Source organism: Rhipicephalus sanguineus, chromosome 2 (assembly GCF_013339695.2).
Source record: "Rhipicephalus sanguineus isolate Rsan-2018 chromosome 2, BIME_Rsan_1.4, whole genome shotgun sequence".
Classification (NCBI taxonomy): domain Eukaryota; kingdom Metazoa; phylum Arthropoda; class Arachnida; order Ixodida; family Ixodidae; genus Rhipicephalus; species Rhipicephalus sanguineus.
The window spans coordinates 175,118,506-175,190,594 of record NC_051177.1 but is presented as its reverse complement, the minus strand read 5'-3'; the positions used below and the strand labels follow the sequence as shown (position 1 = coordinate 175,190,594).

General features: G+C 46.0%; 2 protein-coding genes across 3 annotated transcripts; one reads left to right on the top strand and one right to left on the bottom strand.

The window, feature by feature from the left end:
• Positions 1-3,075: 3,075 nt before the first annotated feature.
• LOC119381396 (uncharacterized) lies at positions 3,076-10,002 on the top strand. Its single transcript, XM_037649236.2, has 4 exons — positions 3,076-3,261; positions 5,100-5,215; positions 5,547-5,759; positions 9,427-10,002. Exons 1-4 carry the CDS (start codon positions 3,201-3,203, stop codon positions 9,745-9,747), a joined length of 711 nt encoding a protein of 236 aa, XP_037505164.1. The 5' UTR covers positions 3,076-3,200; the 3' UTR covers positions 9,748-10,002.
• A 30,953-nt stretch (positions 10,003-40,955) lies between these two features.
• Positions 40,956-69,207, bottom strand: LOC119381395 (uncharacterized). 2 transcript variants are annotated; one of them, XM_037649235.2, is made up of 6 exons: positions 68,988-69,207; positions 65,070-65,241; positions 64,620-64,735; positions 60,457-60,601; positions 51,311-51,514; positions 40,956-41,390 (listed from the first exon to the last, which is right to left on the bottom strand). In XM_037649235.2, exons 1-6 carry the CDS (start codon positions 69,149-69,151, stop codon positions 41,196-41,198), a joined length of 996 nt encoding a protein of 331 aa, XP_037505163.1. In that variant the 5' UTR covers positions 69,152-69,207; the 3' UTR covers positions 40,956-41,195. The 2 variants fall into 2 exon arrangements, with proteins under 2 accessions (XP_037505163.1, XP_049269057.1); XM_049413100.1 differs by lacking the exon at positions 51,311-51,514.
• Positions 69,208-72,089: the final 2,882 nt, after the last annotated feature.

The following is a 72,089-nucleotide window of genomic DNA, read 5'->3' as shown; positions in this document are numbered from 1 at the left end:
TAGGCCGCAGCTAGGCTTTAGCTAGGTACTTCTACGTTGTTTCTACGTTGATTCTCAGCGCAGAGGGGTTCGAGTTTAACTACAGACAGTCACAGAGACGACATAGATGTCCAAATTCCAAAGAATGAACCTTGCACTGAAAGTGAGCGTTCCCACCTCCGATAGATCTACGGGCACGTCGTCATTTGCGTAGGGCTTCCATCGCTTCGGGGTCTTCTCGCAGCTGCCGCTGCATTTCCTGTTCGCTAGTAATCTCTCGTTGCACGTACTCAAGGCCTTCGGCTCGCCGCCGTCGCTTCGCAGCCATTTCTATGGCTAACGACGCCGTATCTGTTCGTTTTCGACGCGGACAATCTCGGTTGGCAACACGCCGCGATTCTCTGTAAACGGCTCGTTTTTCAGCAGCGCGAACCTCCTTCGGCCTCCCTATGGCTAATTCTCGCGCGACACCACCCGTGCACAGGCTCTTCTATAGAACGGAGGAAGAGGAGCGCATGCGCATGCGCCATTGGCGCCACCACATTCAAAGAAGAGCGGCTGCGTGCAGTGTCGAGGTCAGTGGGCGAAGTCGCGTGACTGTCTCGCGGAGCAAGTGCGGCGCAGCTATGACATTACCGGTTGCTAGGAAACGTGAGGCACTCCGAGAGGTATTTGTACGCACCCAAGTTTTATTATTATTATTATTATTATTATTATTATTATTATTATTATTATTATTATTATTATTATTATTATTATTATTATTATTATTATTAATATTATTATTATTATTATTATTATTATTATTATTATTATTATTAGTAGTAGTAGTAGTAGTGGTAGTAGTAGTAGTAGTATGAAAGCATTGTATTGTTTTCATTTTATCATTACTATTACTTCATTATTATTGTAGTTCATTATTACATTTTTTTAAAGCTTTTCTCAAATACTGTTACGTCTGTCTAGAAACCTTGATTGCTGTCTGCCGCCCGTCTGTTGCCTCCTTCATTTTTATTCGACCAGAGGTGAATAGGGGGACTGCCCAATTTTTGTGGCACACATACCTGTTCATGATGATGAGAGTTTTCGTACACACAAAACTTTATAGCCGGCTTAAAGAGCGTCGCTGTTAAAAGAACCCCTTTTAAAGTGTGGAAGCTTGGGCGTGTTAGTAATCAATTATGAAGCAAATACCGAACGCAGAAAAAAATAATGGCGTACACACAGCCCTGACTTCCAACAATTTTTTTTCGAAAGCTTTTGTAAAAATTTGGGTAATCCCTACGTCACAGGAATCAGCATAAGACGAAAGTGAAACATATCTTTACAAAAGGAGTTCAATATTTGTTGTGCACTGATAAATTAGTTTAGCACCGTTTGATGAGGGCGCGCCTACGTTAATGCTAGTGGCACATCTCCATCCTGACGACTAACGTCAATGATCACGATTAAACCTTCGCTGTAGCTGAAGTAGTTGACATAAACTCGGACACAGCATATGGTGAATCCTACGCAAAGATGGACTCAACAAAGTCATAATCACTACTACTCGATATGCGTTCATGGAAAGCGTCGTGATTTGAGGAGAGAAACGGCAAGGCGTGCGCATGGCGTGTCTCATGCAACAAAAACACTCTCAAACTGTACTGAAATGAAATGGCGTCGAAAGTGGGGAGCCGGCGGCCGTTGCGCTGAAGCTACCGAAGCGCGTCTTGTAGGCGCATGTTAGTGCCGTGATGGAGTACTTCACTTCACCTCTCTAAGACGGCCTCACCACGCCACGCTAACGAAGGTCACTGTGAAAGCAGAAAGTGTGAAAGGTATAAAGCGTATTTAACGGGCCATGCATGGTAGCGCAGTGGTTAAAGTACCCCGCTCATATCGTCGCCAGCCGAGAGGCCATGCGCTCGACTCCCAGGTCAGCCACATCAACGGATTGTTTTATTGCGATAGCAATTATATGGACAGTCTCGGCTGGTTTTTGCCGTCGCCGTCGCCGCCGTCATGCTGCGTATACGTATAAGTATGTATATGTACTGTCAGCCGCAAAAGTTTGCGGGATCTGCAGCGCGTGGCGGAGCGACGGAAAACTGCATTGCTGCGTCCACTACCGTGACGCGGCGGGTGTTGAGGCTATCGGCCGCGGCCTCTGCGATTAGACCCGGCAACTGCACGTTGTCTAAATGCGCCGTCGCTAATGGCCGAGGCCGATAGCCTGAACACCGGCTGCCTCACGGTAGGTGACGCAGCAATGCATTTTTCCGTCGCTCCGCCACGCGCTGCAGATCCCGCAAACTTTTGCGGCCGACAGTACATCAATATCCCAAACAAAAATAAATCAGAAAAATGCTTCCGAAGTGCGGAATCGAACCAGCGACCTCTCACTGCGCAGCGCGGTGCGCGAAGCACTACTCCACAAAGCGCAGATCCCTCAGGTAGCTAACGGCGAGCGTTATATACACACCAATTAGCGTTTGCAGTCCTCCGAGACGGCAGGCGCTTATAAGCGCTCCTTCATTAGCAGCGAGATGACGCTAGGAGCGCGACGGGCGCATTTAAAGGCGTCGGCCAGCTCTCTCGCTTCTTCTAATATTTGCGCAGGGAGAACCTTGCCCTTCCGCTGTCTACTCGCGCGGGCGCTCGAACAAGCTACCGCAGTGTTCATGATTCCCAGCAGATGAAGCTACGTGGTAGCTCTCACCGCGCGTCGCGTACCTGTCGCTAAAACGTTTCAGATGTCGTGCACGTAACGTACGTGTACTTCTCACGTTTGTGTACGTGAAGTCCCTACGTACGTGAAATTAAAACTGTCTGGTAGCTGCGCCGCTTTTCTTGCTATCGCATTCATTGCTTCGCCCTTGCTGCGAAACTGCGACTTTTTTTTCTTTGTAATCTGTTCGTGTGCATTTTACCGACGTCATATCCTTCTCGGAAATGATGTAAGTGAAGTCTTGGCGGACCCCGGCATCGAATGCTTTCGTCTTCAAAATGTTGTAAATCGTGTCAGACTTTCTTGTTTCCGCGTTTTGGCGCTGTTTTTATTTTGTACCCTGTATATATCGGGATTCATTCCGCAGCGCCAAGGGAAACGGCAGTTTCTTTCTCTTTCTTTTTCTTGCGGTGGTATGGTGGCGCACTATACATTCCACGAGGGACCATCAAGATAAGGAAGAAGAACACGACCGTTGTACAGCCCAGTACTCGGAGCCACTCACGCCAAGATGCTTCTCGTCATGCTGCTCACTGCTGTGTTGGCCTGCCTCACATCTCTCTTCATCGAAGGTGAGCAGCGGCAATGAGCCAGGATTTTTAATTTTCAACCACTCTGTAATCTTGAAGCAGCGTGTGCCACGGGCCTGTCTCGGTCATGTAACACGCGAGTGAACGGCAAATTATAAAGCGAAAGCCTTTGATGCCTCATCAAACGCGAAAATTGACCGCCTCCGGCGTGGGCGTCCTGCGTAGGCGGCGTCAACATGAGCGATGTAAAAAATCAACACGTGGTAATGTGAGCGGTCGCAAAAAATTGTGATGTCGCTACGACGTCATCATGGCATCGCGTGTCGTCAGTCACGTGATGCCTTGATGACGTCATCGCATGACATCGTTGCTGGGTGACAGTTGGGCCGATCACGCAGGCAGTACAAAGCCAGGTGAGGTGAAAAAAAGCCAGCAATGCCTTCGTTCCTGGAGGCACTGCAAAAACCATGTTTGTGCACAAAGCTTCCGGCACTAAACCACTCAGTCATAAGAGACCCTGTTTTTTTAAATAATCCATACAGCGTACAGCAAACCTCGGTAGCACTTGGATTATCGCCCTATGGGGATACCTCTCTACCAAAAAACTGAACAGCGTAAAAATGCCACTAATTCAGCTTATCAAGACCGTATGCGCGACCGTGGACCAATGAAGCATTGGCTGAATTCGAAGCGCAGGAAATGCGTTTCATGACAGCGATGAGACCACTTACTTTAGCGCTATTTGCCACTACGGTATTATTATTAATGAAAAAAAAAAGAATCAAGGTTGGCACGATGCATGAATTATGACTTTTCACGATCGCGCCCATGCTTGCATTGAATGTTATGGCGCCTCGAGTAAAAATATTCGTTAGGTCTATTGTTCTGCCTGTATACATGTGTTCGTTCAGATTAAAATGAATTTTAAAAAAACACTGCGTCTACTAAGCCAGCAGCAAGAAGCCAGTCATAAGAAGTCACTGGTGTCAATAGAAAAAAAAACGTTCTTCCAAGACAGTATACGAGAATTCGTTGCAATAAAAGCGAGCAGTGCCCCAGAGGTGTATATAAGGTGCTCTGTATACGCATAGCGGAGCCATGGGGGCATCCATATTTTTTTTTTCCATTTCAGAACCCCAAATAGCCCTCCAATAGGGCATTATATGGGGGCACGCACCAGATATGGTACCGTTAGTAAATGCGGAGCATCAACTCACAATCGCGACATGCACATCAACAAAAGGGGTTCGCAAATATTTCCCTGTGATGGAATATATTATAGCTGTTTCCCCTTCAAGAAATTCTACGCCACATATGCGTTTCACGCCGCCTTTCTGTTACAGTACCTTGGCTCCTGGCAACTTACCGATATGTGGTGCTCCTGAAGCCACCATTGTATATAATAACAAAGCCTTTCGTGAAGTTGTATTTCATTCGTCAGAGAATGACCTGCATTCCAAGATATAAACGCAGCCCTACCACGGCTCTTATTCGTACTTATTCCGCCAAGGTGGCACCCGTTATCGTTCACCTCCCAGCAACGGCCGAGTATACTAAGCAGACTGGGCTCCATGTTAGGCGTGCATTGAAACTCCACGTGCACACACCAGCAGCACCGACACTCCGACACGTTTGTTTCTATTCGCGTGCGGAACCTTCAGGTACTGATCGCTGATTGTTCCTGGCACTGAGCGTCAGTTTCTAACCTGCAAGACGTCCTCGCAAGACTGAACTGTTGAAAAGCGTTAAAAACAATGCTACGAAAGCATAAATCATACGCCGTGATTTGGCTCAGCAGTATATTACCCCCTGCACCTTAAATGTCCGAATAACCTTCTGACAAAGCTTGGCATTCTCACCCGATTCTTTTGTGCCGCCAGGAGGGTATGCGCAGAAGCGTCAGAGGGTCCCGCCGAGCTGGATCAAAAACTACGACGACGAGAAGGTCCACAGCTACACCTTTGGGATGTACTACATCGAGCCGAATTCTTTCAAGGTATTGCATCTTTAGCAGCAGCATCAGCAGCAGTAGTAGTAGTAGTAGTAGTAGTAATAGTAGTAGTAGTAGTAGTAGTAGTAGTAGTAGTAGTAGTAATAGTAGTAGTAGTAGTAATAGTAGTAGTAGTAGTAGTAGTAGTAATAGTAGTAGTAGTAGTAATAGTAGTAGTAGTAGTAGTAGTGGTAATAGTAGTAGTAGTAGGAGGAGGAGGAGGAGGAGTAGTAGTACGAGTAGCAGCTGCAGTAGATGTAGTTGTAGCAGTAGTTGTAGTAAATATGGAGAGTTGTCGTTCTTGCTTTTACGTGTGAACAAATCATGCTTACCCCAGATCGGTACCATGGCCAATGGCGAAGTGACGTACCTGTGCATGGTGCCGCTGGAGTTCGTGAACAACGAGACCCTGCTGGCGAACAAGAGATACCGCGAGGTGACCCACATGCCTGGCTACAGCTCTCTGGAAAGTGGGCTCTGCCGCGCCTTCTTCCTGGGTCCCAGCCTGGTCTTCCCGACGCGCACCATCGTCACAGCGTCCGTATTCCGCGTACGTCAGCGACAGTACAAAACGTGACATGACACGCAACACGGCTGGGCTATCTCCGCAATTACCGCCCCTGTGCGCCGCCGTAGCAGACAAGCCGCGTTGGGCTTAGCATATATACAATGTTTTCGTATATAGGTGAGTTCTGGAATTTCACTCGCACCACACGGGTATACAAAACGGCATCGTCTTCCTAATGTCTTATGTTTAAATCATATTTTTTAAAAATTCCACGCGGTCTAATTTCCCTCAATACCTGCGTAAAAAATTTGCCGGATGTTTTCGTCAGAGCTATTTTCATTACGTAATGCACATTCTCTACGCCACAACTTCTTCAGTGCAGTTGCATCGAAGCACTGTAAATGCCGTCTATCAAGTAAACAAAAAAAAACATTTTAGACATGGCCTGGACGATAATGCTCATGTCAGGACATTCAGTCGGCGAACTTCTTCATATTTTCGTGGCAACTGATTCGTCAAGACAGGTGCCACGTTGCTTCTGGGCTTCTCATTATACACCCGCTGAGTGAGCTTACTACAGTTGGTCACAGCGTTATTATAAACGAATTAATTAACTTAAGCTAAAAGCAGCAGGCTGTGCTTATCTCAAGATATTTGTATTGAAGGCAGATAAAACTTGTCCGTGTAAGTTTCTTTTTTCTTCATTGTATAATTGGTCCCTGCAGAGTGTCCCTGTTACCCACATCATGTTATCAATTGTCATTGAATTTGGACGTGTGGTAGGTCTGAAAAAACCGGATGTCTTTCATGATCTACAGGTTTTGAGTACTTAATGTCAATTTTTGTGCCCCTATGGGAGAGTAATTGTACTTCCCGCTGCATCTCGTTGAGTTACGCCGTATTTCAAGGACTATATAATCGTTATTAAGGCGAAAGCCTCGCATAGCTCTTCAGTAAAAAAGGAGAACACGCACTGTACTAAAAGTTACGTTTCGCCCGCATGTCGCGGTCAGAAAGCTAATTGAAGAGCAGTCAAATGTGAATTAGGGTAAATAATGTAAATATATCAACTGGTTAGGTGCACAAGGTCAGTCAAATGAGAAATATAGTGAGTGAAGGGTGTATATGATGTGAATTAACTCTGAATGTAGCGTGAGAGCATAGATTTCGGGTGTGCGCATAGTTTAGCCTCATCTAAAGGAACTGTCATTTTTTCCACCTGAAGTTCCTTATGCTGAACGCATTTCAAGCAACACGAGAGCATATTTTTTTCGCCTCCATCGATGGGCGGCCGCCGCTACCAGGGCTGCCGTTTGGTGGATTTCAAGAAGACCCACAACTCAAGCTACAAATAGCCAAATTAGCCATGCCATTTGTTTTTTCGCGAAATTTGTAACCAGATAGAACGAGAGGGGTGTTATGAGCAGAGTTTTTATTATTGATCAATTATTTGCCATGTAGTGGAGCAGATGCACGAACGAGTATGCGCCTGTGAAAGAGGACGAAAGACGACCCGCGCACTGATTGCACGAGAGCCTGTACCGCCTCCGTCAGCCTTGCTCTGCGTTGCCGTACTGTCCTTTTTCGTTGCGACCTCGTTGCAACTTCGTTACTCCAATAAACCTCATCACATTTGGTGGAGGTGCTGGGTATCGATCCCAGTACCTCTCGCTGGGTATCTCCCAGTACCTCTTTTGAATGAACAACACCTCAGCAATAAGACCCCAATTTTTTTTTTCTTTCTTGGTCTTCAAGCCACGAATAAGCTACGAAGACATTAATAAATTCTTATATATTTAGTGCGTCTTCATACAGTTTACGTAGAATAGCTTCAGTTCTTGCCAGAACAGAGCCAATAATAGCAAGAGACAGAGTTGGCTCGGGTCTTGCCAGAACAGAGCAAGCGAGTCAGTGGGAACTATATTGTTGAATCAGTTTTTCCTTGAAACGGCCAAATTTGGTTCGTGGAACCTTCATAATACCACTACAGCTTCAGATAGTTAAATGTGGTTGATGATGAACTACCCAGCTTGGTTTTGCTGACGATTTCAGTTTTTGTGAGTTCACAGGAGAACACGCGCAGCTCATCAGAATCAGAAACTGGCGCGTAGCATCAGCATAGGTGCGTGCAGCGGAAGCAGCGTGGTAGCCATGAGTTTGCCAACGTGCACGCAACTTTGTCACTCCGCATTTGCAGGCGTATCCGCTTCTCACCAGCCTGCTCGTGCGTGGACGCGCGCGCGCTTCAAGTGACACGACATGAAAGCTTAGAAACAATGCAACTTATCGGCAAATAATGAGAGAAATTGCTATTTAATGCGCCAAAACAGAAGTTTAAAAGTAGCCAGAAAGCAGTCAGGGAGCCAACCTGAAATTGTCATCGCCAGATGGGGTGGAAAAGGCGCTTATTTGGTGCAACGTGGCTACGAATGGGAACTCTGGCCGCTACTGACGTCGGCGCAGTTGCATTGGCGGATGACTGCCGACTCCTGAGTGCCAAGAATACAACACCACGGAACAATACAGGATTCATTTCTTACTTTTGTGGTCGTGTTTGAGGCTGTTAGTTTCGCTATTGATACTTGGATGCACCAAGTAACTGAAAAACAAGTACTATTTTGCGTGTTGCCTAACATTTTTGAATTACTGATCTATCGTGTAACAGACAAACTTGTGCAGTTATTGCATTTTATTAGAAATATATTGTGAGTTTTTGTTTTCGATCTACGTTTGCCGCATAGGCTCTTCATTAGTTTCATCTACCTGGTAAAATGAAGCGCAGTAGGCAGGACTTAAAAGTTAGACAGGCGGGCCGAGCGTTACTAACAACTGTGAACATTTATTGAAAAGCGTCGCCGCAGCTAGACAATAAGCGCATGAGCACAAGACCCTCGGCCACCAGCAAAAAGAACGGAGACAGGCATGAAAAAAGAAACCCTAGCAACAACTTTACACGCGTCAATTTTGTGCACGAAAAGGATCTGTGCTAGAATATATTCGACTGACACGCAGAATACCTGGGTTCGATTACAGCTCGAACTAAAATTTCATTATTTGCGTGTAACAGGGTACCTAGCTCATCGACAACGCTGCCGAATCCAGCACTAGATTTTCTGCAACACCGCCCCTTTAACGTTATCCTGTTAACATTATAACTTTCACTGTGAATCACTAGTGGCGCCTACCCACATTTTATAGGTCGTGGTATGCTTCTATGATCAAAATATAGGGATTTCGTTTCATGCATTTTCAAGCCCTGGCGTGGCTCAGTGGTAGCACACTTGCTTGCCGCGCAGGACGCGTGGGCTCGATTCCAGTTTCGCCCACGATTTTTATTGCTTGAATCGTGATTTTTCGCTCATGGTCAACGGCAATTTTTCACTCAGAACCAACGACAACAACACCGGAATTTCTGCAAAACGAGCTATTTAAAGCCCTCGCGTTTAAAAAGATCAGGAATAAGTACTATGACGCCTTCAAATTTATGTACACATTAGCTGGCCAGCGTGCCCTCTGACGAGACATGGCCACCAGGGTAAAGCAGTCCGATGATGCGTGCTTGGAAAAAGGCCCATTACGCTTGAAAAAAATTTCGCCATGGGTGCATTATCAGTGTATGCCTTTAGTCTTCATATTTTTGAAGACATAAAACTTCTAATGTTTTTAATATAATCAGTTCCTTAGGCTCTCTCTCTCGTTAATATTTCAGCACATGATCTCCACGGGCGTCTATTCGTACCATTGGGAGCCTCTGCCAGCCGACGTGACGAAGAACCAGCTCGTGAAGTTCGAAAATTTTGAACAATACTTCGTCCACAATAACCCGAAATTGCAGTGGGGCAAAGTCGATTACGCCGTGGTCGTGGCCCGAATCAAGTACAACAACAACCACCTGCCGGGCCTGCAGATCTACAACGACACTCTGCAAAGGAGCGACACCTTTTACGTTCTCCTGGACGGCAAAGTATTTGCCATAAAAGACAGCAACGCCTTCTACGCCGTCCGCAAGGCCCACTCGGGAGAAGGCTAGGTGATTTTTAGTTAGACGGCGCATCTCGAATGGCCGACAACGCATTGACTTTTATGCACGACCCAAACACAGCGTGGCGCCTTTGTGTTTTCACTAGCTCTAATAATAACCGTTCGGGATAACGCCTTCAAAACAGTGATGCGCTCCCACTCTTGTGCCCAGCACAGAACGGGGGATGCGGTGATTTGAATTGAAGCGATTTACAATCCCCTTATAAGGTCTTCATAATTATTCAGGTGTTTTTTGTTGACTTTCTTTGTTCTGAATAGACCTTTTGTTTACATGCAATTGAATAGCATGCTCAATTTTTGTAACGGTCTTCTGCTTTAATCGTTGTAGTTACTATATTGCTATGTACGTTGGGTCATTCGTACTCATGCACTTGCAGTGTTCAATTGGCGAAATTGTGGCAAATTTTCAAGAAAAGCTCAATTTCTGCATTAACTTTTGCCGACCCGAGCCTTACGCAATTTTCCATCGTGAGTAATGAGCCAGCGGTTCGGCGGAAGAAGACGAAAGGGAGAGAGAGAAAGCGATTTTAAATTGTGGAAGGACGCATTAGCCCTGCTTTGGGGGAATGGAATGGGGAAGCAAATAACTCACCGACAGTTGCTATGCAAAATTTCAGCGCACCTTAGCTTTTTTTTTATTTTGCGATATACTATAAGGCAATGAACTTGACAGACACTTGCATGTATGTCTGTAGCCAATTGCAACCTGAGAATAAATCTAAGCTCCGCCCACGTGACCGCACTGCACTTTTTTTTTGCGTGACTCCGCTCTGCACACCAAGTAGTTCGCAAAAAACGCCAGGCCTGCGCGGAAAGCGCAGCACAGTCACCGCGAAAGCTGCAAGAGCGGCATTTCTAGAGCCCGTTATAAACTCTCTTGTGGCTACTAATACAAGTACATTAGCAACGTACCCACTACGCCACAAATCATAATTTTTGGGAAGTTGGGAAGCACCCACCGCGACATTATTTGTTATTCTGCGGAGAAGCGAGGTACCATCTGTGAGGCATTATGTGCACGTTGTTATTGCGGTGGTTGATGGTATGGTATGATATGGAAAAACGTTTATTTAGGTTCGTCGGGGCGTGAACTAGCACGTAGCGGGCCGCTCCCACGTCGGGACAGATAGGCCTAACCTGTCCGCCACGTCGTGGGCCCGTTGGACTGCCCATAGCTGCGTCCTTAAATCCGTACTACGTAGCGCAGCATCCCACTTTGACGATGTAATGTTTTCAACCCGTAACGCAGGGCACCGCCAGAGCATATGATCTAAGCTGGCAATGTCTGAGCAAAGCGCGCATGTGTTTGACGTCTGAATTTCTGGGTAACTTTTGTGCAAGAGTGCGGGACTGGGATATGCCCGCGGTGGTTGATGACGATGAAGAATTATGGCTGAGTCCTTTGTAATGGGTTGGAAGCTTTAAACGACCCACTAGTTACGTAATTCATATTGTGTGACGCCCGGTCGTTATTTAACTATCCCAGCACGCTTTATAACGGAGAGCGAGAGAGAGAAGGAATTAACTTTATTGAGAGCCTGAGGAAATGGATTATGGGAGCCTTATGGGCTTCCTTGGCAACCAATAGAAGTGCACTTGCCGGGAACCCACTACGCGATAAATCACCATAATTTTTTGTGAAGTAGGGAAGCAGCCACTATGCAATTTTTCGTCATTCTGCGGAGAACCGTGGCACTCGCTAAACACCTGTAAGGCATTATGTGCACTTTGTTGATGCTGTGGCTTCTGACGATGAAGAATTATCGCAGACACCTTTGTAATGGGTTGCAGGCACTCAACAACACACTCGTTGCGCAATTTTCATTGTGTACACGCCCGGTTACAGAATTCGCGTTTGTGTGACGCCTGGTTGTTATTTTACTCTTCTACCACACTACATTACATATGTTAATGTGGTTCCTTCCCGACATGAAGCCTGTATTGGGTATTTTTGCAACGCAGTTTCAAGCACCGGCATGGCCCAGAGGTAGAACACCGGGCTCCCACGCAGAGGGCCCTGGTTCGAACCTCGTTCCATCCTGGAAATTTTTTCTTATTTCTTTTTTTTCTTATTTCGTGCGATAGTGGTTACGGACACCGGCGGCGGCGGCGGCGGCGACGGCGGCGGCGGACAACTACGGCACCAAAAAACGGCCGTTCAAATGATCTCATAACAGCTTTCGCTGTAAAACATCGGCGAGTGTGGGGATCCTCAGGCGATACCATTGGTGTATCCGAGAAATGGAAGAAACGCATGCCGCGTTGCAACTTGCCGCTGCTGAAAAGATGGTACGCGATAAACACCCTGAGCGCTTGCCGCTTCTCTGTACTTGATGTGTTATGTTTATTCGCGCAAGGGCAACTTGATGGCCAAAGAGCGCCAGGTCATCGTAAAGAATCGCGAAGTTTCTCGAACACTGCGCGCTTAGCGCCGAGCGTCCCGTCACTGCTGGTCAAACCCGAATACATCAAAACAAGAATCGGGCGTCGCAATATGAACAATGATTATGGTAAGAGGCTGTAAAAGGGCCTTAAAATTCCTCGCGCAAAAAGCGACTAAAACATATAGGTATTAAAATTATGAGCGTGACGTCAAGCTTATGCGCAGTGAGAATGAATAGCGAGAGAATAAATAGCGTAATGAAAAGAAGGGTATACGGCATGAGCACGAATGCCTCGTCTACGCCCTTGATACCAAGGGCTGCGAGACAGGTGTTTCTTTAAGTGTAACTACCGCAGCAGCAGCCTCTGTTAGGAGGCCGTGCTACGGAATGCCTGTGCAGATTACGGGAAAGTTACGAACTTCTAAATATGCGAATAGTGATTGGTGTTTAAAAACAGGTTCCCTACAGATCAACATTGATGGATGTAATGGTATTGTTGTCGGTAGGGTAATGGAAAGTGATTTTTTTCTGATAGTGTCTAGTTCCTTGCACTAGATCAGGACGTGAAGAACGGTGAGTGGTCGACCGAATCTCTCGCACCAAAGTGGATCGCCACCGCAGAGAAGGTGTGAGTGTGTACTGTGCGTGTGTCCTGTTCTTAACCTTGTAAGTGTAAGTTTTGTGTTGCGTGACTTCAATACTGGCGGCCAATTTCCCAGATGAGGCTTGATAACGTCAAAGAAATTGCGCCACGAAAACACGGACAGGAAAAGACAAGTACAAACACAGCACTGTGTTTTTAAGTAGAATTGAAAACTGGGCAAGTTGGCAACGATTCATAGCTGGTCGAGGTATGTCGAGGACCAGCTATGCGACATACCTCGACCTCGACCTCGACTTCGATTCATAGCTGGTCGAGGTAGCTGGTATTTAGTCCCTCCTTTACTCTGTCTTCGTCTTTTGCGCGGTTTACCTCGGCCAGCTGTGTTTTTACTTGTCTTCTCCTTTCCGTAATTTCTTCGCGTAATTTCTTTGATGTGATGGAACACCAACTAGCCCAAAATTCTGCCCTCATTGATAACGTGTAGCTTATTTTGTGTCTGCATATCCCATGTGCTCTGCCAAAAGGCCCTGAGCTTTCTTTTGAGGAAGCTATTTAGATCTACTGGGGGAATAGCTATGGATGTATTAAGACTATTTTTGTGGGCGGATGCTGTTAGCTCGTCCGCCAACACGTTGCCTTGAATTTCGCGGTGCCCTGGCACCCAGCACACTACGACAAGTTGTTCGAGCGGGTAGATCGTGCATAAAAGAGAGTATAGTCAGACAAGGACAGGGTTTTTGCTTTTTTCCAGTTTTTAAAGCTTTTACCATGCTTAGGGAATTCGTGTATATAAGTGCCGTTCGTAGTTTTAATTGTTTGTTGTGCTTAACAGCCGCAAGTATGGCGTATGCCTCTTCTGTGAAGCTGCTTGTATTTGGGTGCAGAACGCCGGCATGTGAAACGATGGACCAACCGCTGCGTACGACACAGAAGTGTTAGACTTTGAGGCATCTGTAAAGAATTTAGGGTATGAGTAATTGTATTGTAATTCGAGGAAGTGTGCACGGATATGTGCAAATGGTGTGTGCTCGGTAACTTCCACGAAAGAAACATCGCAATCTATAACTTGCCACTGCCGCGGCGGGCGATGGGCAGCGGGAGCCATTAGACAGTGTTCGAGAAGTGGCACACCCATTTCTTCAGCTAGGCCCCTCACACGAAGTGAGTAGGGCTGTCTCATCGAAGGACGGTTGTGAAAAAGTTCAGAAACGGACAACTCATTGACTGTAGTGTGTGAGGGGTGTTCGTTGTTTGCGTTGACCTTGAGAAAATATACAAAAGATAGGTAAGATCTCTGGAGGTGTAGCGACCATTCGTTTCATTCGACGTAGAGGCTTTCAACGGGGCTGGTGCGAAAAGCACCCGTAGTAGTGGACAGGGTCAAGTATCTTCAACGCGCTGGGTGTTGCAGACTGATATACAATCGCCCCATAATCTAGGCGCGTGCGTATGACGCCTTTATAAAGATTCCTCAGACACTTCATGTCACTACCCCACGTTGTGCGTGACAGTAGCTTTAGAATATTCAAGGTTTTTATGCACTTGTTCTTTATATATTTGATGTGTGCTATGAAGGTTAATTTCCTGTCTTGAATTACGCCTAAGAATTTCTGTTCCGTTTTCAGAGGTAGCCGCTGACCGTGCATCTCAATGTCCGGATCCGAATGGAGGGAGGCCTCTCTTTCTTGAGAATAATACGCAAGTGCTTTTTTGCGGGTTAAGGCTGAACCCGTTCTCTTTTGCCCATTTAGTTACCTTCTTCAAACCAAGTTGCACGTGCCGCTCGCACATTGTGAGATTGCAAGATTTAAAAGCAATGTGTACGTCATCGACGTATGTGCAATAAAATATGTTACGTGAGATGAACCGTCGCAAGGAATTCATTTCGATAATAAAAGTGTATAACTCAGTACCCCACCTGCGGTACTATGTTTCTTGGACCAAGGTTCGGGACAGGACATTGCCCACTCGAACATGGAATGTTCGATTGGACAAGTAAGTAACTTTCGATTATATTTAGCATTCTCCCGCTTACACCTAATTGGGACAGGTCTCTTAATATTCCAAAGCGCCATGTGGGGTCGTAGGCCTTTTCCATATCGAGGAACACCGAAATAAAGAATTGCTTGTGGACAAAAGCTTCGCGAATTTGTGCCTCGATGCATATATGGTGGTCATTTGTGGATCTACCTCCTCGAAAACCGCACTGGTATGTGTCAAGTAGACAGTTTGTTTCAAGGAAGTGTAGGAGTCGCCTGTTTATCATCTTTTCGAAAACCTTGCATAGACAGCTTGTTAAGGCTATAGGCCTGTAATTGGACACTGAGGATGGGTCCTTGCCCCTTTTTTTAAAATCGGAATGATAATGGCTTCTTTTCAGGCCGAGAAGATCTCGCCAAAAAACCAGACAGCATTATACAGGGAAAGGAGGACTTTTTGAGTTTCAGAGGGCAGGTGTTCCAACATTTCATATACTACACGGTCGGATCCTGGGGCGGATTTATTGCAGCATTTTAGCGATGCTTGTAGCTCAGATATGTAGAAAGGTTCATTGTATGCATCGTGTTTTGTGGATTTGCGCTCTAAATTCTGTTTTTCGATTCTTGTTTTGTATAGTTGGAATGTTTCGGTGTAGTGCGACGAGCTGGACATGTGTTCGAAGTGTGCGACGAGGAAGTTTGCCTGGTCTTCCAACCTGTCGCCTTGTGTGTTTACAAGTGGGAGTGAATATACTTGTTGCCCTGCTACCCTACTCAACATGTCCCAGACTTTATTTAGCCTTCTGTGTGTATGAATTGATTCCCGATAAAAACTTTTGCCAGCTCTCCCTTCGAGCCTGTCAATGCATTCTCCTGCCTTCTGACTTTATGTTCTTAAAATCTGTAAGATTCTCCTCTGTCGGACAATCCTGAAGCAACTTGCATGCTTTGTTTTGTTTCTTGCGCACGTTTCCACACTCATTGTTCCACCATGGGACTAGTTGTTTTCCAGAGTCCAATTGTTTGTGGTATACACTTGGTTGCAGCATAAATCGGAAAGGCAGTGAAATATTCTACAGCTGCATCTATGCTTAAGGCAGACAAGTGCATACAACTTAAGAGTGTAACTTTCCGAAACTGTTCCCAATCGGCTTTCTCAATCTGCCATTTTGGAACCTGATGGGGGCATTCATTTGTGTTTGGTGAGTTCAAAAGTATTGAAAAGTGGTCACTTCGGTAATGATTATTGATAACTTTCCATTTAACATTGAGCAGAAGTGATGGAGATGTTATGGTGAGATCTATGGACGAGAATGTTCTGTTTGCAAGGCTATAATATGTTGGTTGTTTTTGATTCAAGAGACATGCGCCAGAAGAGAAAAGGGACTGTTCAATCAGACGAACTCGCGCATCGCAGCGAGAGTCACCCCATAGACGGCTGCGTGCATTTAAAGGGGTCATGAAGCACCCCTTGGGCCTGTTGAAAAAACACACCTTGCGGAAGGCTGACACGGCTATGAACTGCTCTGCAAAATATTACAGTCGTGCGCGCCGCGTAAAGGCCACAAGCGGAGCGCGAAGTTGCCGTTTGCTCAGGCGCCCTCTTTTCAAACACAGGCCGGTCGGTGGGCGGCGCGTCTGCACGTTGACGTCGCGGATCTGCCAGTTTACGTCACAAGAGATATAGCATGCTTATTGGCCGATAGCCGGATGAAATGAGCGTCTTGCCACGGGGTGCCACCACTTGCCCGCGCCGCACTCCTCAGTCTGCTAAATTTACACGGTAGCCGCACTCGCGCACGTGAATCACAGCGAGTGAACGATCGCGTTTCATGACGCGCGCTGACGTAACTTCTTTCCCCCTGCCATCCCTCCCCGTCTAGCTTCCAGTGCGCTCGTCGGCACGAGAAAAGAGAGAAAGCACTGGGAGCGTGCGCCAAACCACCGCAACTCCGCTCATTCTTGACGGATTCGAGAAATGTTTGCGGCAATCGATTCGGGAGGCAGTAAACTCCGATAGTGAGGTCATTAGATCATTACTTGGAAAAGTGGTTCATGAACCCTTTAAGTCTCTAAGGACCAGAAATGGTTCTGGAAGTTGATCTACTAAGGACTCGAATTCATGATTTTGGAGCTGGTAGTGCGCGGGTATATAAAGTGAGCAGATTGTGATCAGTTTGTTGAAGAGAACGGCTCGAACAGCCACTGCCTCAAGGGACATTTCGAGTGGTAAGTAAGTACATGCAATTCCTTGGTTAACTATAACGGCTACGCCACCAGATGACGCCACAGCATCATCCCGGCCCTTTCGGAATGTGACATATTGGCGTAGAAAATTCGTGTTTTTAGATTTTAAGTGTGTTTCTTGTACACACAGTACTTTTGGTGAATGTTCATGTAGCAGCTCTTGGATATCGTCAAGGTTTCTTAGTAGACCTCTGACGTTCCATTGTACAATTTGTGTATCCATTTTGAGCGTAAATTGGTGCTGTGCTTACTGAAAGAACAATTGGCTTAAGTCACAGAGCGCTTTCCAGGCTCTGTGATGCGGGCTTTTTCTTTGTTAGGGCGCTCCAACAATTTGCGCCGTTCCTTCGCCGCCTGAGACGCCGTTGCGCTTGCCGTTGTGTCTATCGCCTCGGTAGAGATGCTGGATGCCCGTTCGCGGGTTACGCGCACAGATATCAGAATTTTGGGTGCCTCTGCCTCAGCAGAAGGCCCAGGAACTGCAAATCCGGAGACCTGTCTGCCCTTTGGTTGCAGAGCAGCACAGGCTGCTTTCGCTGAGGGGGCGGATGGCGCTACCGCCCGTGCACTGTGCGTGGTACGTGCGGCCACCGCGAACCTTTGTGGCACTAACCCCTTGCGTGCCACGTCCGCGTACAAATGACCCTGTGCAAAAGCAAGGCGTTGGCGCGCCTCTCTAAAGGAGATGTTTTCTGTTACCTTGAGTGTGATTATTTCGTTTTCCCTTTTCCATGAAGGACACGTGCGAGAGTACGCTTCATGTCCGCCATCGCAGTTTGCACAGTGGGGTGTTCCAGCCCAGTTGTCAGCAGGGTGTTCGTGTGAGCTGGACTTGACACAGGGTTGAAGGCCCCGGATGCTCTGGGATGCCGAGGCGATCTCGCCGGAAAACCGAACCACATTGTACAATGAAACGAAGGTTTTTTTGAGTTTCATGTGGCAGGTGTTTCAACATTTCATATACAACGCGGTCGGAGCCTGGAGCGGATTTATTGCAGCAGTTCAGCTCAGTTGAGCGGGAATGTTCACTGTATGCGTGCTCGTGTTTTGTGGATTTGCGCTCTAGTTTCTGTTTTTCGATTCTTGTTTTGTAGCGTTGGAAAGCTTTACAATAGTGCGACGAGCTCGACACCTATTCGAAGTGTGCGCTAAGGAAGTTTCAACAGACACGCACCAGAAGAGAACAGGAACTGTTCAATCAGATGACCTCGTGCATTGCAGCGAGAATCACCCCATAGACTGCTATGTGCATTAAAGTCCCCAAGGACCAGATAAGGTTCCGCGAGTTCGTATATTAAAGACTGAAATTCATGTTTTTGCAGTTGGCATGTGTTGGTACGTAGAGCGAGCAAATGGTGACGAGTTTTTTCAAAAGAACCTATTGAACAGCCACTGCCTCAAGGGACATTTGGAGTGTTAAGTGTGTACACGCTATTCCTGGATTAACTAAAACCGCTACACCGCCAAATGACGCCACCGCATCATCCCGGTCCTTTCGGAAAATAATGCAACTCCATAGAAAGTTGGCGTGTTTTGATTTTAGGTGCGTTTCTTGTACACGCAGCACTTTTGGCGAGTGTTTGTGCAAACGTTCTTGGACATTGTCGAGATTTCTAAGCAGTCCTCTGGCGTTACGTTGTATAATTTATGTTTCCATATTGGAAGTAGAGCTGTGTGTACGAAAGGAAGTGGGTGTTGTTTTAGCGGTAAGCTACTGCTCAAGTAACCGGGCCGTTCTCGGGCCCCGTTATCGGCTTTTTGGTTTCTTTGCGCGCTCCATGAAGCTACGCCGCTCTTTCGGTATCAGGGGTACCGGAGTTGTGTCCATTGCCTCGTTTCAGAAACTGGACGCCCGCGTGTGCGAGCTGGTTGTTCGTTTTTCCGACCTCGCCTGGCGAAGCGTGGTTGTTTGACCTGACGACCCTGGCGTCGCCGACGACAGAGCCTTGGTAGGTGGAGCATACTTGACTGCTGCCACCACGGGGGAAGCCGCCACGGCCAGTGGCTCACTTTGCGTGGGCCGGAACAGTGGCTCTAGCCGACGCGACGCTGGCCCTTGACGCGCCGCATCAGCATAGGTTGGACCGTGAAAGGCCGAACACCTGCGTGCTTCTTTGAATGTATTATTCTCTCTGACCTTCAGTGGTGTGATGTATTTTTCTTTTTTCCAATTAGGGCAAGAGCGTGAATACGCAGCGTGGTCGCTGTCGCAGTTCACGCAATGTGGTGTTTCCTTGCAGGTGTTCGAGGCATGGCCTTGGACACAACATTTAGCGCACGTAGGTCGACCACGGCAGCTCTGAGATCCATGGCCAAATCTTTGGCACTGAAAACATCGGCGAGGGTTGGGGATACAAACTCATACAGGTGTCTTTATGTAGCCAGTTTCTATACTCTGCGGTAGTTCGCTTGTGGAAAACGTACGAATCAAGTGCCTGGTGGAGATTTCAGGGTTGTTTCGTCGGATGATGATACGCTTTGCATTTGTTACATTTTGTTCCTTCCATCCTTCCAGTTGTTGAGTCTCGGTGAGGTCAATGAGATCTGCGTTTGATACAACTACACGTGCGCAGTTCATGGATCTGTGGGGTGTTACAGTGATGGGAATGTCGCCAAACGTTCGGAGGTTCCTTTCTTTGCCAACCTGTATTTTGTCACAAATTTCGTGGAGGTCTCCAGCAGCCATTTTAGTGACTTTATAGCCAGCACCTAAGGTGGCTATGACTGATCTTGATACTATGACAGGGGAAACGGTCCTTGCTGTTTTGTCAGATTTCCGACTGTGTACGACATGATAGTGGGGGAGCATTTCTATGGGTCGGCTACTGAATATCAGGTTTTCAGTGCGTACGCGCTTGGAAGCGGCCCGATCACTAATCAAGGGAAACGCTCTACGCATAATAACTGAATTCGATTCGGTAGCGATGGCAGCCGCCCACCACGGAGCCCAACATGGGGATGCTACCAGATTCATAGTATTGAAATAATGCAAACTCCAGCCGTACACCGCAACTCTAACCAAATGCGCATGGACCAAGGTTAGCTATTTGCACAGGTTTAACCCAGGCCGCCTACGAAAACTGGGAAGTAACTGAAGAGAGTAGGAGACAATACAGCGAGGAAAGAAGATAGGAAAGTGAAAGATCAGAGAGGGGGATAGAAAAAGACGACCGCCGATTTCCGATGGGTTGGTCAGCCCAGGGGTGCCGTCTACGTGAAGCCGAGGCCAAAGCGGTGTCTTGCCTCTGCCGGGGGGCCTTAAAGGACCAATCACCCGGCGTCGGCTCAACCCCCAGGATCCCCTTTTCCCCGGACACTGCAAAGCCACGCACGGCCAGGGGTGGGAGGGGTCGAAACCCTGCCCCGCCCTCCGTTAGCTCGGGTCCGTGGTGTCGCTACACACCGAACGCCTGCTTGGGCAGACGCCCCTGTTGGGTGGAGCACTTTGGCGCGGCAAGAATTTCCATCTTGGAGCACTTTGGAGCAGCAATTTCACAGCCTGGAGTACACTGGAGAAGCAAGTTGCATTTACATTTGAGCGCCTGAATAATTATTATGAGGCTCTTATGAAGAGCAAGAAATATTTCAATTCATTCCAAACCTCAAGGGGAAATCATCTCAGGAGCAGTTCATATTTGACTCGATAATACAGAAATTCGGCAGATCCCACGCCTTGTGGGAATCGATTTCATGCGAAGCAGTCAGTGAGTAGTTCTATGCTGAATTTTTGGTCTTTGAGCCAAGCGTTATGAGGTGGATCGACGGTTTTTGTAAGGGTAGTAGTTGTGTGCACATCGCGAGCTTGCCAGGCTCGTCAACAGCACTGGCGTTTAAAAGGCAACCTATGGTCTGACTTAACGTAAGCACTCAGGCCGCATACGGCAGTATTATCGAAACAAATAGCACTAAACGGTGCGATGATGTGAATGTCTTACATAATTTAGGGTATTTCTCCGGGGTCGAACAACGCTTGAATATAGCTTGCTGAATCATATCAATACAAATTTAATAGTTGTTAGCCTGGTATGGAAGCAAAGTCAATACTGTGACCACAATTGACGTTAGCCTAATTTGATGCCTGTATCGCTGGAGTACATATGTAGTGTTTGTTGTTTTGTAATAAAATTAGAAAGCCAACACTCAATCACAATTGACGTTGCACTGGCATAACGTGAGCATAGAGTATTTTTCCAAAGCAGTTTCTAGAATTGGCGTGGCTCTGTGGTAGAATACCTGACTGCCACGCAGAACGCTTAGGTTCGATTCCGGCTGGGATCCTAATTTTTATTCTTTGGATTCGTCGGATCAACGCTGCCGATGTCGGTTTTTCCTAACGCTCTCTTATTTAAATTATCAATGCCTGTTCTCACCGTTCCCGGGTAGATGAAAACTGCCAATGCCCTGTGGCCCATATCCGTATGCCGCGGCCCGTGGTAAACGAGTATGCAGCAAAGGGTTTGACGACGTACCCGACAACATTTTCACGTTATTCACGTCAAACAGAGACAACTTTATTCGTCAAACCGTCTTAACCCCCATGCCAATCTTGATCTACACTATGTTACGGAGGCGATCAGAAGAGCACACGGACGCAGGCGGCTAGATAGATAGATAGATAGATAGATAGATAGATAGATAGATAGATAGATAGATAGATAGATAGATAGATAGATAGATAGATAGATAGATAGATAGATAGATAGATAGATAGATAGATAGATAGATAGATAGATAGATAGATAGATAGATAGATAGAAACGCTCAACGTTTCTTGGGTTCGCTAAGAGATCCTTCGCATTTAAAATACGGGCGTCGTGCAGTTGAGTGTTTGGAATATTCTCTTCAATGATTATTTTCGACACTGTGATATAAACAGAATACTGGATCAGTCAGATTAACACTCTAAATACATCTACGTAGTTATGAGCAAACGTGGTAGGCAAATGCCGCGACGTATAGCAGTGCCTCAATGCTAAGTAGTTACAATGTCCCTAATGCATTTCCCTAAGACGAATACAATGCGAAAACAATGTTTTTGCTGCTTAATCGACTGTATTGCTGAGTTGATCATGACGCCACTTAGCTAACCTCAAAAAACCATTTTCTTCCGACATTCCCTCCCCTCATTCTGAGGCCTCTCTGTGCTGTAGCAAGAGCATTCCCTCAATACATCCAGACTATCGTTTGGTCATACACCGGGTTGCATGGAAGATGGAGATCCAATTAAAAGTCAAGCTTCCGTGAAAGTGTCCGAAGGTGCGTTTAATGGGGACTACATGACTTAACAAACTTCGTTCTCTTTTTACAGGGAAGTTGTATATAGCTGGGACATTCCGACTATACGCCGAAAATCCCCTAGTGCCCTCTAGGGAGCAGTGTATAAAGCATAAAAAAAGCTCATAGCGTCCCTTATGCATTCGCCTAAGACGACTCGAAAACCATCGTTTTCTTCTCACCCGATGTACTGATCCTCCCCCGCCACCCCACCCCCTATTGAAACGTTCCGTATGGCCATTCCAGTAATTCCGTATGTTTCCGTAAGAATGTTAGGGAAACATATGTAAAATATATAGAAAATATACGGAAAACGTATGGATTCCGTATGGAACATGTGGAATTACTGGAACGGCATAGGGAACGTTTCAGGGCCCTCTCAAAGCTTTATGCAGCTAACATGGTTTTGCAGTCACCAGGATCGGAGGCACTGCAAGCTTTCTGCAGCGCGCCTGGTTTTGCACCAGGCCTCGGGCATTTCAACTACTTTCGGTATTGGAAAATATAGCGTCGCCATGATTTTGGTAGCAAGCGAAAATTCGGCACCTTTCGCATATGTGGCTTGATATTTTCAAGATACGCATCAGTAAAGGAAAGTTATGCAATTATGTGCAGAAAGAAACTGTGTTTTTGGCTATTTCCTTCTTTTAACACCCTATACGCTTATTTAGGCGCTTCCTTCGTTGCGCCGACGGGCGGCGGTTTCGCTCTTATCTCTTCTGCTGCCATTCCGTTCGTCTGCACCGGCCGAGTTTACTGTGCACGTGTAGAATTGATCTAAAATGTCTTAAAGGGACACTAAAGAGCAGAACGGTTTTTCTCGCATTAGTAAAGTAGTCTTCCACGATACCAAGAACACCACGCTTGCTGCGAGAAGACGCTTATTAAGCGAGAAAACGCGCTAAAAGAAAATACAGGTGGCGACGCCACCTTGGAATTCCCGCACCATTTGCCGTGACGTCACATACTTTTGACGGCGCCTGCTTGTGCCTACGTAGTTCCTAATCGGTTAAATCGAAGTACATTGTCCTCTGAGGGGGCCAGAGACTTTACATAACGAGCTTGTGGAAATTTCGTCGAGCCAGTAGCGCCAAAATACGCTAAATGCTCTTGGAAATTTTGTATGTCACGAATTAGAAAGTTCGGCGCGAAATTTAAAAATGAAACTTTGAACTTGGTTTTCTCCTCTAATAATAAAGCTATGGTGGTGAAGTAAACTACACAAGAGTTCTCCAAGCACACTTTATCAATATAAACCAATTCATTGTTTCTCTATAGTGTCCCTTTAAAGGTGAAAATTTTGCTGTGTATGTGTGCGAACGAGTTTAAAATGTCAGAGAAACTACGAAAAGGACACAAGGCTGCTGCGCGGCTTTGTTGGGCGGCAACTCGGGAAGAAACAACACAGCGAAAGTTTTCTGCTTCGCAGTGGACGCCTGGTAAGCACACTTTTTATTCGGTCGTTCCGATGAAGCAAGCGCTATCCTTATCAAAAACGTACAGTGCGAACCGAAAAATGTTCCGCTGTTGGTGTACAATGAATGCCTCTTTTTTTCTGGTTTGGCACAGCGCATTTTTCAGTAATGTTCTAAGCATGTAAAGCTACTTGTCGACACTTTCTCGTAAGCCGACTGATGCCAGATGACGCGCAGACTTAAATGTCGCTTGCGTACCGGTTGTGGTAGTGGTTTTGCTTTTTTTGGGGGGGAGAAGAATACTTGCAAATTATATTTGCCGAATGTGCTTAAATGCTTCTTCCACAAACTGTTATGGTTTCAGAGCATTCCGACGACCAGTTTCTTAGTGATTACCACCTTTGAATGTTCAATAACACGAAAGCAGCCCCCAAAATCATTTACGTACCAATGACTGCTTCCATTATGTGTTACGAGATGTTCTAGTTACCTGCACTAAAGACGAGCTGCGTTTTGCTTTTCAACCTGTGCTAGGACACATTCTTCTGTCCCTTTTTCGCACTCTCAATATTTGTTTCGCTTTTACGTGTTTATTTATATCCATGGTGGTATTTCTTCCATTTTCTGGGTGCGACGCGTGGCGAAATTACGCCAAAAGGAGAGACCTCGAGGGGCTGACACGGCAGCAAATGTACGTAAACGGCTACCACCTCTGCTCGTACCACTTCACCGAAAGTGCTTACGCCAACCTTGCCAAAACAAGGCTCTTGTGGACGGCTGTTCCCACTTTTGAAGAGGAAGTGGGGTCCCCAATCGACGAAGGTAAGAAAAACAAGTCACTAGCGGTTGCGACTATGTGCGCTTTTGTAGGTCATTTTCACCTAACCTTATCACCTGATGCATAATTCACGTTCCATATTTAAAGAAATGCTAGAAGTCTGTCCTTTACACTAGATTTCGCGCTACCACCTTAACGTACAACTGAGTTCCTTCGCTACCTACCTGAACGTGACATATCTATTCTATCTTCAAGGACCCTCCCGGGCAGAAGCCACGGATACTTCGGCTCAAGATCACCCGGGCTAAAACAGCGTCGTCACAGTGGCAGGTATGCACAGGCCGCCTGGTTGATTTTGGTTATCAAGGAAGAAGCGCGTATATTTGTGTTATGGACGAGAAAGCTAGGGACAAGGTAAAAGGGGGGGAGGGGTGGAAGAACTAATATGCAGGGTACAGCGCAAACGTGAACAGCACGGATCGCTTTCTTTCTGTCTTTTTTTCATGTCGTCTGCTACGGCTCCGTATGACGTTACGCCGCGAAATTTGTTCCGCGTGCGCCAGGAAATTTCTTGGATGATCATGCGCGGTGCGCGGTGTTCCACTGTTGGTCTACAGTGATTATCTTTTTTTTCTGCTGTAGCTAAAGATGCGAATATTTTCTTTTCACAACGAGGAAATTCACGCTCGTAGAAGACGCAGAGCTCTTGCCGTGGCAATAAACGATACAACTGCCACCCGCCGTTGGCGCGTGTCTGATATGGTGTCGCACTTTGAAACACGAAGTCGCGGGGTCGAATCGCGTTTCGATGTGGGCGAAATGAATACACGTCCCCGGTGGTCGAAATAGTCACCCAGTCCCACACTACGGCACGTCTCGCGCACGAATCGTGGTCCGTAAAACCGCACAATTCAATACGACGAAGGAGTCTTGCCACGCGCTCCAATGATCTCCCTAAGTTGGGTTACCGCTGTATAGACGAGGCAACCTAAAGTTTGCGCGCACGTCGCCCGCGCCGGATGCTCCCCTGGTGGGCCGCTCGAAACCTCCAAGGTCGACGGCTCGCCCGCGGAAGCGATTGCGTCCTACCGCGCGCGCGTTTTCGGCGGAGCGCGTGGTGCCGGTGATTACGTTTCCAAGTTGCAAAAAAACAGCTACGTCATTCCACAAGTCGGTACGCACCATTCTTATGCCGCGCGGTGCCGCGTCAGCCTTGCGAGGATTATAAAGAGTGAATTCAGCTGTGGACCTGCATATTCAAGGGAAATGCACAGGCAAAACAGGCGCAAAGCTCTGCGCAGATTCAAATCGTCATTTGTTTTGCGTGCCTTATTTTGATCATAGTCGTACAGCAGACCGAGTTGTCCTTACACATTCAGCAATAAAGTTTAGTCGACTCCTCCCATATCGTCGCGACCATTCACTACCTTCAGGAAAAAAAATCGGCAGAACACACGTACCATGGGAATCGATGTTATGCGAAACATACGCGAGATGGTGACTGTGGCGTAATTTCTCATATTGAGCGAAACGTCACGGAATGACGCTAGAGAAATGTGGAAGCGGTATAAACACACTCATATGCAGAAGAGTCGCATATGTATTATACAACCAGTTGTCTACAACTGCATAACGTTGCCAACAGCAACATGGGTATTAGCAACACCAGACGCGGCAAGCTGATATGTAGTGCTTGTATTCTTCAATACTGGATAGCGCGAACCCGAACAACACAAATAAGAAACACAAATGCACAGGACAGGCGTTACTCGCAACTCAGCTTCAATCAGGAAAGTTCCCCTGGATATACACACAGCCAAGTGGCACGTGCATGCGCACTGCACGTACCCCAGGCAGCACACCGCCATTGGACCGATCTTGGCCCAACGTCGGCAAATGACGGCAGCAATATTGGCCCCACGTCGGTTAATCACGCTCGTGCTACTTTCACCCGCATCGGCCCGACGTTGGCTAGCCGCCGTCGGGCCGATGCGGGCTTGCCGGCTTCGGGCCGACGTGGGCTAGCCAGCGTCGGTCCGAGACGGGCCTGCCGTTATTCAGCCGATTGTGGCAAACTGTCATTGGGCATATGTATGCTAGGCGATGCTGGCGTGGTGTCGGCCCCGCCGACGTCGGGCAGCCGCCGGCGTGACCGTTTACACCCGTTATTATGCTTTAGCAGTGGTGGCTTACCGTGCGTTAAGTACGTTAATACTGTACCGTCGTGGTCTGCACGTAGCTAGTTTATATGGAGACACTGGCGGTTGTTGCTCGATGCGTAAAGTAACTTGATCAGGCAGGCTGATACACGTGTTATAATGTAAAATGGCTGCGTGCCGACCACGGCAGTTCGGTATTACTGTGGTTACTGTACTGTAAGTCAGCAGCGCTAAAATAGACTATTTGCGGCCCAACGGCAATCATCGACTATCATTGGTGCCATATTCGAAAAATGCTTCCTAATTAGAACGACTGCTCCACTGATGTCTTAGTGTGCGAATAAGACCCACAATTCTGTCGAACCGCGCAAGGCCGAGAACGAAAGTCAATATTGTCTCTAACACAACTAAATTGATGAAAGGCCTGCTGCACCAACTACGCATTCGTCTGAGAAATTAAGGAGCAACACATTTGCAACGTGATAAACACAAATTTATTCACAGATATGAACACACGCCAGCAGTTCGGGAATAATTATGCCATAAAGGAATATCTAAACATCTATAGATACCGTAGCCAACATCTAAAACAACCCCACAGCCACCGTATTCCTCAAAAAAAGCAGGACAATCCTATTCGAGAATGGGGTCAGGCGCAAAATCGTAGGCGTGAGTAGGGTTCCTCTTCAGAGAGGGGGGAGGGGGCGAAGGTTCATCGCGGCGCCCCCCCCTCCCTATTAAGTCAATGTGTTTGGCAGACCTTGCGCCCACCTCTTCTGAGGTGACTACGGGGGCCGGCCGCCCCCTGCCCCACTGTGCGCACGCTTATGCGAAGAGTTACAATCTCTTCAACGTTATGTGCGGCATATTCACTATAAATATTGAAAGAACTAGAACGGGCAAAAATAAGAATAATGATTAACGAAGAATATCTTAGCTACTTGCGTTTTGCGGACGATATCGCGCTTTTCAGTAACGACGGTGCCGAATCAAGAAAAAAATTCTGGAGATGTAAACGAAGGCAGCATTAAATTAGGATTAAAGACGGACCCGAAGAAAAGAAAGATAATGTTAGGCGGCTTGCCGAAAAAGCGAGATTAAGAGTGGTAACTAGACTAGAAGGTTGTGTATACGCGTGAGCTAATTACGAGCAGAGGAGCACCCCCCCCCCCCCCCGACGTTTATTAAATTCACCAAGGAACGGTAGGCATTCGCAACACATGACTGGCAATTAAATTTGCGTTATCTTTTAGGCGGATATTGCAATTTTTCAGTGATAACATAACGGTCAAAAAGATGGATAAACTGCTGCACGCGACGCGAAAAACATAGCGAGCGGTACCGCAAGATCCCACGAACATCTAAACAAGATAGACACGCACGCATTCCTAATCTTAAGGTAAGATTGTATGGAGGCGAAAATGTTTGAGGCCCGTGTACTTAGATTTAGGTGCACGTTAAAGAACCCCAGGTGGTCCAAATTTCCGGAGCCCTCCACTACGGCGTCTCTCATAATCATATCGTGGTTTTGGGACGTTAAACCCCAGATATTATTAGGTAAGATTGTAACAGACAGGAATCGTGCATAAAAACGACTCACGTGTGCTCATTGGATCGATAAAAAACGAGCGAATAAAAAATGCAAGCGCACCATATCAGAATACACAAAACACGACGGTCAATAGAAAATAAGCGATAAGAAGAGAACAAAAATCTGATGACACGTAACAGTAGTGAACACGTGGCCTTATATGAGGTGAGCGAGTTCAACATGGAAGCAGGGGGCCACTGGTTTCTAGCTGCGGTGGTCTCTGCCGAAAACAATGCTCGAATCCTGCCGCGTATTCGTCTCGTGCACGATTTTGACTTTCCACCAGACATGTTCACACACCGCACTTGAAGAATTCTGCTGGTCGGAGTGAAAAAAACGTGCTCCCGCAGCTACGATTGTCCTTCCGTCGGGACGGCTACCCTACGCTGCCTGGTCAAGCTAGTTTCGCGACAATGACGCTGAACGAGGGGAAGGGAGGGAGGGGGGGTAGAGGTTGAAGGAGACGAAAAAAAATTTCGAATTCTCTGTTCTTGAAAGCACGGCTCAGCCTACCACAATGGCGTGCGATCCCCCCAGCATGTCTATAGGCACCCGGCAATGCAGTTTGCTTGTACACGTCGCGCCGCCTAGCAGCGGTGATTAGAACCCACGGGGCGGCCCTTCGCGCTATTCCACCGTTGTGCGCATTGCGAACAGGCGCAATGGATTTACCGCAGCCCGTTGACAACTCCGTCGTCAGAGGTGAAAAAAAAGAACAAACGCAGATACTGTTGCGTTAAAGATTGCCACAATAAAGAAGGGGATGTCAGCATCATGATGTATCGCTTCCCATCGAGACCGTGGGAAGCAACTCGGCGGCAGAAGTGGATCGCAGCTGTTCGGCGCGTCAAGTAAGTGTCGCCCTTGAAAATTTTCGTTAAACGACATCAGAGCAAAAACAATAACGGGAAGCATTCGTGCAACGCACGGCAACGTTACAACTGCTCACAAGCGTGTGTTAAAACACGCAGAGTGGTTGTCACTCGTGAAACCTAATATCGTAAAAGCTTGGACGCACGGCGCATTTTTCCACGCATTAATTTGTCAACGTGCCTTGCCGCTCCTTTGTGCACCAGGACGATGACTAGACTGCTGGAACGGGCTCATTAATGCCGAAGCTTTCTCGCGCTTAGTACGACAGAAATAAGGCTGGAGTGCACCGCGTAACACGTGGAGTATTCGGAAATTACCGCTTCTGCCGCGCACACGTTTTTTTGTTTTCTTGTTCTTGTCAGCTGATTGCTTCAGCACTCGTCGCGTATTCGGATATTTGCGTTTCGCTCGCGCACACTTGCACACGTTTTGTTTTCGCGTTATTGAGTGTCAGCTGATTGCTCTCAATTCAATATTTCAGTGCCGATGACCTGTCGTCGTGCTGGGGCTTCCTCGATGGCTTTCCCCAGGTCTGCGGGCAGCTCATACACGAAGAGTCCTCGTGTAGGTTTACGTAGAGTGCCACCGCTGCGCAGTGTTTACAGTTGCCCAGGGCGCCGTAACGACACGTACAATTGCCACTGAGAATTTCTCGGGGCGTGATCGACAACTTTGTATGAAAAAAAAAGAAACGACGCAAAAAGAGAGAAAGTCAGAGATGATCATCAGGCATGACACATGCTGGAACAACAACACTCGTATGCATCGCGAGCGGCTGTCGACATGAGCGTGGCAATGCCTGTCTTACGCGAGGTGCAAGTTCACTTATAAGTAGAACAGTAGATATAAAGGGACGGACGGAGACACACGTCACTGGTTATACGTAGAAAAATAACCCCAAAGAGATTCAACGAAGGCACGTGTCGCTGCTTTATTCTGTTCTCGCTTATCTTTCCCAACCCAGCAAATATTAGGCAAGCTCTTAGTAATAAAACAAGTGACAGCTGATCGAGAAACGTATACGGTCGTATTTGTGCGCTTAAGTGGGATAAGTTAATTATTTTTCAACTTACTTGTAGTTCAACGTCGTAAGCATACTTGCTTTGCTGTGACAAGCACTTCGCTGCGATGTCGGTGTTCACTTCTTTAACACCATACACATGGTCGTTGTCGTACAGTGCGCGTCCCTTTTCAAGCGTCGGTGGTCGAAAATGGGCATCGATGTTTTCAATCGCCTTAAAACCGCAATACAAAACCAGCGACATGCTTCAAACAGCACGACAAACACACGCCATGCACGCTAGAAATGGCTCGTTGGCCGCCTCGACGCTACGCGGAATCGACACCGTGGCGCTGATGGCTGGGCCGATCGCAGCGCCACCTAACCATTGTCGGTTGCCTATGGGCATGTCGTTTGAGAAAGGTATTCGTCGAATTTTCAATGCATCACTTGTTGCCACATGTCGCTACATGAAAACTTTGCGTACACCTCGTTGGAGCCGCATTTTTCATTGTATTTCACGTGCCATAATAATAATTTTATGCGACTGTTTCTGAAAGCACTGGGAAGCAATCGTTGAGCGAGATTTTTACTTGAAAAATATATGTATGTCACAAGATGGACGGCAACGAAGTGCAAATGCGAAATGACAAACACGTGGCAAACACGTGTTTGTCAGTTCGTTAAAGATGGTCAGCGGGCTAGTTGATTTGGAAACATTCAAACGACAAAACGTGTTTTCACTTCGCCCGGTCTTTTTAAATGTGAATGCATTTCTTAGTCGGGGGTTGTCCTGCGTCCCTGGCCGGCGTGCGCACAGGTGTTATCTCTCCGCGCACGCTCCTCCTCGCCCCTAGCAACAGCTACGCCGCGCCTAGCAACCGGAGCAGGTGGTGAGCGGCGGAGGATAAGGGAGAGGAGGAGCGCGCGGGCGTGTGACGGCGCTCGCATCGCACAGCAACGGAGGGTAAGGGAGAGGAGGAGTGTACCCGGTGAGGGCGCTCACATCGCGGAGCTCGCTCGGCGGAGAGAGAGCTCTGGCCCTCCTCCTCTCCGCGCTCGGACCTATATATATCCTGCAGGGAGCGCGCGCTTTGGTGTCTTGATAGCGATGGAAGTCGGTGAAGTCGAGTCTCTCGCGGCAACGATACCACTAGGACGAAGTGTAACACAATGGAACTCGAGCATTACGGCTCTACGTGCACAGTCTCGTCTCTCTTCATTAATTAATTGCACACTCATCGGGTGCACCCAAATGCATTCGCATTTCCTCACGATCCCCTTCGGGGAGGTGCGGCCGTTTGCACCATACCTATTTTTCTCTAATACACTCTAAGCCAAAATCGAGTATTTTGGGAGTGTTTCTGCCACACAACAACAATCGTCATCCACCTCGCGTGCTTTCCTCGCGTTATCACCGCGGTTGCGGCACTTTCCGGTCACGAACGGTGCGCGCGTTATCAGCGTGACATACCATTCTTGAAAGGAAAGTGACGAGAGCTGGGTTTTCAAGAAAGGAAACGCGAGCAAGCCAGATGACGATTATTGTTGTGTGGCAGAAATACACTCCAAATACTCGATTTTGGCTTAGAGTGTAATGAACCAACTAGCTCAGCAACACGCTCTGCTGAGCTTTTTACTATTTTCATAAAGTAAAATTATGTGACATCACTGAAGCAAATGCGCTTGTCACGCTTGACCCAAACACCCGCGTGAGTAAATATGTGTAAACAAAGAGATCGGAAACAGCCCGTGTAGTATATGAGCGCTCGCGCTACACATTCAGCGGCTGAAAGGACATAGCGCTATAAATATGATGACAGGCTCGATTTATGCACAGAATTAGTATTGACATAAAACTTCTTCCGCTAAAAGCATTCGTGCGGGAATGTTTGGGTGAATTTTTATGCTGGATACATTAGTGAAGTCGGCCGACCAGTGGCAAAAACGTTTACAAAACAGAAGTGCTTCGAATTTGGCCCATGAAGTTAATGATATGTGGTATAACGTTTCAACATTTTTGATAGCGTTGAACAACTGGTCAACGAAGTGGTCATCTAATTTGAGTCAGTTATTCTTCTAAAAACCACCTTTTTCGGTAGAAAAGTGACTGTGCTTGTGATAGTTGTTAGTCATTCTCATAGCAGAAACTAATAAGAGAATGCAAGCTATTCAGTAGGCGATACTTCGCGCCCTGAGTCGTACGTGCGGCATTAGCACGGTACAATATTTGAACTTTGTTATTTGTGCTAGTACAGCAATCCATGTAGCGGCATTCTGCAGTTTAAGTTATAAATATTCAAGCGCCTAATGCTCTATTGCATTACGATTGTATCCTAGGCGGCCGAGCTGCCGGGCGTCTTCGGCGGGCTGAAGGTAGAGCGCAACGTCGAGGTTATTCTCGTCACTGACGGCCGGCAACACGGCGTCCAGCGTCGTTGAGGGGCTTCTGTGAACTAGTTTGAACGGTGCCGTTTCTTACACTGCCGTGTTAACTTCAGGTTATGTGCGGAAGATATTATGCCGTCCCATGTCATGTGTTCGACGTACAGTACATTGCCAGCATGTCAGCGAGAGTTTCATTTAGCCGCTCGGTGAGGCCATTCGCCTGCGGGTGATGTCCGTCGGTGACTTGCGTGGCTCTATTTGAAGATGGTTTGCGTTAGCTCTGCCGTAAAAGCCGTACCTCTGTCGGCGACGAGGACTTTTGGAGCGCCGCGACGCAGGAGGACGTTCTCAAAAGGGCATGTATAACTGTCTGAAGGCAGACAAGAATGTTCCAACATCGTCGATAAGCCATCCGCTCCGCCGATGTCAGCTGGAGCACGGCAGAATGACGGCATGCTCGGCCCAATGTTGCCGGTGAAACCCATCGCCTCGGCCGATGTCGGCGACAGTACGGCAAAACGGCGGCTAACTCGGCCCAATGTTGCCGGTGAAAGCCATCGGCTAAGCCGATATCGGCGGTAGAACAGGAAAACACCGGCAAACTCGGCCCATTGTTGCCGGTAAAAGAAATCGGCTACGCCGATATCGGCGGAAAAACGGCAGAACGCAGGAAAACTCGGCCCAATGTTGCCGGTAAAAGCCCAACATCGGCTGAAATGCGGCAAAATCGGCCCAATTTTGCTGGCGATAGCCAACGGCTTCGCCGATATCGACGCCAGGCTGGCAATGCTGGCCCGAGGTGGGGCCGCGCACAGCCGCCGTAAAACCAATATCGACCCGTCGTTGTGTGCTGCCTGGGAAGCGTGCAGTAGCGTTTGCCGAAAGCGATGTAGCCATCTCAACACCGTGTGTTTCTCGGTTTCGGAGACGAATTTTTTGCTCGTTATGTGTACTGACGCGGCAACTTTACTTGGGTAAAAGGAGCTTTCACATACATATGTGTCTTTGAACGCTTCAAGTGCAAATACAAATATTTCGTTATATCTAATATGTCCTCATCAGCTGTTTCACTTTTACGAGTTTTGATATAACCTAACGGCACAATAGATGTAATTTGCCTTAGATTCCTTGGCGCCTTATAATGGTAATTCGGTGTGCTCAAGCGATACTCAGGATAGAGTTTTGCAATTCTCACGGAATCAGACACAGTACTCAAACATCATCTCCTAACAACCGGTTTTCAAGCCAGTAAACTCACTCAAATGTGTGTTTTTAACAGTGAACGAACGTAGGATTGCCATTTTTTGGGCTTGTTGGTATACTGAATTAGAAACCATCTTCAGCGCTAGCAGACAAGGACGAAGGAGAGACGACACCACAATGCGCTAACTTCAACACTTTTATTTCCAGGAAACAGCAATCTATTTATCCATGCACAGTGCGCCACCTCATTCCACACTCTAGCCAACCAGAAAGGTCCTCTCCCTATCCAAAAAGATCAATTGACGGTGCACTCACACACGTGTCACTATTGCGAGAGATAGCTTGGGCTTCAATAATCTCCCGCACATCTTTATCTTTGTGCTTCGCCAGAACAGTGCATGAAGCATACAATGGTGCACAACCGCACTCCAAACAATGCACAGACAAATGACCGTAATTATTCTTGTTAGTAACGTTTAACCTATGCTCGCGAAGTCGATCGTTAAGGCATCTTCCCGTCTGACCTATGTACTTATTACCACAGGTCAACGGGAGCTCGTATACTACCTCTTGTACACAGTCCACGAGGGGATCACGATGGTTTTTGGAACATCCTACAGCGGGCTTACTATACGGGTCTGTTAGTCGACATATCCTGCACTGTTCTGGCGAAGCACAAAGATAAAGATGTGCGGGAGATTATTGAAGCCCAAGCTATCTCTCGCAATAGTGACACGTGTGTGAGTGCACCGTCAATTGATCTTTTGGATAGGGAGAGGACCTTTCTGGTTGGCTAGAGTGTGGAATGAGGTGGCGCACTGTGCATGGATAAATAGATTGCTGTTTCCTGGAACGAACGTAATTGACGAAGTTCAAAATGCTTTTTTTTTCTCTTATGCAGGGTGAGCTGATTAGCACAGTGTTCTCGGTAAGTGCACATTCCTCAGTACTTGATCGCATTCCGTTTGTTAGTGCAGCTCGCTGGCTTAAAGGGACCGACAACTGATTTTTCTCGACCCAGTTTTTTACGGCGTGACAGGAAGCTTACCCTTCGTAGCGTTTGTAGCTGCAGTGGTTTATCCTAAAAGCACGTAGTTATTTTATAAGCAGTATTTTATAAGCAGGCCTATATGTACATTTTTATGGAGTAATACATTTTAATATAAAGAAATGAACAATATTTCAGTACTAACAGAAAAGTCATCGAACGCATACACCAACCAATGGTCACGTGACCGCCTTCATCGGACCGTTTATGATTTTGCCGCCAGAGGCGCCAAAGGTCATTTTCGCGACTTTCAATGAAGAAATAAAAATACAGATCCACCTCTCACGAGATAAACAGGGTTGGTTTGAGTCAATGCGACGGACAATCTTTCCATCAGTGCAGTCATCTCATTTCGTGTTCTGGGCAGTTGTCGGTCCCTTTAAAGCATTGAAGCAGTTATTTGTTGGCATGTTGGTAACCCTCAAGAGTGTATTGTAGAGCATTACACGGGCCTGATTTTTCGGCCCGAGCGCGGCCCGGGTCCGCTTTATGAAGCTCGAGCCCAGCCCGGGCCCATTTTTCCAAGCCCCGGCCCGGCCCGGGCCCGGGCGTTCATTACTAAACTTATACAGGGCGCGCGTGTTCGTGACCAGGCCCGGCCCGGACCCGCTAGAGGATATTAGTTGTTGATGATGATTATTAATGATGCCTTGCGCTTTGTAGAGGGCGATCGGACGGAATATCCGGTCTGTACATGCATCGAAATATTGCTTTGCGTGCGGTGGCAGCTCAGCAGTTAAGCTCTTTCGCTGTTAAGTCCTACGACGCGGGTGCGATTCCCGAGGCCACGGCGGCCGCTATTTGATAGGAGCGAAATGCAAAAACGTCCATGTACTTATCGTTAGGTGCACGTTAAAGAGCTCCAGGTGGTCGAAATTAATCCGGTCCTCACTACAGCGCGCCTCGTGCGTAATCATATCCTGGTCTTGGCACGTAATACCAAGGAATATAAATGAAATGTTGCCTATATGGCACATGGCAAGTCCTTACAATAACAGTATAGTGAATGTAAAACATAGCAAAAAAATTTATTTAGAAGAAGTGTACAACTAACATGAAAAAGCGGATAGAAACAAACCCGGGACATTTTCTTTAATGCTCTTTTCTACACTCGCGTTGGAAACATTAATTACCCATTTTTTAAAAATAGGCTCCTGATTAATAATTTGTTGCAGCAAAATAAAAAAAAAACGTTAACGTTATATATGGTGAAGAGCCACCAAAAGCAAATGAAATATAAATCGTTCATATTCTAACGCCGCCACGGAAACGTTATTGCCATGTACAATGTAATTATATAATCAAGATAATTGGCACAGAATGCCTCACACCATGCAAGGCATAACGTTCGCGTGTGCTCGAAGGCCCCACTTAGGCCTTTTAATGAGCGGGCCCGAGTTCTGCCCGGCCCGCAGCCTCAAGTCAGGCCCGGCCCGCGGCTTCAAGCCCGGGCCCAGCCCAGGCCCGCACATTCATGCCAGAGCCCAGCCCAGGCCCGCCAGAAAACGCTTCAGACGGCCCGGCCTACGGGACGGGCCGGTCCCGGGCATCCGGGTCGGCCCGGACCCGTTCAGTGCTCTACTGCATTCCTCGAGGCCATAACATCAGGGTCTTCGAGTTTTGTGTCTGTGTAACAAGACATCGAAGGAGAAACAGTGAATCACCTGATGTTTTTGAAGATGGGAATGAGTTAATAACAATAGCACTGATGTTCTATATAATGTTGCAAGGCAAAACCACATTGTAGGCGCTGGCACATCATTTCAACAAAAAAAAAAGTGGACGTGGGGCCTCGAAAAATATTATTAAATCTTGCCGTTCTTAGAGGAGAAGTGGCATATCTAGGGCCGTTGCGAGCTGAAGCATATAAGCTCAAGAATCGGTGAAGGGAATTAAGGTCCCCAATACTGCTGAAGTGGGCCGGTCTTTGTTTCTTTCTTGCTTTTCATGAGACAATTGCAAATGGCATTAAGGCGGCCTACGCTTAGTGCAAGCCTGCATCTCGCTAGGGGGCTAGCGTTGCAATGGAGCTCCGAAAGAAGGCAGTGCCCTCCGTGAAAATAATTTTACGGTAACACAAATAAAGGTTCAAATGCAGGCAATCTCATATGTTTTTAGAAATTATTTGAAGTTATGAAAAGCATGGGGCATACGGGACATAAATAACTCGAAGATTTTATTAGATCCCCAAGGTGCCACAATTTGTGTAATGCGGGGCGTGGAAGCAAATAATATTCGGGATTCACTGGTACTTGCATTAACACATGAGCAATTCACTGAACTGCTTTAATATAGTTAGACCAAATGAGTTTCATCTGTTTACTTTAGTGTTGGTGCTCTGAAGACTGCAAGTACACACAGTTTCACATTCTGTTATGTGAAGGTTCTGTGATAGAGTAGGCATTCATGCACTAAAAGTCACTTGAGAGCATTTCGTAAAAGCCACTGCCAGACACTTCCGGCGTTGGACCAAGAAAGGCCATAAAAGTATACTTGAATAAACCAGCCAGGAACAAAAAACTATCGAACAAAATGTAAGCGCCACTTGCGCAGAACAATATATACACTTTTCAATTTTTTGTTAGTTGCTCATTGTGTGCTTCCGCGTATATATAGCGATGGCACGCAACTCCAAAAACGCTTTTCATCTTCTAATACCCTACTGAAATGTTCCGTACGCTATTCGAATAATTGGATATGTTTCCTTACGGAATCCATGTAAAGTCCCTATATTTTCCAGATAGTTTCCGCATAATTCGATAACATTGTGACGGAAACGCGAACTTAGTGGAATGGCACACGTAACGTTTCATTGGGGGGAAGCGTTTTCTAAATGAATACGTTCACAAAGCTTTTTCGGCTTCGAATGCTGTTCTGGTTCCTTCGACCTCCTCTGTCTGTGTCTGCTGACATGACACACTCTTGATGGAGGAAGCATGCACTATTTATAGTGCATGCTTTCATACAGCAAGGGCTTCACTTACCTGGCATCCTCGTTGTAAACATTTCTATCAGGTTTACTTGCGCATTTCATTTTTTTTATATTCTTTCTTTTTATTATTATTTTCTTCCCTCTCTTCTTTAGTCTCTCAATACCGTTCCCCATCCCTACACAGAGTAGCATGCCAGCGGTATACAGACGCTGGCAAAAATCTGTTTTTCTAATAAAGAGTCTCTCTCTCTCTCTCTCTTGTTCAAGCACTATTGAAAGCAGCTCACTGAACTGTGATTTACCATCTAATAACAGTCGGAGGCAAATGGGAAGAAAGTGACTAAAAGAAGCCTAGCGAGGAATACACAAAAGATCTTGTTCTCCATGTTTTATAGAACACTAGCTCTCTTCACGTATCTGAGGGTTTATACTTGCAGCCAGGAAGTATAGCCATCTTTTTGTAAGATTTGTAGCCATTCATATACTGGGAATCAGCAGACTGTAAATTTGATTAATTAGCTTACGGTGTCACATAGCGCATTGCTTATGTTGAAAAAACCACGGCACACACGCGTATTACTGCGTATACACACTGTGTATTAACTGCCGACTAAGGAGGAGTCGAGGACATCAGCTGTCAGGTCAGGTAATTCACTTATATTCTGGCTATGGCTTTTCTTTAATGTGGCGGATAAGATCACCACATGCTCCGATGACGGAGCGGCAGCAGAATAAGTTGCAATAGCAAGTTTGGCTTATAGACTTAGCCACTGTTGAAGGCCAACTTTATTGACGCAGCTGAGTATTGTTCAGTGCGACAAGGGTTACTGTAATGCATGATGAGAACATACACGAGGGTGCGCCTGAAATAGCCACATGGATAGTAAATAGATCGCCAAGTTGAACAATAAGCTCTACAGAGCTTGCAAGCTGGGTTTCGTCTACGATAGGGACATGACTGGAAGGTATCCATCAAAAGGCACCGTTATGGTTAGACTTGCCATCGCATATTTCATTAAACTTGCTAAAAATGACGACGTTCATGTTTGTTTACAAACGGCAGCTCGATTTACTATATAGAAGCGGCTCTAACGTGCACATCTGAAAACCAAAAGAGACTCAACTACTTGCTGGAGCACATCTTGTTTTTATTGAAGTCAAATCGGCGGTTATTGAAGTGTTTTCTTAACAATCATAACAATTGCTGAACAATCGTGAAAGGGGAAACGTAGAGCACCTGAAGAAGTACAGATCGATGAGAGTAACTTCCTCATTATACAGAATATTGACTAAAGCAATTTCGAATGGCAGGGGGCACAGTTGACTTTAATTAACCCATAGAACGACCTGGCTTGTTCTCCGGGTTGAGGACAGGGTACCCTACCATGGATCCTATTCATGTCACCAAAATAGTTGAAAAATCTGGCGAAGACGAAAACTCCTTTGTATGACATTAATAAATTACGAAAAGACATTCGACCCCATAGAGGTAACAGAAGTTGTGCAGACTTTCCTTCAGCAAGCCACACTTGAGAAGTACCCCAATACCATAGTCAACACTTACAAAGATTTCGCAGCTTCCCAGCCCCTCCTCAAGAAAAACAAGAAAATCCTGATCGAGAAGGGATCGGACCACGGCGTACAATCTCTCCATTTTTCATTACTTGTTTAGGTGCAGTCAAACGATTAGTTTGGGTAAGAAATAGGACTCACATATACCATAGAACATCACAGCAACTTGCAGTTTGCAGAGGATACCGACCTTTTCAGCAATGACGCGTGCAAACTGCAAAAAAATAATGGAAAATCTAAAGCAAGGAAGCGTTAAGGTAGGTTTGAAGATGATTATACGGAAGACAAAGATACAGGGCGTGCTCATCCTGAGTGCATCTAAGTGATCTGCACTGCAGCCATGGCTAAAATTAGAGTGACTGAACCTGTAACATGCATAATAAATGCTATCTGTGTGGTACAGCATGAAATCGATCATGTTGGCCCTTCTGGTCGGGACGGAGTTTTCACCAGAACTATCAGCCTCCGTCAAAAGCTTACTCATCGTACCTTGACTGCCTGCTCAAGGTATGATGTGGAAAGACCTTTTAGTCAACTGCACGATTCACTGCGGGCGAATCCAGGTAAGAATTAACAGGCGGTCCTGGACACAGTTCCCAGTTTTGATGGATTAATTTAGACGCAGGTTTTGAACGCCATTTTAACTATCTTGATTTGTTCATGCCTCTTACCCTGTCGCCCAAACGACATATCGTCAATCAATCAGTGCCTGCAAATTTGTACGTAAATGCCGATACCGTATGCAGACTGAAAATGATCCGCTGCACCTTCCTCTTTAGGATTTATTTTTTTTCCTTCATTTATTTCGAAACACTCGAATAAAGCGAAACATCTAAAAACTTCGCATTAATGTCATCAGCGGCATGTAAACTGTAGAATAATGTAATGCTGTATCTAAGTGTTTTGATGGCCAGTGTCGTTGCGGAAGCCCTGCAAAAAATGTTCGTTTGGCATGTGATGACTTCAGTTTCAGTGTTCAAACAGCACATGAATCATGCCTATGTGCATGATTTATGCGTTGCCGGTGTTTATTGTACATTTATCAGTGGTTAGATTGTCAGTAATTCGTGCATAGGTTACGTACCATTGTGCGAAGTATGCACTGCAACACATGGGGCATGGCCGATGCTATCCTGGTATTACTGGTTGTGCTGAGCGACGCCATCGAGGCAAAGGTTCATAGCATTTATTAGACTAGCAAATCAGATGACCACGTGCTCTCTGTCATCTGCTTCCATGACAAACGGACACTAACCTAGACTACGCTAGGTGCAATGACAAATGTCGCACAATTGGCGCCGCTTCCGCTTGGTCTCTGATGGGACAAAGACGAAGATCCAAATCTCGGTGTGGCCCGCTCGTAATAATAAATACTGTTACAGGCTCATGGACACGAAGATAACAACACCACCACCAAAAATAATACGTTTCTCTAAGGAATGCGAAAATGGGTGGCGTTACGCGCACGTAATAAATGGGCACCTTTGCAGGTAGACGTTGCGTAAGATGTCACGGTAGTTCCTTCGTGTGTCACGCAACACGATCATATTGCTACCGTACACATGTAGTATTACTTGGGAGGTACTACTGCATGTCTTGTCACTCTGAAAGTTTTGTGTAGTTTGTAAACCAATTGTGCGAGTGTCGCGAGCAGAGCAGAGCACATCAGTAGATCCGTGCATCAACAGCTAAGCGCGAAAGTGAGGCTATATCTGTACAGTTCATGCAGTTACATTTGCTTTCTTTTTGCTTTTATTGTCGATTTATGAGGAAGAGCGGGACTCGTCATGGATCTAAGAGTACAGCGAACCTTCATTGCACTCGTTTATTTTCGCATCCTACTTCTAGTTGCCCACCTGGGCTGAAGGATAAACCAAATAGCATGTTATACAATAACAATTTCAAATAAGTTTGTCACGCAAGAATATAAATAGCAGCGAACATTATTCACACATTGATTGCGATGTTGATTGTGATGCACGCGATTGTGTTACGTAGCCTTGAAGCAAGCTGTCGCATTATCAGGGGAGGTGTACTCGAAGGCGAAAAAGCGCGCCAGAACCTTGAGCGCGCGCAGTCGTGGAAATTCTCCGTAGCCGCAGTAGCCCTTGGCATCTTCGAACTGGATGTTGACGGCGGCGAATGTGTAACGGAGCTGCGTCATATTCTCCTTGGTCTCGCACAACTGCGAAGGAGGATACAGACCGCAATCGTCACACTGTCACTAAAGTATAAGGCATGACTTGTGTGACCTTTTGCATTTTTTTTACTGTGAAATAAACTGAAAAGTTTAATTATTTGTTTACCACACTGTGGTTCCATGCAATATCGTCTATACCAGATATTCATTATATTGTTTTCCTTTGTCTACTACTTTTCTGTATGGTCATGGTGTGCAACTTTGTCACTTCAGTCATGTTGTATATATGACTTGTACATACTGTATTGATATATTATAGTCAGGCCGGTAGCGAGCGGGGGGGGGGGGGGGGGGGGGTTAGCCCCCTCCCTCCGACACCGACGCTTACGTGAAGTCGGTGCTTTTACCAAAAATAAATAATGAACATAGGCGTATTTCTCGAATAGTCGAGGTTTTCAGCAAGTGCCCCCCTCCGAAAAAAATTCCTGGCTACAAGCCCGATTATAGTGATAGTATGTTGTTGGCCAAACGCTGTTCCAAGTCCAAGATACAGGGGATAAGAGCCTTATTAGGTTGCCTAAAAGCACTTTTCTCACTCCTCGTAATCTGTATTGCTCATGAAATAAACATCTATCTACCCCTGGAACACGCTGCTCCACTGCTATTTTGTGCTTGTCAGAAGCTTAAGGAGTTATTTGAACTTTAGTAGTATAATTAGATTCAAATTACGTAATTATGGAACCATCGAAATTAAAACATCTGAAGCGTAAATGCTTGAATACTTCTGTTCACTTTCTTTGTCAGCAGCATTGCTGTCTTGAGATACTCATCATGACATACCACATTCATTGAGCTAACTCTGCATTTAGGGACACGGATCTGGACACAGCGTCATGCTCTCATTGAGTCGTTACTTACAATGTGCAGCGTGTCGTTTTTAAGAAAGGAGTGGCGAAAGAACTGAGCCGCTACTATCTGCTAGCCCAAACAAGGATTGGGTGCAGTTTACAGCATCCGTTTATTCCGCTTCGTTGGTGATTACCATTGCCGGTATTGAAGACACATAGCTGCTAAAATCTGTGTCGACAGAGCACCTCATCATCCTTAGCCAACGTGTTCGGCATCTCATCACTGCCACACTGTGAAGGCACAAAAAGAATCTCCTTTTGCGGCATCCACACGGATTTGAACCCATGCTTATCAAGCAATCTGCATATTAGTCACTAACCACGCACACCGAGCTATAGGGCAGCACGCGCACACTACACGTCGTGCAAATATTTGTGCCCTACACAGACAAAGAAGAGAGGCGTCCTTTCATGCGTATAGGGACCGTAAAATGCGATATCATTATTTTAGAGGACGAGCAATACCCTCCGTGCGTCACATACAGTTCTCTAACAGATGCATTTGCGTTTTCGTGTATTCCCCCATTGAGATGGTTCTGGAAACCAAATGTAAAAGAAGCGTTGGCGGCACTAAGGAGGCGTACACGGCAGCGATGGTGATGATGATAAGGTATCCAAACATAGTGGCTATATTTATTATATTGATCAAAATATTCGTTGTCACGCGTAAGCTATCATATTCTTTATTCAGACATTTCCCCCCTTAGTCCAAAAGCTTTACTGCAGGGTGGTTACAAACAAGAAAAAAATACATCTTCATCAACACTGCAGACCTGCTTACATGAAATTCGATACCGCTGAGCGATAGTTAAAAAAAAGTGCGCACAGGTTTTTGCCGGCCCGGCATTCGCTAATTTTGTGCTGGTGATCAGTGCATACAGATAAACCATAGTTTGTCGCTTTTAACTATCATCCGCTATCAATTCCAGTTTGGTTATGAAATATGTCATACAGAAGTTCTAGCAACAGTTTTCTTCGACGAGACGACAGTGGTTCCAAATTCATCTCTTTCTTCATTGCTCTACCGGTGGCTGTACTTGCATTTGCTGTACTTGCAACTGTATTAGATGCGAAGAATCTTATGGCGGAGTTCAATCCGGTGGTGGTGGTGTGCGGCGTGACCACCCTTACTGCGCATGCGCAAATCCTCTCCCTCTACCTCCTGTCCCCTTTCCTCTCTCCACTCCCCTTTTCCACTTTCCACCCCTCCTCTCCCTTCCCCGACTCTACTCCCCCTTTCCTCATCTCCACCCCCTCTCCTTTTCCTATCCGCTATCCGTTTCCCATTCCCCCCTCTCCACTTTATCTCTCCCCTCTCCTCTCTACTTCCCCTCACCACTCCCCCCCCCCCCTCTGAAACGCGGGCTCGAGACGGCGAAACGCTGCGTCGCATCGCCTCATGGTCCCCTTTAGCGGGAGATGGTGTGAGTTTTTGCTTCCGTACTTACCCAAGACGAACCTGGCTGCTGTGTCTTGTATTTTTGCAGTCTATCAGACATATCTGAGAGTGGTCCCACAAGAGAACAAGCGCATTCCAAAAGAGGTCTCGCATAAGTTAGGTACGCCGTGTTTGTAAGGTTAGAATTTGCCCATTTCAAATTTATTTATATATAATTTAAGGCAAGTGCGGCTTTGGCAACCACTTAATCCACATGTGCATTTCCAAGAGCAGTTTAAGATCAGTCATGAAATCTCATCTTAAGCATTCTACTGCCTCCTTTTTGAATATCAGGTAGCTGATATGAAAATTAACACTTCATACACCGGAATTCCGGAACCACTGAAACAGCGCCTTTTCGATATCTCGTTATTGAGCTGGTCGTACCTTCCAGCGTTGCCAGAGGCTGACGAGCTAAAAAGCGAATAATCATCCAAAAGGAGTCCAAAAAAAGCGGCGCGACTTTCGCGAAGAAGCCCAAAAACGCGGAAATATATTGAATGTTCCCATGCTTGAACACATTTATAATTATAATAAAAAAATGTCACTCAGTTACGAAGGAGAGCTGAAAAAAAACGGTTTATTATTTTTTACAGAGAGGCTATGCGCAACTATGAACGAAATCGCATAGTTCGTTCCAACATTGTTTTCCAGGGCAATCTCAATTCGGTTGAATGCACGTTTGCCAGTGCGTGATTTAGGTTGCTTTCTGATTCCCCCAACCTATGTTTGACTTCAACACTCAACCACTCAAAGTCATCGACAAACGCGCTATTGGCGAACGTGATGATCCCTAAAATAACTATATTTGCAGGAAAAATTCCAATAAGCCCGAAAACGAGACAAGCGACTGGAAAATTCTACAAGCGACTCGGCGAAAAAAGAAGCCAAGTCCGCATATTATAAGCGGAACTGGCAACTGTGGTACCTGTATTTAGTGCTTGAAATTATTTTCCCCGCCAGCGGGTGCGTCTATTGAACTTTGGGACTCGTAAAAATGAGATTTGAAAAGTCGAAATGGTTTGAAAACCATCGTGAGTGCATTTCCCGTTCTTCAGTTTTTCAGTTGAGAATTACTTATTTGCTACATTCGGTTTTACACCTGTCGTTCTCAGTGCCAGTTAGACCTAATACATTTCATTTTGTAAACTACACGTACGGTTTCTTCTACTTTACGGTCTCTGGTCTTAAAAAATAATCAGACTACACATGATTTATTGATACGGAGAAGTTATTTTTATTACTGAGCTTTTCCCATCAGATGGAAATTGCAATAAACGTATTAGTGCCAAGTTTTCTATAATGTCTGCTACGCCCTGGAAAACATCGATCCAGGCATACCAACCAGAGCCAGATTCATTTGCTGAGCTGCGCCGAGCCGTACGAGGTTTTATAAAATATTTGTGGCGCAACTGAGACAAGCAAGGAGAAAAAGAGATTACAGTAGGGCGCCAGACTTTCGAAAAGTTTATTTTCTTCACATCACCAAAATATATATGCTTGCAGATATGCGCACAAAGAGGGGGCGCAGCACAAGCGACTATCACATAGCACAAGCAAAAAGAAAAAAGCACAGGGAAAAAAAGCTAACGCACAGCGCTATCTAAAAATAGGCATTCCTTATTGTACAAAGTGATCGACGGGACACTCTTCTCTTTTTTTCCATTATTGTCTCTTTCTTCTCTTTTTTTCTTTGCTTGGCTCAGTTGCGCCGCAAATATTTTATTAAGCTATGCACCAACTCGCCCGACCTCACACTCTGCTAAACCGTGCAAGGTCGACCACAAAAATACGCACTAGGCGCGTTGCACTTGACGTGCTGTCAACGACACAATTTCCCAGCGACTCGAATGTTTTCGTTGCATTCTTTTAACGACACATGGACACCTTCAGATATTATACAGTACGCGCAAAGCGCGAGACGTGACAAATGTGCGCTGCTTCTTGAACAGAATCAAGAAGCATTTCAGACAGGGCGAAGTGAGAACACACATGGCGCTGCTAGAAGGCACTCTTCATTTACAAGTTCTCTCGTTCCATCAATATCACAGCCCCCACTTCTTATAAAGGGGTGCATTGCACGTATTCGTATTGCATATTCCACAAAACGCGTCATGTGTTCACTGTTGTAGCCAGAGGGTTGGGTTGGGAATTCGACAGACCCCCCAACCCCGCCCCCCGTAAAACTTTTCAATTTTTCATATGTACATGTAGACGCACACATACATAAGAACGTACGAACATACCTAGAGTATGGTTGAACCCCCGAAAAAGATACATGGCTACGCTAATGCACGTAGTATATTGCTATTGCTTGTTTTAGGGGGATTTTCGATGATAACTTGAAGCAAAGAGCTTAGTGCTTTGCAAGCTCCCCAAAAAACGTAGATGTCAGCTTATTCCTGAAAAGCCCACGTTTTTAGGAAGCTGTAAAGAGAAAGACGTACGTATGATAAGGGTTATAAATTAAAAAAAGAAAAACACTGTGACTCTTGCCTCCATTCTAAGTATCCCTACAAAGCAGAGAAATATTCTATATATTGAAATTGCGACAGTCTGCCAAGATGTGGCTTGAGATAATTTCAGTTTTTATGTAGTGGTAGGCATGCGATCCTATATTGCGCGCATCATGCTTGCTATGCAATTGAATTGCGATATACCCATAGAAAGTGCTTTCAATTCCGCTCTATGAACGTGGTCCTTACTTCGCCCTGCTAAAACGGTTGTACGATTCCATTCCCGTAATGTACCATCTAGCTCAATGCTGCCAATTGCTGGCTGTTTGAACGTTTGCTCTTACCTTCGAGCGTAGAGCGCGTGCCGTATCGTATGTAAATAGCCACTTCTCTTTCTTGTTGTAAGTGAATTCGGATCTATAGAGTGTGTCGTACTGGAAGTTGCCGCTGTATCTTTGGTCGATGCAGGCCTGTTAAAATAGAACAGTGGTTCTCACTATTACGCATGCTAAACTCCACAAGGGTATAACTGCAACAGTAGGCAAATTGTTAACATGCCTTTTATGTGAGACTGATAGTGAATTAAAGAAAGAAAAATGGATCGAGCCGCCCGTTTCGGTTCGACAAAACCGTACAAAGCCAACAGGTATGTTGAGATCAGCAACGTTGGGCATCCATTTGAAGCCGAGATGATCGCCTTGGCCACAAGTGGCGCTGGCTCGCACTTGCAAGCTTCGGCATACTTAAATAATCGTCCCCATATAACCCAGATAGCCGGAGAAGCCACCGCCTTAGCACTTCTGATGTTAACTTGACGCGTAATGCAGGAAGGTAAATTCGGTTCGCACTGGCTGCAAGGTATTTTTTCGTGCATTTTATTTTATTCTTGATATTGTAATTACCACAATTTCTTTAAAAAAGAGACGGCAGATCCTAGTCCTTGATTTCTCTACTTTCAATAAAGTTAAAAAGATATATTTGAACAGGGCTAGCAGGACATCAATTGAAGGTGTATTGTTGATGCTTCGACGAATATGGGTGGCCTGGAATGCTCATCTACCTCTTTTCTTTCGGTTGAGACGTGAGCTCCCGGTTTGTATAACCCCGACTATAGGCTCCTGGGCCGGACTACAGCGGGAACGAGCGCGAGACTCATTTTCTTCGTTTTTCTAGCGGCCAACAATGCAGGCCTCTAGAAATGCGTTCTGACGTTGCTAAGAAGCCGTTAGACGAAAGCGATGAAGCGCCCCACGGTCATTGCGAGGTACCTATCTATGTCAAGGGAGTTGCACAACGCATGGGCCACACCGCTCCGAGCGCAGAGCGGGGAGCAAGGAAATATCGATGACATGCGTGCGCTGGTTGCGTAATGGTTAAACATCGGGCTCCTGTGCTTTTGGACATCATTCTCAAAGCATCGTTGTACAGTAGACGAATAGGAAATTCGTCGATCGGACAAAACAGTTGTTAAGTGCGTAAGCATTTTTATACTAATTCCGTGGTAGACCTGCGCCTTTCCATTCCTTTCTTTGTAACGTAAGACAAATAGCCACAAAGAAATCAATGTATCAACAGATAAACTTTTATGGTGGTGGCGGGTTTAAAACATACAGCTCCACACTGCGAAACCGAGTGGCATAACCACCTGGCGAAATACACACGCTTGCAAAAGTAGAGCGTACTTGAATCTTACGAATGCGTTGTATAGGCGCTACAAACAAAATGTGGAAGGAGAGTACTTTCTGTGAAGGTTTCGCTCAAATATTTCGTGATGGAGGAATAAACAGCACCTCAAGGACAACATGCAGAGAGGACATGGAGCATTGTACACACGAGGGCACTTCAGCCTTTGCAAAAGCTATGCCACAGACGCCACACATCCGATGAGATTCGGTGGTCGCGAGATGCTCCTTCCGTTGTGCCACTCCAGACGCTGACGAACGTTAGAAGGTCGTGTTGATGCCGGACGGCGACGGCGTTCCGAGGAAGGCCGCAGCGCAGAGCAGGCGCAGAAAATGCAAGCGCCTGATACTGCGGGTGATTGCGAACAAAGTGAGCACTACTCACCCGATTGCAGCGTCATCGGATGACAATACAGCAGGCGATTAGTGGCTAGCGTTTACGCGTCAGTTAGACAACTAGCAGGAGAGATTCTGCACGGAGTATCTTTTCTGTTATCTATTCTGCAGAGCCCACGTGCAACGTTCTGATTGCTAGTTCGCGCTTACCTACAAGTACCAAACCGTGCTTTGAGTGTGGCCTCCACAATACGCTCCGGCAGCGCGACGTGACCACGCGCAGCCGGAGGTAATCGCCGAGGCCACGCTTTGTAGTATAGGTGTAGTATAAGGCACCGTTCCTGTGTGAAAGCGCGACCCCGCAGCCGATCGAGCGTGAGCTATGCAACGAGAAAGCTGCGGCAGCGGCAGCCAAAATCAGCATTACTCAGGAGTATTTGCAAATGAAGTTTGGCTTTAATAACACAAAGAAATTTCCCTGTGTGTCACTTCGCTTCAACACAGGTTCGTCTAATACGATTACGTTTGGCATGTTTTAAGAGTGCCATATAGAGGGTGTCTTTTTTTTGACAATACACATTTTTTATGAAAGTTCTATGCAGCCACGCTCTAGTCGTTTTCACACATGTACTCTATCTCCAGGCGCAAATACTTTGCCACAACTCAAATGACACTGACGGGACTAATGAACAAGAACTTTTTAAATTATTCACTTCAGGGCAGCTGCTTATATTGGAAAGTTGTAGTGCGTGGCAAATTATGGCATACCCATTTTTAGATATCCCGAAAGTTGCACCTAATTCGAGATATGCATCATCGAATTTTAAGGACGAAGTTCAAACTGATCGCGTCCGGCGCGCAGGAAACGCGTCCTCTCTACTGCGTCAGACCGGGACTATCGTAGACAAGGAAGTGACATCTGCTTCTGTGATCCTCGGCCGCCCACAGCAGTCGAAATCGAGTTTACATAATTGATTTCGCGGGAGCGGCGTCCAAGTACTGGTTCTGTGGGAAGAAGAGGTTTTCCGCAATAAAATCTACAAAATGATAGGATACAAAGTTAGCATAATGAAAATGGATGAAGCAGACGCCAAAAGGAAAAAGCAATGCTACTTTTACATTATTGCGATAGCAATTATATGGACAGTCTCGGCTGATTTTACAGCGAAAGCTGTTATGAGATCATTTCACCGGCCGTTTTTGGCGCCGTACTTGTCCGCCACCGCCGCCGCCGCCGCCGCTGTCCGTAGCCAGTATCGCTCGAAATAAAAAAAAAACGAAATAAGAAAAAAAATTCCAGTATGGAACGAGGCTCCAACCTGGGCCCTCTGCGTGGGAGCCCAGTATTCAACCTCTGAGCCATGCCTGTGCTTGAAACTGCTTTGCAAAAAGGTCCTATACAGGCTTCATGTCGGGAAGGAACCGCATAAGCATATGCAATATAGCGTGGTAGAAGAGTAAAATAAGCACCAAGCGTCGCACAACGCGAATTCTGTAACCAGGCGTCACACAACGCGAATTGCGCAACGAGTAGGTTGTTGAATGCTTCCAACCCATTACAAAGGGCTCTGCCATATTTCTTCATCGTCATCAGGCACAGCATCAACAAAGTGCGCATGATGCGTTACATGCGTTTAGCAGGTACCAACGCTCTCCGTAGAATGACGAAAAATGGCACAGCGCCTGCTGCCCTACTTCTCAAAAATTACAATGATTTATAGCGTAGCGGGTTCCTCGCAAGTGCGCTTGTATTGGTTGCCAAGGAAGCCCATAAGCGCATGATCCACTTCCTCGGGGTCTCAGTAAAATTACAATGATTTATAGCGTAGTGGGTTCCTCGCAAGTGCACTTGTATTGTTTGCCAAGGAAGCCCATAAGCGCATGATCCATTTCCTCGGCGTCTGAGAAAGTTCTTCGCCCCCCCCCCCCGTCTCTCTCCCACGTCAACGTATGTTATACAGCATGACGGGAGAGGGAAATAGCGACCGGGCGTTACTCAATGCAAATTACATAACTGGTGGGCCATTTAAAGATTCCAACCCATTACAAAGGGCTGAGCCATAATTCTTCATCGGCATCAGTCGTCGCGTCAACAAAATGCACATAATGCCTTACAGACGTGTAGCTGGCGCCTCGCTTCTCCGCAGAATGACGAATAATGTCTTAGTAGGTGCTTCCCAACTTCACAAAAATTGTGAATTATGACGTGGTGGGTACCTTTCTAGTGTACTTGTAGTGTAGCCCCAAGAGAGCTTAACGGCCTCTAGAAACGCCGCTCTTCCAGCTTTCGCTGTGACTGTGCTGCTGTTACCGCGCAGGCCTGGCGTTTTTTTGCCGTCGCCGTCGTCATGCACCGTATATATATATATATATATATATATATATATATATATATATATATATATATATATATATATATATATATATATATATATATATATATATATATATATATATATTCGCGGGGACTTGTATGTTTTGTGATTTCCCCGCGATGTCCGCGCTGAAGTTACAGAGCGTACGAAGGTCACTTCGCTCGCTGCAGCGGCCGCGTTTGCGAAAAGAGAACGCTGTTCAAACACAAATAAGTAACAACTGTGACAGTTAGTTCTCGCTTGTCCTGTGTGAACATGTTCGTTCGTTTCCTGCGTCCTGCTTTATGTTTGAGCAGTGCGCTTCAAGTGTCCAGCTGTGACACATGATAGTTCGCGCTCGTCCTGTGTGCGTTCTTTTCGTGCGTCCTTTGGGCTCGAGCGACGCGCTGCCAATTTCGAGCTGCTTTCCGTTCTTCGCGTTACATTCCAATTTATTGCTATCGCATTCAGAGCTTCGCTGTTGCGGCGAATCTGACTTTTTTTCATAATTGAGGGGTGTCCAGTCAAATCGGGAATCCACGTCTAATTTTCTCGTATCACTTGCTAAGGCGTCTTCTGCGAAAAGAAGTAGTGGTGTCACATTATTATTAAATGATAATTAGCGTTTGTAACACGTAACGCAGATTTGGTTTCGTAGGGCCATCAAGGCGTGTTCAGTTTTTTTTTCTCACTTTGACGATACCGAATTGAGCACACGCTCACGCTTACTTATATTATTCATTATCACAAGTCATAGGAAACGAGCCGTAGCATTTAAGCGATGCTCTCACCTCCGTAACGTTCACCATCTGACCCCGTGGCGAGTGCTCCTCTGTGGCGCACGGGAAGCCCAACGCGTAATTATCTGCTCTGCCCGGGACGTGGTCCGGGTATTTCGGCCTGTACCATCTGCCGGCCATTCCCAAGGAAACGGCAAACGTAATATTTGGTGGCCAGTGGTCCGAATCGTACGTTAGGCTCCAAATGGTGTTGCCCTAATGGGTAGACAATTTAACACATTTCACAACGTGGTCAAGAATGAAAAATTAAAATACTAGGAGTGTTTATCTGTTGCACATCTAGCTTATATAGCGGATATATTTCGCTGCATCTTTTTGCCCTGCAGCCATACATGCGCTCCAAACTTGCCACGATAACATTACATGCAAATGCAAGAAAACAGCGAATGCAACAACGCAAGGCGGATCACTTTGGGGCGAGTTAGTTATAGAGAAATGCATAAAACAAACATAAAACATGGCACTTCTTTGCGTTCTATATATTTGTAGAATCTTATTGAGCCGCACCAGTCGTTTAGTAAAACATACTTATTAGTAATTAGTCTGTTTCGGCAAAGTAATAGGTGGGCAAACTGATACAAGACTCGATTCACTCAGACTCACTCAGACTCAGATCGAGCCGTGAGTCTGAGTCCCAGTGAGTCCGGTTGAGGAAAAGTTTAGTGAGTGTGAGTGCGAGTGAGTACGGTTGAAAATTTTCGCGAGTCTGAGTACGAGTAAGTCCGGTTGAGGAATACTTTGGTGAGTTTGAGTCCGAGTGCTTCCTAAGGGCAAAGTATATTTGTTGAGTGAGTCTGAGTGAACTCCACCTTTTATTGCCGAGCTACACTCCTATCTACTCATCTTCAGTATTACTATTAGCCTTATATCGGCTTAGGTTTATACTCAAGTCTATTCACACATATCTCAACTCACTAGTGTTCATGCGCAACCTCTATATTTCTTTATCAAAGGCGTGAGTTAAGGTGGAAGGGGGGGGGGGGGGGGTTGTCATCATCTTCCGCCGCAAATTCTTTCACGGGAAGTTCTTGATAAAAAATATCTCGTTTTAGTCGCGTATTTCATAAAAATATCCCACTGGATTGAAAGTACTAATAACTCGCATTGAAAGGTACAAGATCAAAAGGCATATCGCCGAGCACCGATTATGTGGGAAATTGGTGTTAAAAAGTGTTCAAACCATGATCTGAAAATCTAATTTTACGATAACGTACTCACGAGTCGCCTCACTCAGACTCAGATCGAGCCGTGAGTCTGAGTGAGTGCGGCTGAGTAATATGTTGGTGAGTCTGAGTCCGAGTGAGTAGGGTAGAGAACAATTTTGGTGAGTCCGGTTCAGGAAAATTTTCATGAGTCCGAGTGAGCCCTACGTGGAAAATACATCATTTCAGTGAGTCTGAGTGAGCTCGCCTTTTTTGGTCGACCTATGCTTATTACTCACCAAATTGGTAGTCTACAGGAAATCGCATTTGCACGTAAAAAAAGACATGCGGGTGATTCCACGAGAGATCGAACATGCCTGTCCGGTCGCAATTTTTGTTTTGCCTGGATTTTTTATATGTTATGTGAGTACATTCAAAGTGCACGGAACTGAACATTTTATTTCCAAGGAACGCTCCCAGCGCGCCAAAAAAAAATATTTGAGGGTGGCGGCGCGGGCCTCCTGTTCTTGCTCACTGCGATATTTTCGGATTTCACGGCCGAATTTAGCGCGAACTATAAATGATGTGTCGAAATTTTTTAAATTTTTTTGTTGGTTTTAATACGCATTACTGTGAATTACATCCATGCTTTTTTTTTATGCCGTCCTCAAAAACAAGAAAATGTGAAAAAATGGCAAACACGGCCGAACTCAAAAAAGGGTCCTAAGTTTGAGGCGCCGTGGCGCCTTTGCTATTTCAAACAGAAACTTGAAAACAATGTCAACTATAGAAAAGAGCCTTTGCAACACTTGCACGGAAGATAATTTTCCTACGGGCAGCGGAAAAAAAGAAAAAATAGTTAAAGTGAGTTTTTTCAAAAAAGTACATTTTCGAAAAATAAATAAAAAAGACTCCGCTCTCAATTTTAACGACAATTTTTTATCAAACAGCGCTTATGTCAGTGAACACACGGTTTTAATATCATATGCCCTCGTTTGCTTTGTCTACGAGATATAACTGGCCAAAATGACCCTTGCTGTGTGCTGACTTCAGTGCGATTGATAGTTGTCATCAGCTTGCATTGCACGTAAATCTAGTTTTAATTATTTTCCTGCAGTAAAACTTTGCTCTGGTGTCTTGTCGTCAAGAAAAATATATTCTCAAACTTTAATTGTGTCTAGCGTGTGCGTGGGTGGGCTGCTGCCGCTCTCTAAAGGCCTAACGCGTACGCAGTTTGCAGCTTAAAACCTCAACTCACGCCACCAGTTTTCGCTAATCAGATGCACGCGAGACACCGCGACCACATGGTTTAGGTCACTTTGTCAAAACTCTCCTTGCACTCAGAATAAAGCACCTGTATGCAGCGAGGGCCAACTTAATCTGTAATTAAATGCCACAATTCAAAAGGCGCGCTGTTAAGCAGTTGTTTTCTCACTGCCTCCGTGCTTCCCTTCCATTACGTGCATTGTACGCTCTAACCATCTTCCCCATTCGACGCACACTGTACACACTGTGCCTAAACATTTGTAAAAAAGTTAGCTCAATAATTTCTGAGCCGTTTATTTCACTTCCCGCTCTCACATGTTTTCGGCGTCGTAGATAACGTCTTCCTGTGCCATCTCGACCTTTACCTCAGCGTTTCAACAGCCAGAAAACGTGCGGGGCGGCATTTAAGCCATGAGTGGCCGATGCTGCCCAATTTATGATGTTTTGTTGCCACTTTACTAAAGTGATTTCCCACATCGATGACAGCAGAGGTCATTGGTGGTGCCAGACGGACATTACCCTTAGTTTTGACAATGAGTGTGGCCTACAAATTATTACAGCCCAAAGCGCTTAGACACCCTTAGTCATAAAATGTTTAGCCGTGAGCAGTTCTGGAAACGCATTCATGACAGCTGCGCAGATGTCAGATTATTTGTGCGGCGCCGATTAGTATAAACGTTTCGACTTGCTCTAGGTCTAGCTGTTCACTAGATGCGATGCGCGCGGCCAATGGCTGCGTCCGATTGTTCTGTGCCGATTAATCACGCGTTCACAAAAACAAGATTGCTGAGGAAAACGTTTTCGTTGCGCAATTTTTTTTCTTTGCTCTTTTTGTTGTTGCCTACCTCCAGAAGCTACTGTCATAGGCTGATGATCTTCGCGACACCTGCGAAGTCTGCTTGCATTGCATTACGCTCCTCAAGGAAAACCTGTCTACATCTAACCGCGATGACGTAAACCAGGCATTCCTTCAGGAAGAAGAAGCGATTGATATCTTGAACAGGCGCGCCCAACTTTCCTCTTATGATTCTAGGCGAGGTTGTAGGCTGCAAACTGTTTACACGTTAGACATTTAGAGGGCGGCAGCAGCCCACTTTTGCACACGCTAGACACAAATAAAATCTGAGAACACATTTTTCTTGACGAAAAGCAGCCAGAGCAAGGTTTTGCTGCAGCAGAATTATTAAAACTGCGATTTACGTACAATGCAAGCTAATAACAACCATCAGCCGCACTGAAGTGAGCACACAGAGCAAGAGTCATTTTGGCCAGTTATATCTCGTAAACAAAGCAAATGAGGACATATGATATTAAAACCGTGTGTTCACTGACATAAGCGCTCTTCGATAAAAAATTGACGTCAAAATTGAGACCGGACTTTTTTTATTTTTTGAAAATGTACTCTTTTGAAAAAATTCGCTTCTTTAACTCTTTTTTTTCTTTTTTTGCGCTGCCCGTAGGAAAATTATCTTCGGTAAAAATGTTGCAAAGGCTCTTTTCTATAGTTGACATTGTTTTGAAGTTTCTGTTTGAAATAGCAAAGGCGCCAAGGCGCCTCAAACTGAGGACCCTTTTTTGATTTCAGCCGTGTTTGCCATTTTTTCACATTTTCTTCTTGTGGGCGGCATAAAAAAGCATCGATTGAATTCACAGTAATGCTTATTAAAACCAGCAAAAAACAATTTTCGACACATCATTTATAGTTCGCTATAAATTCGGCCGTGAAATCCGAAAACATTGCAGTGAGCAAAAACAGGAGGCCCGGGCCGCCACCTTCAAATGATATTTTGGCGCACTGGGGGCGTTTCTTGAAAATAAAATTTTCAGTTCCGTGCACTTTGAATGTGCCCACATAACATATAAAAAAAACCAGGCAAAACAAAAATTGCGACCGGACAGGCATGTTCGATCTCTCGTGGAATCACCCATACGAGGAAATATACGACAGTTGAATTATGACCACGTGCGAATTATGTTGTTCGTTGCTGACAGGCAAAGTGACAGCAAAATGTGGTGCGATGTCTTGGAGGCAAACACTCCCATGGGTCCCTTATGCATTCGCTAAACACGACTCGAAGGCGAAAGCCTTCTACTTTTTCTTCTCTGTCGTTGTACTGATCCTACCAAGACCCCCTCCGACAACTTTCTGCACCTAATATTGGTTCGCGAAGCCTCCAGGATCGGATACACCGCAAGCTGTTTTGCACTGCCTCCGTGATCCGCCCACCTTTGACCAAGCGACGATGTCAGGGAATGACGTCATCATGTTACGTCACGTGATGTGACGATATAGTGACATCACGATGGCGTCGCAAATTTGGGTACTTGTTACGTCATAATGACGCCATATGGTGACGTCATCACGTCATGATTTTTTTGCATCCCTCGTGTTGACGTCGACGCCGAGGGACACCAAATCTGGCGGTCAATTTTCGCGTTTGATGAGGCATCTAAGGCTTTCGGCTGAATATAAGTATAGTGAGGAGGAAGATCAGCAAGTAGGAAGGCCCATCGCCATCGGCTGGCAAACACCGACAATTCGCACTCTGGCAACGCCCTGCGTGCTGCTGCTACGATCGTCGCTCTCGTAGAATCCTCAATGAACCCCCCGTAACATTACAATGAATCTGAGTACTTGGTCACTGCCTGCTGGATGGATGGATGCTATGAGCGTCTCCTTTATTACGGGGTGGTGACATGTGTGCCACCATGCTCGATAAAAAAAAGCAAAAAAACTCACCCCCCCCTCTTTTTTTATGTTGACCTAATGCCTTGTGTACCTCGATTAAATCTGTCTTATTGTAGGGAATAAAAAAAAAAACGTAAATTCACAGCCCAGTTTTCTGCCCCGTACAGCAGAATGTCGTTATTTTTTCCCAATACTTATTTTTGTCCTTTCTCTCTAATTTCTTGCCACCAATACTCTAACCGTCTCTTACTTATCTCAATCGCGGGTGTGTTGAGCTTTTCATTGTCGTCTCTAAAACCCAAGGTTTCATGTAAGCTCGTGCCCAAATGTACAGCTGGGTGAATGTCTCCACATTAAATCAGCACATGCTCCGCCATTTCCTTATCTTCCCCATAGCATGTGCGTTGTTCTTATTTACTAAATCTCGCTTCATAACTACGCGTTCTAAGGCAACCCGATCTTGTTTAAAACAGTAACGCGCTTCCCGCTGAATTATCGTAAACAGTCTCCCTCCTTATTTCATTTTTGCCCTTTCGGTAGATACTCAGATCCAGTTTTTTCTCCATAGCTGCCGTCCAGTAAATCCTCTCCGCCTCTCTGACTTTTCGCTTAACGCTCTTCGTTGCCATATCGCTTACACTACCAGCCATATATTTACTAGTGAGCCTCCTAGTTTTTTTTTTCTCCACTATGTGTCTACGCACTTCCTATACAAATAACGGAATACCTTCTCTGCCCATCTACTTTCCTTCATATTCCTTAGCCTCCGTTGGAACCTTATTTAGCTGAGAGCCCGAGTGCCAGCTCTCGGGTGAATTAACAAAATCGGTCACCCGGATCGTGGACTCCGCGATAAGCTTCAGCAGAACGGCGTGCCGTCGGAGCACGTCAGGTAGGACACTCCCTGGTGGAGATGGCACAGGGCATTTTGGGCGCAATTTTCCTCCTGCTAGGCGATTAACCGGGAGCCCTCATGTCACGTATACGGAACGGCATGCACCATGCTTTGTCTGCATCATATATATTCGTCTCAACATAGTCAAATGCGCTGGTGGCTGAGTCTTCAGCAATCGTTTCACAGTAAAAGAAGTGGCACCGAAAAGACCTCAGTACAAAAGCTCAGTGCAACCTCAGTGCAGCATCTAGATCACAATTATTAATAAAATGAGGACACATATGTGCCTCTTTTTCTGAGGTTCCTGGTTTGGCGCGCCAGCTAGGTTGGTCTCAACAACCTAGCAAGCGCGAATCATGTATCGGGAAGGTGCGAGGAACGAGAGCAGAGCGCAAATATGAAATCATTCACGAGCAACTGTAAATAATACGAAAATAGATTGTAGTTGCATTGCATAATTTATAGCAAGACTTTTGAGAAGACCCGTAGCCTGGAATATACCAAAAGACAATAGGAATCGAGACGGGGCCTGCACAAGATGTTTAGATCGCCCTCTCGAGCTCGCAGGAAAATGTCCAGGGGTGCTATGCAGGATGGCCCGAGCTTCTCGGGAACATGAGTTTGCTCTGAGCTCGCACTACGGCGGTCATGACAGGAAGACAGTTCTCAGCGCGCGGTAGCAGCGTTGATAAAAACGTCTACGAGAACGAGCATGGCGTCACAAACGCAAGTGCAGCCTTTGCGGCTGTTTTGAAAGGAACACCGCATGCGAACGCACCAGCGCCGCTACTCAGTCAACATTTCAACAGTGCAGTGACACCAGCATGATTGTCGCGCTATCATTTTGCCAAATTAACATCGCACCTCCCATAGGCGTGTTCGGGGGCCTTTGTCCTCTTTCGGGCAATTTCTTTTGTTCCACCTGCAGCATGGAAATTTTCACTCTCGAAGGCAACGAGGGCACTCTTGTGCAGCTCGTTTCGCTTCTATCAAATATTACAGATAAATAAATGGACAAGTTACTGCTACTTAAATTACACGTCTGAAGATTTTTCTGCATTAAGGAATCAGTAGAAATAATTTCTCCACAAACAAGTAAAAAGTAACATTTCTCGTCCCAAATGTCACCAGGGCCGCTTGCTTCATGGCTGTGAGTGGTACGTCGTGAACGCGGTGAAAATGAATGCGAGACATCGTAGCCATCTGATGATATAGCCTTTAGTTCTTCGTGCGTGTGTGCATAGTCTATGCGACTTGACTGGTGGATGAATCGTGCCGCTCGCTGGCGTTGTGGGATGAGCACCGCTTCTCGTCAAGAGCAAACGAGGTGGGCGACCCGATCTTCTCCTCGGGCGTCTGTCACTCAAACTTATAGACGTGCGAACTCGGGTAGAAACTCGTTTATTCAGAGAAGCCCCCAGTTCAACTCATGACTGTCATAATGCCGGTGTGACTGTTAAGCGTTTTATGCGGTGGACGCTAAGCAGCAGCTTCTGCGCATATTAAATATTTTGGTCATCTAGCATAACTTATGCAAGGCTGGAGCCATCAAAGGAGCTTGTGATCACCTATCTTCTGGCAGCTTTTTACGAGGCTGTATTAACTCTCTAAGGACTAATGAACATGAAATTGAATAGGTATGCCTTAATTGGTAATGTTATGAATAACACGACATTAAATAACTCAGGTGTAGTTAGCAGGGTCTTCATTAGGTGTAGCTAATTAGCATAATACTAGTTAGCCCTATCAGAATTATTATGATCTTAGTGAGTAAAGTCCTAAACACCTTGAGTTTAATCAGCGTACTCCTAATTAGCGTGGTGTTAATTATCATGGTTCTAATTTGCTTGATCTTAGCTTGGCACGGCTACATTAGCATGGTCTTATTAAGATGTGGCTTAATTAGCTCGGTATCAGCCTAACATAGCTGAATTAGCTTGGTCATAGCCTGTCCTGATTTAATTAGCTTGGTATACCGCCCAGCCAATCAGGTAATCAGCCTGGCGCACATGCTTGGGGAGCAAGCAGACGATGCAGGAGAGGACGTAGAGGGCGGGCTCCGGCGGATAAACGCGCTAGAAGGCCGACCATGATCATTATACGCCTCGCCTCGGCAATTAGCTCCGGCCGCGCTGTCAGCCGGAGCTAATCTCAGAGGCCACGGTGCTGCTTATTCTAAAGGATACTTACTGCATTCATTAAACACTTGAAAATGAATCTAGATAGGCCTTACCCGTAAAAAATATTGTTAGTATAGGTTGCTGGCGCTTTTCTTGCATGGGTGCACTTTTGCACTCAGTGGAACGACAAACAAATGAAAGAAGATCCAACAATATCTTGGTTTAGGCGATTTGGCCGATCATTAGAGAAAACTTGAAATGCGCGAACGACGAAGACGAAACACAAACAACAGGACTGGCGCTAAACTTGCAACTGGCGTTCATTGGAACTGGCGTTTATTCATGTTTCAAAAAGACCCACGCTAATTCTTGTGGGATGATGCGCGCATATGCGTGAGCTTGATGCGCGCGTATATCACGTTGTTTGTTTCCAACAAACGCCATTTGCAAGTTAAGCGCCTGTCCTGTTGTAAGTGTTTCGTCTTCCTCGTTCGCGCTTTTGAAGTTTTCTCTAAAGAAGATGCTTCTGGTCAGAAGACATCACCCAACTTTGTTGACCGCCCTTGGTGTAACGCCGCGTTACATCGTCACCAATGGAACGAAGCGCGCGTTGAAGGGTGGATTTGCCCTTTTCGCACTGTTAGCTAGTTCACAAGGGGTGTCGCCAGAGCTCGGAAAGATTCCGAGTTTCGCCAAACTCGCGCCATCCTGCATAGCACCCCAGAATAGGCGAATAGCTTGCATTAGATAGGTCTCACTGGTGGTCATACAGTGACGGTGGCATCTCTTATAGTCATGGTTAGCCATCGAGTCGGTGGTAATGAACAACAGCGACATCACGCTAATAATAATAATATCTGGGGTTTAACGTCCCAAAACCACGATATGATTATGAGAGACGCCGTAGTGGAGGGCTCCGGAAATTTCGACCACCTGGGGTTCTTTAACGTTCACCTAAATCTAAGTACACGGGCCTCAAACATTTTCGCCGCGACATCACGCTAAGTTTCTTTTTAGGTACTTACGAGACGCACAGGATAAGCGTTTTTGGGGACGTGTCGTAGGACATTTCTGGATGCTATTGTTGGCGGCACCATGTGGCAGTCAGTGTACATGTAGTCAGGTTCCGGGTGGTGCGCTACGGCGACAAATATGTCAACAGGGTAAATACTGGAAAAGAGAAGATGGTCGCTACAGTTATTAAGTTTAGGTATGGACGGGATAGAGATGAACCTGAGCACTGGAACTATCGCTGAAACATCTTTCTCACGCGAAGCAAGAAAAATGGGAACCAACCCTCCTTCGTTGCTTTGAATGTACATGACAGTTTAGCCAATGTAACGAGTGATGCACCCGTATAGAATTAGCGTCATTTGTATTCAGTATACCTTATAATGAACGCGTGGCGAGCTGCGCGGTTTTACACCTGCGCGCATGAATAGAAAAAGGGATAGAGAGCGTGAGGGAGCGCAATAATATGTTGCCTAGAACGCATTAACACGCCTATGTCAACTCTACGTTACTAACACAACGACCTAGGCATCAGCGCTTGGAATACGGAATTATTGCGATAAATGGACTGGACGGGCTAACGACTGCATCTAGCAACATTTTTCAACCTAAGCTTTCACATCCATTTCCTCACTGAGAGTGCAAGTTTCTTGCCGACTGAAAAACACTTCAGCTCACTGGGAAAAAGCTAGGATAGTTTAATTGGTGTCTCACGGCAGCAGCTGCCCATACGCAGGGGCAACGTTTTGGGTCTGCGTAGGTGTCATGTAAACAAGTTTAACTGTGGTCATGCCATGCATGAGAATCAACATGACTAGCATAAATGGCAGAGTGTCAACCAAGCGAAGGTACAGAAAAATGCATGCAGTCGCCTTCAACGTGCAAGCTGTAGGAAGTTCGGAGTAATGGTTAGCCTGCTCTTCGGCTACACTGGCCGTTCAGAAGCGTGCGTGCGTTGTTGTTCCAAACGTGTAGCCCGCTCGGCCTCCACGGTAAAAAAGAAAACGTTTATTGCAATAGTACTGAAAGTTGGACTAGTTGGTACAGTTGATACGTTTTTTTTTTTGCTTTTACGTTCATGTGCTCTTCAAATAAACCTTTTCACGTGCGAGTCAGCGCTTGTCCGTGCCCCTTCTGTTCTATTCCGTCTTCATCGCTCCTCGCACAGTACCCAAACATGAAAAGTTTATTTGTGATCCAGTGGTGCCCCCTCCATTCCCCTTTCTCTCCTCCTCACCCTCACATCCGTTCGCGTCCCCTTGCGATGCTGTACTTCACATGGCTAGTATATATATATGTTTTTGCCTGAATTATCCCGTATATTAGCTAAGCTAAGTTTTACCCTCTCCACCATCTTTTCCATTCTCGTCTTCCTCACGTGACTTCACTCTCCCCCACTTTTCCTTTCCCGCCCCTTTCCTACACTATACTATGCGTGTCTATGCTATACATGGTTTTGCCTGCGCGATGCCAAGCGACGACGGAAGATGCCAGCTCATGAGAGATGACAGCATACGACAGCCAAGGCTCCTAAAGTGCTCCGCACTTAAAACGTCACTGTAAACGTCCCATGAGTACGGATAGAATGGAGGTCTGTAAACAAAGTCTTGCGTAATGTTTTCTGATATTAATCGCCCTTACACCCTGTGGAGATGGTTGACCAGAAAAGCTGTGTAGCACACGGCGCAGAGGTGGCATTGAATTTTGATGAGAGCTATAGAAAGTCCATTTCTAATGTGGCGTATGATACGTTCAATTATTTCCAATTAAGCATTCCGTTAAAGTTATTCATTTGAGCAGCATGCATCTTTTTACCGCAACCCGCGTCGTTTTGTCCGGCTTGCCGCAGGCGCCTTGCGTTTAGAGCACGATCTCGAGGAGCCTTTGAGTAGCATGCGTATTAAGGGCGGAGCTGCTATAAGTCGAGCCTGCGCCGTCTGCATGCCTGTCAGGTGTCACGCGTGTCACGTGACTAGACGGGAGGGGAGTAAATAAATAAGTAAAACAAAGTGCTGGTGATGATGATGCCAAACAATATTCTAAATGAGACTAAGCTGCCTTAGCTTCGCTGTCCGATGGACTTTACGGCGTGGAAGTAGCCCAGTTTTTTTCCTCGCATTTTCCGTCTCGCATCACTTTAGTGGAGCAGTGGCGGGTAGTGGGTGTTGTACAATTTCTGAGACACGAACCTGCGATGTATCACAACCCTCCTACGGACATCCGTTACGCCTCGGCGTATAGAGCTTAGCAGTACAAAATCGAAGAAATTTTAACAATGCTGTTTAGAAAACCTCTCCATGAAAAGCCACCTTGCAGTAGTGAAATGTGACCGCTGCCATAGCGATGCATGATTTGGTTCCATCCGGGTTGTGTTTGGGGAGCTCATGCCAGTGAGTGCAAATTTAAACTTAGCGTGCTAGATGTTGAAAATCGTTCCCAAAATAACTTCATTTAATGCTTGATTGGATTGACACGTTGAATAAATGCCCGAAATACATTCGGAATAATATATGTATTTCTATAGCATTCATAAGCATTTGTTCAGGTCTAGAGACAGTTGGCTTCACTGCACTGTGATCATCGCAAAGTGTGTACATGGCGTACGAGGCATAACTGCTTTTCTGCGGACTGAGTCACTGCATTGGGATGACCAAAATCTGTCAGGGTGAAAAGCTATCAATAATATTCCACTGTCTAAGGTAGAGAAAGCAAACGCTTGCTAAAGCTATTTTATTGATTCGAGATCTACTGTACACTGCATGTCACGATTTATTGTGGGCCACTATTCAGAAGCTGGCGTTCCATGATAGCTTACAAGCCTATCAAGAATGCAACGCGAGGATGTAACCCGTTCAGCAATCCTGTTGTTTATAGTAGGATCAAAAGTCAACAGATAAACCACAGTCGAATACAATCTATGCTCCAACTTGAAAGCTTAGGGAGCAGAAATGAAATAATTCTATTGTACAATAGAATTATTTTATTTCTGCACAGAAGACAGAACTTCTACATAAAAGTTATACTCGAATCCAAGATGTTGTATATCTATCATACAGGAGGGATGCGCTGCAACAAAAAAAAAATCGGGGCAGATGCTGCGAACGAAGACACTACAGGTATTGCTGGCCAAGTCGTAATGAGTGAGAGCCACGAACCCGGCCCATACTTGATAAGTTTTCTTCCGCCAACATCACTCCATATGTAACAGTGGCTTCAAGTGGCCCCCAGACCGCCTATGAGGTTACACTACAACGGGTTGTTGGCATCGAAATTGAATAGACTGTGAAATAGCAAATGAAACAGATGAAAGAGCTCGGCAATTGACTGCAAAACACTCCCTATGGATCTAGTGTGTTAAATATCACTACACTTCACAGTAGCTGCAGTGCGTTTGACCAAGGGCGTGGCACTTCTTAGAGGTTCTCGTCTTTCTCTTCTTCATGCTAGCCGAGCGCACAAGCTCGTCGCCGCTCGTTGTCATCACAATATACACTGGACAAGCCTCTGCCACCCTGAAGCGCTGCCGAGATCAGCGTGGCACTAAAGGTAAATGATGCATATATATATTATATATATATATATATATATATATAATATGTAATCCACCAAGAAAAATGGGGACCAGCGACCCCCGCTCCACGGCGTGTTGTGCTAAGCCATTGCCGCTTGGTTATCACACCTCATCCTGCAGCCTACCAACGACGAGCTATTTATATGCATCATTTACCTTTAGTGCCACGCTGATCTCGGCAGCGCTTCAGGGTGGCAGAGGCTTGTCCAGTAACACCTGCTAGATGACGCAAAGGGTCTAAATACGCGCTTTCAATTGCGTCGCCCCGCTCGTATTTCGCCGGAGTTGGGCTGCGTGACCTGGGCCCTGTACCTTGACCTGCAACGCGTGGTGACCTGTGCACGCGCGCTTATTTCTTGTTCAACAGATGGCTCATAGCTTCGTACGTGTCGTGCTTTCATCGCTAAGTTTTTCGTTGAAGCCATAGACCCCACAAAGGTCACTTCGCTTTCTGCAGCGTTTGTGTTTGCTGAAGAAGTGAGCTGCTAGCCCTTCTATGCATGACATTCCGACTTGTTGCTATCACATTCATCGGTTCGCCCTTAAGGTGAAATTGTCACTTCTTTTGTTTACGGAACACACTTGGTTCACGTATTAATGCCTCACCTGAGTTGGCGTGCGATTCTTCCCGACCACTGCGGTTCGAGCAGCGGGAAGTGCAGTATGGTGTAGCTTGGTCGATGCGCGCTCTGTTTCTTGTCGTTCATCAAAGCTGAGATCATCTGCACGAAAAGCAGATTATGTTCAATATTGATCAAACGCTTTCACGCTAATAGGATGCAGGATGTTAAGAGGCGTTGACAGTCAATACCTTTTTTCAGCCCAACGCTCCACTAGTAACAACGTTATGAAATAAGTTTGCAGCGCTGGCATTGCGAAGAAATATTCACGACAGCGTCAGTGCTGCAGCGTAGAGGACAGTGCTTATTTCACGAAGCACTTATATTAACTTTTTTTTTTTCGACTTTTCCAGTAGATGCAAGGGAGATCAATAAAATTTTGAGACATTTGTCTGTTCTTTCCGCGTGACAGTAGCTGAGGATTCACGAAGCACACCTGAAGGCATTTTGCCAATGTCCCAGTGACTTCGGGCTGAAGTCCTTGGTCTCGGATGAGCTGGTGCACTTGACCGAAGTGGTACACATGGTTGCTCCAGAACGCGTCGAGAAGTATCTTTGTTGTAGGGCTGTTGACAAGTGTGCTGACGCTGCTGTGGTTCTGGCAGAAGCTATTTAAGAAATAAGTCAAGGTGATTCCCATTATTGCATATTATATAAACAATTTCTAGATTTATACCTATACAATTAAACAGCGTAATACAGCATTTTAATAAAGTCGCTTTAGGCCAGGCAAGCACCATTTCTTACTCTTTTAACGCTTCTTCACGCGGCCGGCCGTATCGCCTACCAGTAAGCCGCACCAGAGCAGCGGTATAGAAGCACGACACTGGGCATAAAATCAGTCGTGCATGACACTGGGCACCGACCCTAACTGGCCATAGGTCGTATAAGGAGAAATATCTTTCTTCTGCATGTGGTTGCTTCCAATAATTTCTGCGTTTTATTTTCCGTACCTTGCCTGCGTACGTTCGCAGCGAATAATGAAACTACTTCCCTTATGGCTTAACTCGGAAGAGCTTCACGTTAGTAGTATTTGTCGGTGCATCGATGATACACAGTTCGACACAATGTTGGCGGGTTAGTTGGCATGAGTTCATAGTGCTTTTTTAGCGCGAAACGACATCGCAAGAAAGACAGGACGAAGTGCTCATATCAACTAACACGATTTATTATGTCACTCCGCTCTTTATACAGACCAGATACCAGAAGGACATGCGTAGCGTACGCCACGCGCAGCAACCACCTCAACTTCATCAACCGAGCGTACTCGTGATAGCGCACCCAAAAACGAAAATTCAGTGCTAAACAAGGTTAAAGAAGTCACACTATTGCACAGCGAACCGAATGATTGTATGAAAAGTGCTTCTGATAATTCGTCGGCGGTGTTGTCACTGCTCTTCATTAAGGTAGTCGTAAGTCTAAACAAAGCTTAGCATTTGCACTTTTTGCAGAGTTGAGCTAAATGGGAGCCTGTACTGGTCGGCAGGAACGCTCATGTTCTTTAAGGCGCTCATTAACACAGAGGCCTGACAGACCTACATACACTTTTCCACTAGATAGTGGAATCTTGTAGACCACATTAACGCTGCATTCTACAAACTTCAGGTGTTTCTGCTGATATTGCAGTTTTTTATTTTGTTTACAAATACGTCTGCAGAGCATTGACAGTTTTCAGGGGGCAGAAAATACTAGTGGAAATTCGTACCTAGTAGCCACATGCTTAAGATTGTGAGCCACTCTGTGGCAAGAGGGCAAAGCTACAGGCCACTTCTTTCGTGTATCAATGTTGCACCTCTAGCGCTTGCCTTTCCGCTTGTCAAGCAAAACCTCAGTGACCGACGTCACTGCCACACTTGGGTAACGTGCATCCTGGGTAACGTGCAACCTTTTTAACTGTGCGTTAAACTCTCGTTCAGAGCGTGATGGCATGATTTCATTAGAGCAGTCTCTAGACGCATCATAGAAATGGCGCGTTTCAAAATCTTAGAGTACTTACAAGCAGATTACGTTTTCTGGATGTACTCGCCGCGCGCACGTACGGGTTTTTTGCCTTACGAGTCTGCGCAGTCAAAGATTGTGAAACGCGCCATTACCATGATGTGTCTAAAATCTTCTTTAGTGAAATCGTGCCACCACACTGCGAACGAGAGCTTTAACACGCAGTTTAAAATGTTGCAGGATGCGCGTCATCTAAGTGTGTTAGTGACGTTGGTCGTTGAGGTTTTGCTTCAGAAGCTGAAGGGCATGCGCCAAAGGTGCAACAGTGATACACAAAAGAAGGGAACTGTGGTTGTGCCCTATTCTGGAACACAATTGCAGAGCAATGCATACCCTGGTGGTTGAATTTGTGCAGGTTTGACTTCCATCTCACGCTCACACAAACATTTTGCAATAAGCTTTAGGTACAAGGGAATGAAGCAAGTTTTAATTAGAAATCATCATCATCATCATCAGCCTGTCTACGCCCACTGCAGGGCAAAGGCCTCTCCCATGTTCCGCCAATCAACCCGGTCCTGTGCTTTCTGCTGCCACGTTATACCTGCAAACTTCTTAATCTCATCTACCCACCTAATTTTCTGTCTCCCCCTCACGCGTTTGCCATCTCTTGGAATCCAGTCAGTTACCCTTAATGACCACCGGTTATCCTGCCGACGTGCTACGTGCCCGGCCCATATCCATTTCTTCTTCTTGATTTCAACTATGATGTCCTTAACCCCCGTTTGTTCCCTTACCCACTCTGCTCTCTTCCTGTCTCTTAAGGTTACACCTATCATTTTCCTTTCCATCGCTCGCTGCGTCGTCCTCAATTTAAGTTGAACCCTCTTTGTAAGTCTCCAGGTTTCTGCTCCGTAGGTAAGTACCGGTAAGATGCAGCTGTTATATACCTTCCTTTTGAGGGATAGTGGTAGATTACCATTCATGATTTGATAATGCTTGCCGAATGAGCCCCAACCCATCCTTATTCTTCTAGTTATTTCACTCTCATGGTTCGCCTCAGCGGTTAATACCTGTCCTAAGTAGACGTACTCCTTTACAACTTCCAGTGTCTCGCCACCTATCCCAAAGCGCTGTTCTCTGCCAAGATTTTTCCACATTACTTTAGTTTTATGCATATTAATTTTCAGACCTACTCTTCTACTTTCCGTATCCAGTTCAGTAATCTATGAGCTGTAATTCGTCTCCCGCGTTACTCATCAATGCAATGTCATCAGCGAATCGTAGGTTACTGAGATACTCTCCATTAACTCTTATCCCTAACTCTTCCCAATCTAGGACCCTGAAAACCTCCTGTAAACACGCGGTGAATAACATTGGAGAGATCGTGTCTCCCTGCCGTACGCCCTTCTTTATTGGGATTCTGTTGCTTTCTTTATGGAGGACTACAGTGGCTGTGGATCCGCTGTAGATTTCTTCCATTATGTTTATATAGGCTTCGTCGATGCCTTGATTCCGCAGTGCCTGCAAGACTGCTGATGTCTCCACCGAATCAAATGCCTTCTCGTAATCTATGAAGGCTATGTATAGGGGTTGGTTGTATTCCGCGCATTTCTCTATCACCTGATTGATAGTATGAATATGGTCTATTGTTGAGAATCCTGTACGAAATCCTGCCTGGTCCCTTGGTTGATTGAACTCTAATGTCGTATTAATTCTGTTAGCAATTACTTTTGTAAATAGCTTGTAGACAACGGACAGTAAGCTTATGGGCCTGTAATTTTTCAGGTTAGAAATAATGGCATATAACTTTGTCTTACACTCGGCAAACAAGCGTCGCAAATCTCAAGAACGAAAGCCATCCGAAGCAGATCCGAAGCCTGTACCTCCCATCATTCTCATGGTGGCTCAAGCGCTGCTGAAGGAGCCCGCATAGATACTAGCGCCAGATTTCCCTCTAGGTATTATAGTATCAAACCCTATGGTATAAAGAGTGGAGTGAGGCAATAAATGATGTCACTTGAGAGTAGCACTTTGTCCTGTATTCTTCCTTGTGGTGTTGTTTCGCGCTAAAAATGCACTACGCATGGATGAGCTTCTTTCCCTCGAAATGCAGCGTGTCACTTTGATGCTACATGTACTGAGCTGATCTTGATTCTTCTCGTTTGGAAACTGTTAATCGTTACTATACAATAGCGAAAAATTAATTTGTGTGGTTGCAGGTGAAACACCCACGAAATAACACACGTAAAACACGAGGCACGTATTCCCCCGTATCTTTGCAAGCCAGCTATGAGCATTGGATGGCGACACTTTTGAGTCTCTTCGGATAATCGTGCTTAACGCAAAAATTCAAATCCCATCAGCTACCAGCATGCTTGTATCGAAATTTTAGAACATCACAAATGCAGTCGCTTACTCGTAGTCGATACCGATGCCGTACTCTGTATTCTGGTGTCCCTTCGCTGTCTCCAAGAAATAGTCGAAATCCTCATTGTAGCTTCGGATCGGCTCGACCACGGGACCTTTGATGAAATTGCAGAACGTTGTAATGGTGCACAGGCCGTCCGGCGGAAACTGCATATTGCTCCTCGTGAAGCCCTCCCTTAGCGTGCACAGAAGTGCATCCGGCGACAGCGGTTCCTCTGCGGGACGGTATTAAGACGCGAAGAACATTTAGGACTTTGCAGTTGGTGGGGCCCTTGGAGCACTAGAATACGGGAGTGTCTATGTATGTACGTATTTCGAAAACACATTCGTCTTCTCATGATAGCTGCGATATCCGCGGTACAACAGTGATGCACCGTGGGCTCTGCAATGGATATTCACGAGAATAGAGAAAGCTAACTATGGCTAAAAAGGCGCCTGCGCATTATGAGAGGACTGCGAAGCTTCTCGCAAGCTGACTTTCACACCTTCTGTTCTGGAGTAGCTTTTCGAACTCAGTTACTGATGAGTAGAAGCCGGATTTTGAGGCATTAGGAAAGCTCGTTTTAGGCGCCAAAAATAGGCAGACGAAAGAATGTTTTAGGCTTCCGAAATCATAAATAGAGGCACAAGAAATTTTCACATCACTGCAAATAATTTCAAACGAAGACGGGTGCGACCTCTATCTACGACAGGAAAACAAAAATGCTATTGCTTAAGATGGCACAAAAGAGCAAAAAGTTCAACATAGCCATGTAGTTGTGCTTTGTCCCGCACCGTTCGCAGAACACGGTCTCTCCCGTGTTCTGCACGGTGAGTCAAGTGTCCACTGTCGAATCAACACACTCCTGGGTGTCTTCTTGGTATGACTGAGAAGGGCAGAGCAGGAGCAGACTGCCAGATCGCTAAAAGACCGGAAGGGAGGGATTCCTCCAATTGGCCGGGTCAAATCGCGTATAGTGAATATATCTCCTGGCAGTGAACGAATAGCGTAGCCTGGGGAAGGGGAGCGGGATGGGTCGGGTGGTTCAACTCCCCACCCCCGAAACTCTTCAATTGTGCTTGTGTATATACACACGCACACATACAAACGCACGTAAGAACCTACATAAAGCATGCTTGAACCCCCCTCCCCCCCCCCTCTTAAAAAAATTCTGACAACCCTACTGCAGCGAACACCTTGCAAAGTAGATTACAAAAACAAAACCGGCATGCACGTCACCATTTTCTTTATTTTTTTGTTCTTCACTCTGCTTTCCGCCTTCACGGTCTCGCATTCGCCAACCGCTCGCGGCATGTCTCTGCGGCGGCGAATCCTCGCCGGCGTGTCCCACTTCACGGCTGCTAGCGGTTGTTTCCGCGAGTTGCTTGAACTAGAGGACTAGGCTGTACCCCACAGTTTCCAACAGTCAATGTTGCGCGGTATCAAGAATAACGGCCTAAAACTGCTCTCAGGGGCTAAACTTGAGGCCAAATAGTGTTAATATAAGCGCCAATTTTTAAATACGCATTTATAGGCAGTTGTAAGCATTTAGGCACGAACACCAAAAAATAGGCATTTATATGCACTATAAAAACACTATAAAAGGCCTTCTTAACCTCTAATTCATGCTCATATATCAAAATGGCACGATAGGAATGCAAGGAACAAAATAGGCATTGGCCTAAAATCCGGTCTCTACTGATGAGCATTTGCTTTTCGCGGAATTGCGAACGCGGCTGATACAGTGCTTGTATCTGTTTCTGCCCTGAAAAGCATACGAGTCCGTTGGTTCTCATTAATTTTGTGTCTCTCAAAGAACAACGAGCCCTAAATTCCCCTTCTTTCGTTCATTCTCTGTCAATAGCATTGCGTGAACAGGTAGAATAAAGTATTTATCTGTAGCCCTAATATGAGTAGAGTGTATACGCTGTACCACTTCTCCCTTGTTCTTTCTGTATAGGAACATTAAGCCTCTCAGCACCCTGAAATAGGTAAGCATGGGTAGCCTTATTTGAATTTCAGGGTACCTCAGCTAATGTAAGCGCATATTCATGCATTTAAGCCCTATGAGAATGCTGCCTGTGCTTGAATCCGCACCCTTAGAGCTTAGCAGCTCAATGCGTTTCGTCGGTGAGCTGCCCCATCGAGCTGCGAGAGAATAAGGTAGCACGTCATGCGCCTCTGCGTAAGAAACAGTCGTTTCCCGGAATGGGTCGGCAATTTCAACTGCGTCGTCGTTTGCTGATTTTAAGACGACAACAACAAAGTACCTGACCCACAAAGACGTCATATTTAAGCAAACGGCGCAATGTGATGTCGCCTTCAAGAAAAAAAATCAATCGAGCTCAGCCTTGGCGTTGTCAGAATTCTGAGAACATCCGCACTTTTCGCGTGTTTACGAAGCGCCTCTAAGTTGAAAATTGCAAATTGCAACGAGAAACAACGTAACCGACGGTGCCCCAACCCAGCTCTATGCAGTTATCTGCGCTACACTTTACCGTGTAGGAATAAATAAGGCGTGTGAGGCCACATCTCTCAACGAGATCCGTACTCACCAGGGCCGAGCATAGGGATCGGCTCGGTTGTCAGCGTAGGTGTTGGTTGGCTGGTTGGTTCGGCGGTTGAGTCGGTGGTTGACTCTGTGGTTGCCTCGGTGGTCGCCTCGGTGGTTGACTTGGTGGTCGACTTGGTGGTTGACTCGGTGGTTGCCTTGGTGGTCGACTTGGTGGTTGACTTGGTGGTCGGCTCAGTGGTTGGCTTGGTGGTCGACTTGGTGGTTGCCTCGGTGGTTGACTTGGTGGTTGTCTTGGTGGTCGGCTTTGTAGTCGGCTTGATGGTTGGATGGGTGGTCGGTGTGGTAATTGGCGTGGTCGAAGGGCTTGGCACTGTCTCGGAGCTTGTTGTAGGGCTCGTCATTGTCCTCGTACTAAGGCTAGAACTCGTTACTCTCTCTGAGCTCATTGTCTCTGTGCTCGTAGGAGGGCTTTTCATTGTTTGAGTGGTCTTTTCTTCCTCGGGATTCGTAGTCGGCCTTGCTGTCTTCTCCTTGAGTGTTGATGAGACCAAGCTTGATGTTTCTCCTGCGATGCATTGGAGAAATATGAGAAATTA

What these genes read in the sequence shown, in the direction of transcription:
- LOC119381396 (XM_037649236.2), top strand. Translation starts at nt 3,201, where the DNA reads ATGCTTCTCGTCATGCTGCTCACTGCTGTGTTGGCCTGCCTCACATCT. An exon ending in CACATCTCTCTTCATCGAAG is followed by an intron (nt 3,262 to 5,099) that starts GTGAGCAGCGGC and finishes TTGTGCCGCCAG; the next exon opens with GAGGGTATGCGCAGAAGCGT. An exon ending in TCACAGCGTCCGTATTCCGC is followed by an intron (nt 5,760 to 9,426) that starts GTACGTCAGCGA and finishes TTAATATTTCAG; the next exon opens with CACATGATCTCCACGGGCGT.
- LOC119381395 (XM_037649235.2), bottom strand. Translation starts at nt 69,151, where the DNA reads ATGCAGTTTCCGCCGGACGGCCTGTGCACCATTACAACGTTCTGCAAT. An exon ending in AGAATCGCACGCCAACTCAG is followed by an intron (nt 60,602 to 64,619) that starts GTGAGGCATTAA and finishes TCTCTTTTCCAG; the next exon opens with TATTTACCCTGTTGACATAT. An exon ending in ACGCTTATCCTGTGCGTCTC is followed by an intron (nt 51,515 to 60,456) that starts GTAAGTACCTAA and finishes TCTACCCATTAG; the next exon opens with GGCAACACCATTTGGAGCCT.